At 31.7% G+C, this 72,089-nt stretch overlaps 4 protein-coding genes across 5 annotated transcripts; 2 read left to right on the top strand and 2 right to left on the bottom strand.

Moving 5' to 3' along the window:
- Positions 1-2,498: 2,498 nt before the first annotated feature.
- On the bottom strand, positions 2,499-7,536 carry LOC139483544 (C-type lectin domain family 6 member A-like). The gene is made up of 4 exons (XM_071267559.1): positions 7,176-7,536; positions 4,920-5,008; positions 3,706-3,802; positions 2,499-3,153 (listed from the first exon to the last, which is right to left on the bottom strand). The coding sequence occupies exons 1-4, from the start codon at positions 7,480-7,482 to the stop codon at positions 2,936-2,938; spliced, it is 711 nt and encodes a 236-aa protein (XP_071123660.1). The 5' UTR covers positions 7,483-7,536; the 3' UTR covers positions 2,499-2,935.
- Positions 7,537-11,327: 3,791 nt separating this feature from the next.
- On the bottom strand, positions 11,328-19,573 carry LOC139483278 (C-type lectin domain family 4 member A-like). The gene is made up of 3 exons (XM_071267308.1): positions 19,559-19,573; positions 12,190-12,283; positions 11,328-11,548 (listed from the first exon to the last, which is right to left on the bottom strand). The coding sequence occupies exons 1-3, from the start codon at positions 19,571-19,573 to the stop codon at positions 11,328-11,330; spliced, it is 330 nt and encodes a 109-aa protein (XP_071123409.1).
- An 18,305-nt stretch (positions 19,574-37,878) lies between these two features.
- Positions 37,879-48,712, top strand: LOC139481895 (protein PML-like). 2 transcript variants are annotated; one of them, XR_011654723.1, is made up of 6 exons: positions 37,879-38,321; positions 41,505-41,591; positions 43,966-44,765; positions 45,219-45,417; positions 45,981-46,097; positions 47,171-48,712. XR_011654723.1 is itself a non-coding variant. In XM_071265412.1 (3 exons), exons 1-3 carry the CDS (start codon positions 45,378-45,380, stop codon positions 47,965-47,967), a joined length of 954 nt encoding a protein of 317 aa, XP_071121513.1. In that variant the 5' UTR covers positions 45,275-45,377; the 3' UTR covers positions 47,968-48,712. The 2 variants fall into 2 exon arrangements, 1 of the variants encoding a protein (XP_071121513.1); XM_071265412.1 differs by lacking the exons at positions 37,879-38,321; positions 41,505-41,591; positions 43,966-44,765 and having other exon boundaries at positions 45,275-45,417.
- LOC139483277 (uncharacterized) lies at positions 38,331-40,918 on the top strand. Its single transcript, XM_071267306.1, has 2 exons — positions 38,331-38,937; positions 40,692-40,918. Exons 1-2 carry the CDS (start codon positions 38,388-38,390, stop codon positions 40,916-40,918), a joined length of 777 nt encoding a protein of 258 aa, XP_071123407.1. The 5' UTR covers positions 38,331-38,387.
- Positions 48,713-72,089: the final 23,377 nt, after the last annotated feature.

Genomic DNA, 72,089 nt, shown 5'->3' with positions numbered 1-72,089 from the left:
CAGCTCTGAATTTGGATTGTGATCAAATTTTTGACATTACATGGTGTTTTTTTTTACACAAAACAAATGTCAAGATTTTACAAATCAATTAAAGATTTCTTCTTCAAACTTTTTAAATCTAAAATTAAATAGTTGACACAGCATAGGTTTCTGACACAGAATGAATGTGGTCTAATGAACTTAAAAGTTTTTTTTTGCCTTTGAGCAATTTACTTTGCTGTTGAATATTAATCCTCTCAAAAAAATGTTTGAAGAAATTTTCTTTTTATTTATGTCAAATTATGAAATCTGAAATGAGAAAAATTTAACCCCCCCCCTTTTTCACATCCCCGTTTCCCTTTTTCCAAAACTGATATCAATTCAAATTTCTAATGGAGTTTGCAACAATAACTACTCTTTTAAATACATCATAAAATATTAAAATGTAAAATAAAGTGCTTGTTATCACTGAATGGTACAGATTGGTTGGTAGTAAAAGTGAATATACATTGTTTATTGTATAAAACAATAAAAAAAACTTCATCAGCAACATTTTATATTGGCAAATTTCCAATGAAGTTATTTACATAAAGTTATTGGCAAATAAAAATAGAAAATGACATCATAGTCATGTCTGGCAAATGTCCAACATACATTATCTAAAAACATTTTAGATAAGATAAGGAAAAAAAGCTTCATCAGCAACATTTTATATTGGCAAATTTCCAATGAAGTTATTTACATAAAGTTATTGGCAAATACAAATAGAAAATGACATCATAGTCATGTCTGGCAAATTTCCAACATATATTATCAACTACTATTCTATACAAAGAAAGATAACTCCAATTGAAAATTAATTGCTATTGCACAATATTGTGCAATTAGATATTTCTTGCTATTGTGCAATACTGTGCAATTGAAAATTTCTTGCTATTGCACAATACTTAATATGGAATCCTGATTTGGACCAACTTGAAAACTGGGCCCATAATCAAAAATCAAAGTACATATTTAGATAAAGCATATCAAATAAGCCCAAGAATTTAATTTTTGTTAAAATCAAACTTAGTTTAATTTTGGACCCTTTGGACCTTAATGTAGACCAATTTGAAAACTGGACCAAAAATTAAGAATCTACATACACAGTTATTTACTATATAAAATAAGTACACTCTATTTTGACTATTTGTTTTCAAATGACAAGCGTTGAACTATTGGGCTGGTCAATAGTTTCCAATTATTTGATCGCAAGTGTCATTAATTTTTTTTGCGGAATTACCAATGCAGCGTCGGGATTGGATGATTTTTGAAATACCACTTTAGTTACGACGTCGCGATCTATCTATTGTATTTACGGTTGCGAAGGAGATGTGGACACAAGGAAAACAGTGTTTGGGGAGATAACTCCTACAAAGAAAAGTATTCGGTTACGCAGGGTAAATTTCAAAAGCCCATAAACTGTTCGATATCATATACCAAATATCTAAGCGACATATTGCGAAACAAATGTTTATCGCAAGAACAAAATTTGGCGAAAGAAGAAAAAAAAATAATCAGAAGAAAAACAATAGGTCTTTCCACAGAAAAGTGGAAAGACCTAATTAAAACCATTGGAAACACATCAACATGAGAAAAAAAAACCAACGGAACAAATTTACAGTCTGAATATGCAAATGATATATTAAAATATCCATTCTGACGTGTACAACTGTATGTACCAGTCAATAAGAAACACTCTACTTAAAAAATATCTGAAAAGTATTAATGAATTAGTTTCTTATGTAACCAACACATATCCTTCCTTTTATAACTACATGTATTTAATATTTGGAACACGAAATATTAATATTCCTTGCAAAGTAAAAGAGTTTTAATCTGTTATATCAATAATTGTTCGAAAGTATGTGGCATCCGTTGAATTCCTGTATGTTTACAACTTTGAGGTTGTGTTGTCTCAATTATAGGTTACAGGTTGTTCCCCAACACTATAGCCCTCAAGAAATGTTAGAAGATTTGCCAATGACTGAACACTTTTTACGTTAAAAACTCGTCCTTATGAAAGATAAATGTCTTTTTTTCAGAAGACAAAAAATAAGATCAAAATGTTAACGACAGAAGTATAGAGAACTTTTAACAGATACATTTACAAAATTATTTATTTTTTAAATGTTGCACTGGTTTAGTTCCCCTGGGAAGTACAATCAAGTAAAATAGGAAATATTCCGAAAATTCAAAATGGAAAATCAATAATCTGATGGCACAATCGAAAGCTGAAACATTTTTGTGTCGACAATAAGGATTAAACCTGGTTGTATAGCTAGCTGAACCTCTCACTTGTATGGCAGCTGTGTATGCCAGTTGCATTCCATTCAATTATATCAACAACGATGTGTGAACAAAACAAAGAGACAAAATAGATACAAATGTCAAAAAAATAGATACAGCAGCCAAGATTGGGTCATGTAATCATAACTCTATAAAACAAAAAAAATATGTAAAAATAAAACCACAACAAGTCAGATAGACACATCACATTAGCAAAAACAACCAAAACAAGAATGCAAAAATTTTTACAATTACATAATAACGCGATGTTTATGCACATAGTCACGTCATATGTAACAAAGAAATATAAACAATGATAAAGGCATATAGAAAAAACTCATTTGCAAAAATGAGAGACAAGAATACATTGTTTATCCATAACATAATTATATAATGGCGGAATTTGTAAGAACAGAGCAACGTCAAATAAATTCCATCAAAAACAAACTAAACAGTAAAAGTAATAGTCATAAAGACAAATAAAAGAAGACCATAACACGATATTCAGATGATAACACACATCAGAACCCAGAACCTATCCTTCAAGTCCATCTTGTAAGGTTTGTTAAGTTGATACGGAACCAGATTAGCAATATCATTCAGTAGTATAGTATAAGCTAGTTTTATCTTATTCAAATTCACAAATGTACGATAATAATTGGTCACAGAAATAATCTCCCCATTTATAATCCCAAGAATTCCAATATACCATGCACAGCTGAGTAAATGGTCCGTTTGGCTGACCCGGATACATGTCATGAAATGACATAACTTGATCAGGATGACTTATCCATTCCATATCATTATCATTGTTGAAATTATAGCCACCGAGCCAGTGTCCATCAACTGAAAAAACAAATGGTGTGTAACATATTTAACACTTTCAAGTTTAAGACAACTCTATGTTCATTTTTCACTGACTTGAAACAAAAACTAATAGCAATCTTAAGATGTTAATGTGAAAGTCCTACAATACTTTGTTATAATCTGCAATAGCTTTTGAGTTGTGTTTTAATTCATACAATTAGAACAAAAGCTTTTGTGTTTCAACCTACGCAATTGTATTAAGTAACATCCCACATGTTTTTTCATTCCGATGTTTTGTTCTGTCATATAAATCCAAATAGCAATACTTAAGATACAAACAGTTTACAAAATTGATGTATAACACATGTTGGGTAATTCAAAAGCTAAATCAACAACCCCCAAATGATTTATTCACATGTAGGGCGGAATTGCAAGTATTGTAGGTTTTCCTAGCTTTATAACTAGGTTTAACCCAAGCATTGTTACTGTACATTGAAATTATTTAGAATGAAGTAAGACGCAGAATATTAGTCAACATAAGAATTTACCGACAACGTATTAATTCAATTCTGTATTATTATCAAATCGTACCTGTTGCATCTAATGTCCTTAGTTCATTCTTGATATATTCATTTTCTTCAGTCGTTTCAAATTCGGCAAGTTTTCCACCAAGGCATATACAGTTTTCCTAAAAATAAATTTACAATCAATAAAACATTTTTTGAAACTTTGTCAAACAGTTTGCAGATAAGATAATGTCACGAATATAATGGATAAGAACGGTGTGCTAAAGAACTGCATTACTTATTTTAACATAACATGCATTATCTTCTCTTTTCCTTTTGAAACGTTCTCTTTTAGGGGCAACTCGAACTGCCTTGTATTCAAATTGTTGGAAACATGAATAACGTATATATATTTATTAATTGCGTCTTAAGTGCATTCTTGATTAACCTTGATTGAATGCAAACCTCCGTATGTTAACATTTTGAAAAGGTTGAAGTCATGAATAAAAATATACACAATACGTCATAAGCTTCATGACACAACAGGACATATCAGGAAAACACGTAGGGACAACCTTGCTTGCGACCGTTTCGAACGTATTTTCAACATCTTAAAAATAATAGGATAAGGATTTTTAAAACTTTAACCAGAGGATACATATGCTTGCTGTTTCATTGAACGCAATTTGTATACCATATGAGCTCCTCCGTCGACAGTTCTGTGTACAATTATCTCTGCATTTTCAAAGATTATAAATCGAACTTCTGAACAAACTCTCAAAAATGTAAGGAATACTTTTTTTATATTTTACACAACTGTACCTTTTAAATAGACATATTTCAAAGTGTATATGAACATGGCAATACATGAGTTGACGTGACAGTTCTTTCAGCCAACACTAAACATATTTTTAAAAATGAACAACATAACTTGTTATTCTATTTGTATCATTGTTTTTACTTTGTCAACGTATTATTTATCCGGATCAGTGTGTCTATTGTGTCTTTTTAAATTAATCTTCTTTCACAACTACAAACAAATTAGTTTTAGTTTCTATTTTTGAATAGCATTATATATACAAAGACTTTTTGAATAGCATTATACAAAGACTCATTTGATATTTTTCACCGTATCATACTCGAGATTGTCTCCTCGACGAAGAAATCTGGATGGTTAATGTGGTTATTTATGTCATGTATATTTATTATTGTGTTATAATATTATATACAGCCATTCACAAGCTATGCACCATGGAGAAGATCATGTGAATCCCTGATATTGTTTATGCTAGTATGTACCTTTGCAGTGGTCCAATTAACCTGTTCGTCTACAACTTTATAGAATGATGTTCCAAAGCTTAGGTCCCCGACACTAGATGACGTATCAACTGAAAAGTATGATATAGATGTAAATGAATACATAACTTGGATATTCTTATCTTAATAAAGAAGATTCATTAATTAGTAATTGCGTATATACATGATACAATATTGATACTATCTATATATATCTACAGTTCGTAATATCCCGAACTGACAACATTTTTGTATATTTTTCGTCACAAAGTAGATTACATCAGGATAAATAAATACATGTAAGTTTTACGAGTTCAATGGGTTTGCATATCACTTAGAGTTCAGTGTTTTAGTACATTTACATCTTATGTTTGCATGTTCCTAAATACGGTACTGTAATTAACTTTTGTCCCCGATGTTTTTTAAGACTTTGTGGAATAAAACAATAAAACGAATATATATCGTAACGAACGGATACAAATTCGCCCTTCCAATGTTTAAATATATAATGGCAGTTGTAAAAGCAAATTGCCGAAAAGTTAAAAAGAATGGACTGAAGTCGAACTACAAATATATTGGTACATGCATACACAAAATATCATTACTGCACAGTTTTGTAAACTTCAACTCTATCTTTCTATTTGCTTTATGAAGGAGCATACACTAAACCTTATTGCTTTTTGCGTCATGGGTTTTATGAATTTCCCTCGGAGTTCAGTATTTTTAAGATTGTACTTTTTACAGTACGAAAGCTTATAATCAGTGATTTACGTCCGGTTTAAGATATATGTGGCATAGTTTCATACCAGAAGTGTTTAATCGAGATTCACATGTGGTGATCTAAATTGTGCAAAATGTTAATTGTAATATTTTTACAGCTGGCTATCAAATTGTGTATATTTTTACCTATTATGATGTTATTTTCATCACACATCGTTGCCAATATAACGGAATTGTATGTAATTGTCATAACTATAAAATCATCAAACCACTTTAATCCACCATTTTTTCATTATATAATGCCAGCACCAAGTCGGGAATATGTCAGTTATTAACCATTTGGGTAATGTGTTTGAGCTTCTGATTTTGCCATTGCTTATGGACTTTCCATCTAGAATGTTCCTAGGAGTTCAGTATTTTTGTTCTTTTAGCTTTTATATTGTTTAGTGCCATAACATTTTTATTCGGGCTCAATCGCGAGATACTATATTTATGCAAGAGAGTGACGATTGTAAAAATGTGTTTTCACACATCTCTGCTTTATATATACACTGTTGTTAGTAATGGACCTATTACTCTCAATAAATACTGATAATTTATTGACAACACTTGATTTTGTTTCACCAGGAGACTATAAGTTCTGGAGCTATATCTTGAGTATCAATAGAAGAATAAGAGGAATATCAGCTAAAACTGACCCTGTTATATAACTGAACTATTAGCAATTAAATGTGTTCTGTGTATTGTAATACAACATTCGTCGTATCACAACGACCATCGAAAACATAATAAGATTTGTTGCACTACCATTGGAATGTTCAAGAGCTTCAGGATTGTGTGCAACACTGTTTAAAATGGCTGACTTTGATTGTCTTTTAATTATTAAAGGAAGCCAACTTACAAATGGAAAGCATAAAATTGAGAAAGGAAGTGGGGAATGTGTCAAAGCGACAACAACCCGACCATTGAATAGACAACTGCTGAAGGCCACCAATGAGTCTTCAATGTAGCGAGAAACTCCCGCACCCGGAGGCGTCACTGTTAGTTATAGTTTGCAGGTAATTTTTATATGAATATGTGTTTGCATTGTAAGTAAAAGCGTAACTTTCTGCATTATCTAAAAAAATAAATAAAAAAAAGGTAAAGAAGCTAGTCGAAAAAAACTTCAAAGTAATTCCACAGGAACAAATCAAGATCCGAATCGGGATTTACCATTTAATTTACAAGAGTGAAGTTTGAAGAACGTATACATTATACATGGTGGTATGAATGAATATCTTGGGCTGGTAAAAGCTGAATATAGCTTTGCCAAAGACAGACTAAAACAAAATATTGTGTATAAGAGAATGCTATATTTATTGTCTACAAAAGTGAAAATATTTTATTTTTTAAATATGAAAATAAAGAGACAAAATGCACGATAAGCAACATTTTAAATGTGATACTAGTAGTCAATTCGCATAATAGTTCTTCCCACCTAAATATAAAATGGTAATATAATATTGCACAGTGAAAGAACTTGTGTCTTGATATACTTACAAACATCCGTTTTTCTTTTAATAACCGTCCATCCGTCACCAGGTACCATTTGAATACAACAATTTCCAGAATAGTCCAATCGGCATTTCGAATTCACTTCATCAAAACTGGCCATACAACATTGGTGATTATTTGCACACATTACAGAACATGTTGTCAGTGTTTTAGAATAAAGATCGACTGTATTCTGACTTACAATAATCCTATGTGATTCTGTCAATCTAAAATATACTGATTCTTTTTTAGCATTTCTGACTTTTGCAAAGTAAACTAATGTTATTATCAAATTTATAACTTTTTGGTTCATTTCAATCACAGACAGATTAACTCAACCTTTCAGGCAGTGAAATTTAACAACATTAACTAGAGTATGCTCTACATGCATGATTGGACTATTTTTACCACCGTACGAGTTTCGCCATAATGACGTTAATACATTAAAATCCGGATAAAACAATTCACTTAACACCGGATACAATACCTTACTGTTTGTTAACGGTAAAATAAAACTCATCTTTTAATCATAACAATTTGAAATAAATGATAACAAATACCGATTGAATTAACTCATTGTCAGTTTAATAATTCGGTCCATATTTAGAAAACAATGGCTTTTTCGGGTTCGATATTATACAAATACCGATTCATTTAACTCATTGTCAGTTAATATATTTAATAGTTCGGTCCATATTTAGAAAAAAATGGTTTTTTTTTGGGGTTCGATATTATGTATTAAGAGTAGCTTTGATTCTTATATGAACATAAATCACTAATAGCCATTTTACTATTCAATATTTAAATCCAAATTCATTCATCTTATTAAAAGAAAATTTATAATGTTTGTGACCGTCAAGATAGCGATATTGAAGTTTTAATTGCTTTCCACTTATATAAACAATATCAAGCAAAAATGCTTTTATATGTCGTCTGTGCCTTGGTAATTAGTATAAATATAATGCACTATCGAATCATCTTTGATGTTTTGAATTGTCCTAAAATACCGTAATCAATCTTTGATAAAATATGAAACAAATACTTGATACAAAGAGGTCATGCAACTGCAATTATTTTGTTTACCTTATTACACCCTGCTGTGGTACTTGACATGAATGATTATATATAATAAGATGTGATAGGAGCGTCAATGAGACTACGCTCAGTCCGGATAAATCCGGATCATCACTCATAACCATCAAACACATAACCTTTTTAGCAAGTTTATGACCACATACGTTATCGATTTCCGTCCTTTAAATATATGTTCGTTGATAAAGATCTGCTCAGTAATAATCCCTGAGAAATATCATCAGGGCAAAACGCCTGGATGATTGAAGAGTAAAAGAAGAAATATTCTCTCCATTCCCAAAATCGATATAAAAAGGTGCATTTTACTCAAGAATTAACGTCATTAGTAAATTGTTCCCTCTATATGCGAGATTTGTAGCTTTTTTTCACGGCAGTTAAATCTACTTTTTTTATAAAACAATTTAAATACCACATTCTGAGTCCAGTTTTCTATTCAAAAGTGTATAATTTGTGCTGCACTATAATTGATACATATTTGTATTCATATTAATCAAAACTATAGCTCTACCTCTTTAAAAGAATGGTCACCAATGATGTGATTAATACGAAAGGTATAAAATATAATAAAAACCCCAAATCAAGAAAATAACTGATTGCATTTTTAAAAACATATTTAAGATTAACCATAATATCGTGCATATGGTAGATTTTGTGTCAATGTTTTGACATAGTTTATTTCTCTTGTGAGAGGTGAAAAGAAATAACAGTATATAAGATAATATAGAAATCAAAATAAAAAGACGTATATCCATTGCCATTTACTTGAACAAGTAAACATTGCTGAAAATGTACATGATGATATGAAAACAATGTACAAAGAAAGTAAACAGAAGATTATCACAATCAAACTACACATATAAAAAAAACTTGATGAAGTAATGAATAAACAAAATTCTAGTGAGGTTTGCTTTTATTTAAAACAAAATGTGTATAGTTATCAGGTTAATAGATTGACAGTTTTTAATTTCCTTTCAATTACTTTTCTTCGCGTACTTTTAATTTTTTGTTTTGTAAGAACTGTAGCACATGTATTATTGAAGAATATTTTATAGGTCTACTCAGATGAGGTAAATTTTTATGATTGTTATAGTGTCAAAATTTTACAAGCTAGTAGATAAACCAGGAAAAGGGTAAATAAGTAACACTACACGTTGTATAAGTCTTTTGTGTATTACTGTAGTCATTTAGTATCATAAAGTCAATGTTAGCCATTGTCATATTATAGTTCGTTTCTGTGTGTGTTTAATTGTAATGTGGTGTTTCGGTTGTGTCGAAGTTCTCTCATATTTGATACGTTTCCCTCAGTTTTAGTTTGTAACCCGGATTTGTTTTTTCTCTGTCGATTTATGAATTTCAAACAGCGGTAAATACTGTTGCCTTTATGTAGTAAAACGAGATTATAAAAAAAGTATATTATTTGCAACTGATAATTTCTCGTTTTATGACAAAATATTTCAATAGTGCAATATCATAGTGTTAATGCATTAACTAAAGTACTGACTGAAATTTCAAGACTTTTCATTCAATATCGACTACCACATTATTTATTTACACTTTATTGTAGAAACAAAGCGGTTTGAGTCGTATTGCAATTGAAGTGAGGCCTGTTCTTTTGTTTTTTTCGTAATATTTTATAGATATTTTTTATAATTATAGGTTTTAACAACGGGAATAGTGAAAAAATAAAAAAAAATAAAACGTAAAACATATATCATTATTTTTTAATATAATCAATCTATTTGCGTCATTCGGTTCACTTATCTTTTAAATACATACGTGATATATCCAAACGATGTGTATTTGAAATATACTATTTTTCATACAGACTGGATTATGACATGTGTCGATACATTACTGACACATACATATGTACAGTAAATACTTAAAATCCGTGCAGTACAAGAAAACTTGATGACATTTGAGGTAAACAAATATTAGAGTTACTTACTATTGTCTTTTTTTGATAACAGACAATAAGTTGCAATAACAGAAGTTTAAAGTATTTGTTCGATATGTTTTTTTTCAATTTAAAGGAGTGTTTTATGATACTACTAAAATGAATCTCGTAGTTAAGTGAAGTCTGAAAAGCAAATTTTAATAAAAGTGTAAGAGCTATGTTCTGTTTGCGCTAGCCCATATTTGAGTTCAGACACAATGAAACAACGAAACATCGATATGTTTTTATTCTAGAATCAAATCTATTTGATTAAAGTAATAGATAACGTATATAGTGTTACTCACAAAACCGTTACTAATAAAATATGTTAGAACTGGCATGGAAAAACATCTATCATCTATTACTGTACAGCAGATGCGAGTTTCGTCTACATTAAACAGATTGAAACAGTTGTAGGCTGAATTATGAGTTTAATTATCTTTTTTCACTATTCTAAAACTGAACAAATTTATTTTGTTATTAATAATTTTTGACGTGACGGGCAATAATCAGTTGACTAACAGATACGGAAAATGGTGTATTGACTTAAACCTTACATAATATACCCAAAAATGTAAAGATAAATAATAAAAAGCGTGTCTAGCGTAGACATATTTCAATTCTTATATATATGATGAGTTTACTTAAACATGTTCAACGAATGTCTTTTTAGTCACGATTTTTTTGCTCACTTTCTGTACATGCATGTTTGTCTGTATATTTTATTGAATCTATTGTACATGTATGTATGTGTTATTATCATTGCTATGTGAAAAAGGTAAGTGTCTTCATGATCATAAGATATGAACCAAGAAGCATTAATGGTAATGCTAACATTCTTTTAACGAAAGTGTTGTGCTGGCCATCATGATTTTAGTGGCAAGAACGGGACATTTATGTCAACAATTATAATGGATGTTAGAGAAAACTGCAACGCTCTCCTAACATGTAATGAAAAACACATGTAAACTTTCGGAGATTATAAAACATATTTAACAAACAAAACAAACTAGTACATTTTTGTTCAGCCAAATGCTCAAAGAAATATGACAAAGGTATCAATCTTACAACATTGATTGCGTACTTTATTGTTCCTATGAGTTTATCATGTTTTATTGATGCAATGCATTCTATTCTTGGAACTCGCAAATATAAGACTTCAGCCAGTTACATGGTATATCAACCCATTGGAATTTCATGTGCCTGTAGGATCCAAGACACAGTTCTGTAGTAGGACTATTTGGTTCATTTGCTGCATAATCTGTGAATGTCATTGCTTGACCTGGAGTATTTATCCATCTGATACCGTCGTTAGCATTGAACTTATATCCTCCAAGAAAATATAGGGCGTCTGAAAAGTATAAGTATGTGGTTCAGTATAATGCGGACATTTTAAAATAACGTATTGTCATCTGGAAAGGTTCCGTAATTGCACAAATTGTTTCTAGATTATATTTCCAGTTAGGCAGTATGTTAGCATTACATATAACTGATATATTATCATCTGCATGATGTACCGATTGAAAAACAAAAATTTAACCATCTAACTAGGGACAGATATTTCTACTTTGCTAGTATATGTATTAATTCTTGAGGACTTGTATCATTATGTATATTTGTCCTCATTGTATCTTTTAATAAAGGTAAATACAATCAGAAGACTTTCATCTTGTAGGACTGTATTTTGACGTATGTCATACAAAGGGTATTATCAGTCCATAGCAGGCTGTTACATGTTGTAGTTGTCTTTCTATAATTGAATCCCATTTTGTGACCATAGGGTCTTTATAGCAGTTTATTTTACGGTAAGAGTGATATTTTTCTAATGTCATACGACAAAAGGTCCATATCAGGCTTTTACTTGTAGTTGTCTTTCTACATGGATAACATTGTATAATTACTACACATTTTGTGACCATAGGGTCAGTTTACCTAACGGTATTAGTCATATTTTAATAATGTCGAAAGACAAAAGGTACACCTTACACCTACCAGCATTTCTGTTAGTTAATGTATCCTTGATGAAATCATTCTCTTCTTTTGTTTCTAGTTCAACCAATTTCCCTCCAAAATTGTAGCAATTATTCTGTGAATACAATTAGGTTCTACAATTATTCATATTATATAATTGATCTTTTTCTTACTGTATTTAAATTTAGATAATTCATGTATCTCTCTGATGATTTATTATTTTCGTTTTGAAAGGTAAACTACAAGGCTTTAAACGAACATGCATATGTAGATATACAGATATGATAGAAAATGTTGATTAAGGCGAACAGTTTGTAAATTTGGATAAGAAATATTTAATGCACTTATTTAATTACAATGCTCTTCTCAGTCAGATAATAAAAAAACATTGTATTTTGTATTAAAGTGAATCACACCACCACAACATAATCGTGTTGATCGTTATGTTTTTAAAGGGGAATCACCTTTACTGTAAACACACCATTCTATCAACCAATTTACACTTGTATTCGAAATTTTAAACAAATCTGATGACAATTTCAGTAAAGAATAGTACATATGACATATTTTTTTAAAAGCGGGTTAAAACAATTGAGCTTATTTCAGTACATATTACTCTGAGCATTTTCAGTCTGGCATGTTATATTGTTTTGTGTTTAGCTAATGAAGCAAACGAATCCAAGTGCAATGTACCTTTGCTGGTTTTGGTTTGAAATCTCTTCATGTAACTATTTGATTTGTATTTTTTTCACACCTGTGATACTAAAAGTGTATTCTAATTAGACGTTAAAGGTAGCAATTAAACAAAAACCATAGCGACTCATGAGGGTGCAAATGTTCATTAACAGTTAAGCCAAATGTCTTAAGTACATGACTCTATGTTTTCCTTTATATGTCGTTTGATTTGTGTTTATTTCTTTCGTAACCGAGTTATTTTCAATAAAATTCATCATATAGACTATTTAAATGAAACCAAACAACTGCGTATAATATCTTACCCGAGCCGTTTGCCAATCAACAGTGTCTTCAATAATTCTATACAATGACGTTGCATAACTATAACAGTCAGTACATGACGGAGGAACTGCAATAATCGTGACAAATGTTGTTAAAACATGACAAATGTTGTTTAAACATAACAAATGTTGTTAAAACATGACAAATGTTGTTTAAACATGACAAATCTTGTTAAAACATGAAAAATGTTGTTAACAAATGCCAAATGGTTGGTACTGTGTTTTTTTGTTTTTTTTTAAAGCTTCACAAAACGAGAATTTCAAAGTTTAAATGCTGTACGAACAAATTAAGGTAGCTTTTATATTGTATTATTAATGTATTTGTTATGGTTCAGTGATTTGAAAATATTGAAATTACTATGATATGCAAAGCCGATTGGCCCACAAACAACATAAATCATTTCCGGTAATACCAAAGGAATATTCAACAATAACGTGATGGTCAATGGTATCATAGGTAGTCATTAATTTCTATTTCTTTTTTTTTTATGTTTTGTGACTGATAGATTTGCATTGTTGTTTTACACCTTTTTTTGACAGAAAAACTGATGAAATGTATATGTAATTATACAAAGTAGATGTAGTATGATTATCGATGCGACCACCCTCCACAAGAAACCAAATGACAGAAATTATTAACTATAGATCATCGTACGGCCTTCAACAATAAGTAAAGCTCATACCGCATAGTCGGTTATTAAAAAGTCCCAAAATGACAATGTAAAACAATTAATATGAGAAAACTAACGGCCTTATGTAAGTACAGACGATAAACGAAAAACAAATATGTAACACATAAACAAACGTCAACCACTGCATTACAGTCTCCCGGCTTGGGACAGGTACATGCATACAAAATGTAGCGGGGTTAAATTTGTTAACTCACACTCCGAGTAGACATTTTTAGTTGACGGTTTTGAAAGATAAAAATAGGACACGTTGTGTTGATATATAGTCTGGCGGCTACAAGAATATTTCAGAGGAATTGTGCACATCCTGCTACAAGCATGAAATTTGGCATAGATCTTCCTCAACTATTACTCTTTCATTTCAGATAGGGAGGCATTTGAAAAAAATGTCTCACTTTCGGTAAAATTTAAAATGGCGGACATCATACTTAAATCAGTCCTATATTGAAGGCTATTAAGTGAAAAGGTGTCATTATCAACCTTTGTTTTGTACTACTTTGGATATATGATATAGATAAGATGTCTTCAAAAACCCTACTTCCGGTAAAATCCAACATTGCGGATATAGTACTAGAATAAGCTTTTTTTTGGGAAGGTAATTGAAATGTGTTTTAATGTATTGCTACTATCATTGCACTAGGCAGGAACCTTTCTTTTGTGCCTCTCATGGATACAATGTATAAGACATATCTCTTTAAAAACCTTACTTCCGGTAAAATTTAGAATGGCGGACATAGAAATATCAATTTTCAATTTTAATATTCAACTTTTTTTTCAAAATGTAAAGAAAATGTTTTTTGTTGGGTTTTTTTGCTTGTCATTAAACTATTGGCTTCTATTTATCCTCAAAACCACTAAATTTTTTCTAATGTAAATTTTGAAATCACACTTCCGGTATTAAAAAAAAAACCAATATGGTGGAAATTTCAAAAATGAGTCCTCAATACATATCTTTAATTTAGAGTTTTAGATAGATTGGTTAAAACAAAATAAAATTACTAAAGTACTAAAACATTTTTTCAAATTATTACTATTTGGCTGAAAATACATGTTTATTTACAGTCACCACCACATGTAAACAAAACGGTGCACGGGAGACCCGATTTTCAACATTAACAACGACCGCGACATCCTCTGTATCTGCATCTGTATGAATGCGTTGTCAATACCAATTCTGGCTTTAATTTAACGGTTTGAGAGAGCGCCGCCGATTTATTGACGAGGAGTAAGAGCAGATTTGACGCTCTATACGCTTGATGTGCGCACTACAGTGTCGTTTTTCTGATTCGACGCGATCACTGTCTTTACAAAGAATGAGTTTGAGTATTGTGGTGTTTTGCTTAGTGGAATGTCAAAACACTTAGAGTGATTCTTTACTTGCTTTTCCATAATATTTGTTGCGTGGTATTCTTCGAACTTCTTTGCAGTTATGTTTCTCTTAGGACGTGCTTTTTGGAGAAATTCGTCGGTTCAATAGCGGGAATCAGCCCCTAAACTACTTTATACATAAATATCAACTTCTAGCTTGTTCGTCTTGCAATTGTCTGGAGGTCTTGTAGTTCCAGTTTGGCAAGCATATTGGAGACACACCGTCCTCTCTGGACTTGTAACCTATGGTGATAAATCTTGCCGCTTGACGTTGTATCCTTTCTAGCTTATTTATGTTTGAAAGTCTAGTGTTGAATTTACTTTCTTTGTCACGTTTAATATGTGGGTGGTCCATTTGAGGTAATCCGAAATTTGTAGGCATAGGTACGGGTTATGCTTGAATTGTTGTAGTATGTGTCCATTTAAACTGTAGATTTTATAGCTTTTGTTTCTGATGCTTAGGATGTGGCATTGAACCGCATTCCCAAGTACATCCACAATGTACAAGCTTCTGACAAAATGAGGAGCCTTAGAAAGAGTTATTTAAAAGTTATCCTCTCTGTCCCTTCGCCATTCATAAGCGCTTGAACTGGATTTCATAAGAGTCAATTCCAAGCTCGTTCCCCTAAACACCTGCCTTAGTATATTGCACGTTTTATCCTCAATTAGTCATCCCTTTTGCGCAAATAGTTATTTTCCTGATTCGTTAACCATGTTAACCCAATCTGATTTAGGCTGATCAATCATCATTCTTTATGTCAAAGTCACATCTTCAAATGACATCTTCAAATGCCATCAATGTCTCTCACGCAGTCTTATTGTCCTTTTCAAGCAATCAGAGAACCATATCACAACTGGTAAAGACATGGAGCACAATAAGTGTGTGTAATCACTCATTGCCAGGTGCATTTGTAAATATATTTATCCAAAGCTTTCAAACATTTCGAGGTAGATAAGATAGAATATTCTGAGCATTTGTTATAAGAAGCAAGAGCTACATTTAGGGGAAAGGGAATACACTGACGAATCAAGAGTCAAAACAAGATTACGACAATAAGAAAGAACTTTTAAGTTTTAATTCGCAACAGCTTGCTCAATAGATTTTGAGGGAAAGGTAGTTGTAGCAACAATTACTCAGGATGTTCTGTGCTATCCATCACATGGTGATGTTTCAAGCTTAGCATCATGTTCACGTAAAGAGGCTGACACTCGAATCAAGATGCATGTGTCTGATGCAGTGAAACACAGACTTAACTGAGTCAGGACTCGAACATTCGATACTGATGTTGCTGTCATTGCGGTTTCGCTTTGCAGTGACCTAAGGACAGACAAACTTTGGCTTGCATTTGGAAGTAGGAAAGCTTCAGATATATATCTATCCATGACCTTTCAAATACACTAGGCATTGAGATATTACACGTTTGCTGGAAAAGGAACTGCGTTGGTGTTAAAAGATGGTGTTAAAAGATGTAACTCTATCATTTAGAATGATGATTGATCAGCCAACATCACCAGATATGGATTTGACAATATCATTGATAGAACGATACGTGGTTTTGTTGTACGAACAAACAAACTTATCAGATGGGGTTAATGAAGCAAGAAAAAATGTGTTTTTGGAAGAGGAAATACTTATTGAGGCTATTCCCACGACTCGGTCTAGTCTTTTTCAGCAAGTACATCGTGCAATATACCATGGCGGATGTGAATAAGTAACAAGCTTGGTATTGGTTCCTTTTCTAACTAGTCCATCCCTTATGAATGGCGAAGGGGAAAATATTACCCATGGCATCCTTTTCAACAACTCTTTTGTGAGGCCTCTTCATCTTATCAGGAGCGTGTACATTATAGATGTAGGAAACAATACCACGATCTTTGTAAATTTGGAAAATAAGCTCTCCGATTGTGAGTAAACATGTATATGCGGCCATAAATAAGTCATTCTAAAGATGTTTAACAACTTTAGTGATTTTATTTTGTTTTAATCAATCTATCCAAAACTCTACATCGAATATATGGATTGAGGACTCATTTTTGTAATTTTCGCCATACTGATTTTTTTACCAGAAGTGGTTTTGAGGATGACTTAAATCCAAAAGTTTAATGACAACCCCAAAAAATTCATTTTATTTACAGTTTGAAAAAAGTTGAATATAAAAAATGAACAATTATCAATATTTCTACGTCCGCCCTATTGGATATTTCCAGAAGTAAGGATTTTAAAGAAGTATGTCTTATACATTGTATCCATGAGAAGCAGCAAAGAAAGGTTCCTGCACAATATAATGATAGTAGCAATACTTTAAAACACATTTCAATTATCCTCCCTAAAAATAACCTTATTGTAGTACTATATCTGCCATGTTGGATTGTACCGGAAGTAGGGTTTTTGAAGACATCTTATCTATATCATATATCCAAAAGTAGTACAAAACAAAGGTTTGTACCAAATATTATGATAGTAGCATGTTAATAACACCTTTTCACATACTAGCCTTCGATTTTGGGCTAATTTAAGTATGATGTCCACCATTTTTGATTTTACCGGAAGTGAGGCATTTTTTTCAAATGCCTCCCTATCTGAAATGAAAGAGAAATAGTTGAGGAAGGTCTATGCCAAATTTCATGCTTGTAGCAGGATGTGCACAATTTTTCACAAAGCCGCCGTACTAATAGTTAAACATATGACTCATTATTTTTGTGAGCATTTGATTTAAAAACAAGGCAAAGATTTCTTGAATTGGCAACATACATCTTTCATTTAAAAATTCACGTCTTTAAGCTTATACACTCTTAAAAAGAGAAAAAAAAAAATCTTTACAAGTAGCTGAAAGTCTCATAGAAATCAAACAAGGTGTTAGTGAAATGAAAGCTCTTAAAATTGTGTACAGTTGATATCTGGAAACTCAATAACGATTTGCAGTAAACCAAATCCCCTACTTATACCTAATTCAAAACCTGTAAATTGTAAACTGCAAAAAATCACTAGTTCTGTATGCAAATATAGTAAGGTATTCAGATGGTTGAAATACTTACCATTTATACAAGACTTACACATGTGTACGCTTAAAACACGGATCGTCTATAACACTATAAGCAAAGAAAGCCGAATAAATCAATATAAAAGGCCCAAAAAGTCCGAAATTGAACAAGCATAGAGGACCCATAATTCAGAAGGTTTTGCCAACTAACGTTGAGCTTACCATTCGAGTGGTAAACATTCCCTGGTATTACTTGAAAAAATTGAATATTTATAGTCAGTTTTAAATGCAGAATTCTGCAACTGTTATATGTGGAGAGTCTCAGTGAATAATAAACAACATATCTATTAGTATATAGATATATATTTGGACTGGATGCACACTTAAACAAAACACAGAATTACGCTTTTTAAGATAGTAAATTATAAAGAAATACATTTTGTTTTATAATAAACTTACCATAAAGTTGTCTGTGCATGACATCCGAATCACTATCTGTATGAGTCGAAATAGAACAATTTTCAGAGGTATCCATCCGACAACTTGATGTAAGTTTTTCAAAACCCGCTACACAACATTTGTCTTGATAAGAGCATAACTTAGCACAAGACACTATACTTTCTGAGTGAACGTCGATCGTATTCGTGCTTTGAAATATTTGTGTATTGTACGTTATGGAAAATGTCACTGCCTTTATACTCACTAGAAATGGTATTAAGAAAACAATACCGTTTACCGGTGCATCCATAAAAACCATAATGTTATTTTCTAAACTTATTCCTTAAAAAAACCATATAAACAGTCTAATTGATTATCCGCTATAGAAATCAAAGTAGAATGTCTAAATGCAACGTCCAATATATTGTCTACGTTTAAACTCATGATAATTTGTGTTTGAACTAATATTATTTTAATGTATTTTTTTACTTTAATTGTAACCCGATTGCCTCGTTAACTATTTGTCCTGTTATAGTTATGTTGACGTTAACAATTGTTAACAATACTTAGGCTTTAATTGAAAGCCGCAGCACTTACTGACAAATATATCAAATAATGTTAAACAATTGTAAATCAATTATTTATTTACAAAACTCCTAATTGAATATTAGTTTTTGAAGTGATTATACATTGACAATACTAACATTGGTATAGATATGTGTTTATCAAAAGCTTGCAAACAACTATTGGTTTTAAAAAAACAAATTATCTTAAGGGTGTTGATTTGCTTGATGATAACAGTGACAGTATATCTGCGTGTCGTTTTAAAGAACATGTTAATTTCCTTATCAACACTTAATTTTACAGACACTAAATTAAATCAGAACGTTATACTTACCAGATGCATAGCCATGTTAGATATATGTACTTTTAATTGTGGTGGAAAGTCGTTGTATTGCAAATACTTCTGTGAACTTAACTCGTTGATATCTAATTTGAGAGGATTGAAGAACAGTAACATTACATGTTCATGGGTTCTTTAATTTTTAGATTATTTGTTTTCTGAAACATTGAAAACATCAGAAACTAACATGCTTGAATAAAAATTATATATTGTTTAATTATGAGTTGTGGAACATTGGCAAACAATGATGTTTGTTTTTACTCTCTAGTTTGCATTTTATAGCTCGTGTGTCGGTTGAAGGTAATTCCGAAGTAAGTATCTAAATTGTTGCTCACTGTACTCATATGTGATGATACTGACTGATTAGAGATCGAATGATCAACAGGTTACCGATTATCAAAGGTGTAAATTCGAAAACAAGCATGTCACTTAAAAGAAAGTCAAATAGAAAATGTTTATGAAAAAAAAAAACAAAAAAAAAAACATGCCAAATATGACATTATAAAGAAAATGTTCGTAGGAGAAAAATGATGTTATAAAATAAACACTTTTTCAGCGAATATCATCAACATATATTTCAAGCGATTTAAATGTTAAACGTTGTGCATTGTAGGTTATCAAATACAACCGATTAAACAAATAAAGTAATGGTCATGTTGAATTTTAGAAGGTCTGTTACAATACAGGATGTGTAATTTCAAATGGGGTTCAAATCCCACGATAATCAATACAGGATATACATACAGATATGTAAGTGTAGATTATTCCGTCGATTGAGTCACGGATTGATATCTGGGCTTCTTACCTGTAAATTAATGGTTCAAAAGCTACCCCACATATTGTTGAATTCTAAGTTAACAGCTGAGTAAACAAATTAATCAATTCCGTATAAATCACTGGTGTTAAACTGATCACCGTAATTTCAGTTACAGTGAACCAAACATGGCGGAGCCCAAAACAGGTAAAATCGTCTGTACGTAATGTCTCCGTGTACACGCGTTGTTGTAAAGAATTACTCAGCCGCTAGGTTGATATGTATGGTATTGTTGTATGTGTGTGTTGTTAATATCATATGTGACATTTGGGTTTTCAATGCTCTTCGATACTTTACCTGTTTGGTTTTCTGACTATTTTGATTTGAGCGTCACTTATGAGTCACATGTAGACGAAACGCGCATCTGGCGTATTAAATTATAAGCTTAGTACCTTTGATAACTATTTAGACCACTAGTTCGATACCACTCCTAGCAGACGTTTCGTCACCAGGGGTATCACCATCCAAGTAGTCAGCACTTTGATGTTGACATGAAAATCAATTGTATGACCATTTTTATATATTGACTGTTTTCAAAAGTAACAATTATTCGAAATACTAAAAAAGGTGTTTGTTTTTGTCCAACATGTCCAAGGCATGGACAACCTTAGTCGTATTTGGCACATTGTTTTTTTTAATTTTGGATCATCAATGTTCTTCAACTTATTACTTGTTTGGCTTTCCAACTATTTTAATTTGAGCATCACTAATAAGTTTTATGTAGACGAAACTCGCGTCTGGCGTATTAAATTATAAGCTTTGTAATTAATTATTAACAAACATTGAGGTCCGTCAAAATTGAAGAAAAAAATATGATTTTTCTCATTGTTGATTTATTTGTGCTATGTAATGTTCGTCTGACAAGTTGCACACATCTTGTTTACAAAGTGAACACATTTCATTTTTGTTAATTCCGTATCGTTCGAATAGAATGTATCATTAATAAGAAATAGTATTGTTTATGAATTCTACTTATTTTACACTGCCTCTTTATGTAATTGTGAAAACTTATACTTTAAGCACAGCAGATCAAAACATGTCAATATAATAAGTACCTACTATTAACAACGGCCATGCAATTTCCTATTAATGTGAGTGTTGCCATGATTATCATATGTCCTCAATCTTGTAATACAAATGATATACAATATGCATTTATAATATGACTAATCATGTTATTTGTAGATCACCACTCTAATGCATATAATCAGTAACACTCTAAGGTAAATTAAAAAAGGAGATAACATAAAGCTTTATTAACGAAAGCAACTGTCTGATTTCTGAGTTGAAACGTGCATTGTTCGAAGAAATCGGTAATTTGAACCTGGTTTTCTGGCTAACTACCACTTGTACACATGTTGCATACCATAAGATATTCCACTGGCCAGATACATATGATAATTGTGCAGTAATTTACATTTTCTATATCTCATATCTATCAGCATAAAACATCAGATCTATTGGTTCGTTTTCTCATTGTTACATTTCATATACACTCCGTATTCGTCCAACTGGTTTAATGTTAAGCAAAAATCAATATATAAAGCCGATTGTCAAGTTTCAAGTTTAGTATTATAATAGTGAAGTTTTTATATGACCTACAAGGACCAACTTTGTGGGCAACTTTAATACCCTGCATAAGTATTGTATGTGTATCTGGCGTTGTATCAATGACCGAATAGAAAGCATCTGAGTGTATATATATATTTTAGATTATTTTTAACACTTTTAGAATCAGAATGTACTTCAATTGTGTTAATAATATAATGATCTTTTAGATAGTTTATGAATTATCCAAAGTTAGTTTTATAACGTTACGTTGACACTTAATGGTTCTCTTTATCAAACTCAAAAAAAAATATTTTAAAGTTGTGAGTTGTATTATGCATATATGTAAAAGAGGGACGAAAGATACCAAAGGGACAGTCAAACTCATAAATCTAAAACAAACTGACAACGCCATGGCTAAAAATAAAAAAGACAAACAGAAAAACAATAGTACACACGACACAACATAGAAAACTAAAGAATAAACAACACGAACCCCACCAAAAACTAGGGGTGATCTCAGGTGCTCCGGAAGGGTAAGCAGATCCTGCTCCACATGTGGCACCCGTCGTGTTGCTTAAGTGATTAAAAATCCGGTAAATAGTCTAATTCGGTAGGTCATATTCATGAAAGGGAAGGGGATTGTAGTTACGACGTAAGGAACATATCCGATATCATTTGTGAAACGGTTATTCCATAACGGTCAACCAACTCGTGATGGCGTCCGTAAAATTTACGAAGGGATGATTTCAACTTCACCATTTGGAACTCTTGGTTTAATAGCTTCCTTGTGAGCAGCAAACCTCTATCAAGAAAATCATGATAGGAAATACAAGCACGGGAATATCGTATCAATTGGGAGATATATACCCCGTATGCAGGGGCTGCTGGAATGTTGCTACTTAGAAATGGAAAGTTCACAATTGGAAAGCTGAAATCATCTCTTTTGTCGTAAAGTTTTGTTTTCAACCGACCCTCATTGTCAATTTCTAGATGTAAGTCAAGATATGAAGCCGACTTAACTGTATCTGTAGTATCCTTTATCTCTAGTTCGATTGGATAGATGCGTTCCACATAGTCACCAAATTTTGAATTGTTTAGTGAAAGAACATCATCTATATAGCGGAAAGTAGAGTTAAAGGATATTGCTAACTTCTTATCTTTCTTCCTAAGAAGTTCCTGCATGAAGTCAGCCTCATAATAATAAAGAAACAAGTCGGCGAGTAGAGGGGCACAGTTTGTTCCCATTGGAATGCCGACAGTCTGTTGAAAAACACGTCCTTCGAACGTAACAAATATGTTGTCAATCAAGAAATCAAGCATCTTGATAATATCAGTTTCAGAGAATTTTTTGTTTGAATCAGAGTGATTCTTTACAAAGTAGGATTTATCCCTCCCTAAGACAAGATACTTGTATCTACGTTGACCATTCTTTTTTATGAAGCAAAGTAATATCAACTCTTTCAATTTGTCTTTTAGTTTGGAATGTGGAATACTTGTGTACAGGGTAGAAAAGTCAAATGTTTTAATACTGTTACAAGATGAAAGAGAATTAGATTGTATGTACTCTAAAAGATCTTTTGAATTTTTAAGTATCCACATCTGATTCACGCCACCTCTAGAATAGGCAGTTTCACAATAACTTTGAAGCCCGTCTTTAATTGCTGATAAAATAGATGTTAATAATTTAGAAAGAGGTTTCGTGGAGCACTTGGAAGACCCAGCAATATACCGTTGTTTGTAAGGACACTTATGTAGTTTAGGTATCAAATACAGTGATGGAAGATCCAGTTCTTCATCTTTGGTTGAAATTCCAAAGGAACATAGAACAGACCTATGATTATCCAGTATTTCCTCTTTGGTAAGTGTCGTGAGGGTATATGTTGAGTTACCAAGTGAATTGTCAATACCTAATTCGTTTATCAAGCAGTTGATGTAGTGACTTTTACACACAAACACGATGTTATTTGGGGCTTTATCTGCAGGGACAACAACATATTTGTCATGGAGGTCGGATAGGTGTTTTACAACATTTGGGTCTTTAAAGATTGACGTAGCATGGTTATTGATGGACCCATTCAGTTTCTTAATTCTGATTTGTATCAACGACCTCACTGCCTTAATCCATTCGGAAAGAGTGTCTACGTCTTCCTTCTCGCGCTTAGCCCATTGCCTGGCATAATCCTCGACTGAATCCATCAAAATTTTAAAGTTGTATTTCCAATTGATGGATTTAGGCTCACGATATTTGGGACCTCTCGATAACACATTTCGTAGAGAAGTGTTATTAACAATGTTAAGGTCACCGGTAATAACGTGGCCAGCAGGATTATATGTGAATTTGGAACTAGCACAAGTGCAATCAGGAGGTTTAGACTTGAAGTCGTCAATATCGAGATCCTGCAAAACGCGTTTGTAATTGAAAATTTTAGTTGCAATAGGTTTGGTATAGGTATAAGAAATTATTGGTACAGACTGGTCTTTGAAATAAGGAGGTATTTTCGATTGCACTAATTTATGATGAAGGATATTGCCTAGGTTGACGCCATCGAGACCTTTGTTGGCAAAGGAAAGATTAAGAAAAGATCTTTTCTCTTTTTCATCTTTTCCAATGCGAACTGGCTTGAAAAGTCTGTGACTTGCAATATCCGAAATTATAGCTTCAAGTTTGTATTGGTTTGAATGAGGGTTTGTAACAGTGGATTCCAAACATAAATTGAACAGAGAATGAAGTTTCGAACATTGTCGAAAGGGGTAATGAATAAAGTTTCGTGCGAATGTGATGAATACCTAACGGCTTTTGTATGAATGGCAGCAAGTCATTAATAGAGACATCATGCAGAGAAGGTGATGTATAATGACGATGACCATGACTGCGTCTACGTCGAGGAGTCGAGTTGAAAATATTCATCACATTCACCGAGTTACACGAAGGACTAGATAGAATACCTATACCATCAATTTTGTCATTGCAGCCATAAGGTGTTGCAGTTCCCAATTGTCTAATCCAGTAGTCTTCTTTTTGTCTACGGAGAGTCGTTGAAAGATTAGGATTGTTAGAGCTATGGTATATCTTTTCGATAATGCGAACTGTCATAGAAACGATGGAATGATCGGGCTGATTGAAATGCTGGTATAGAATGTCGTTGTCTATGATTATAAAACGTATTTTACAAACAAAACAAACTCGATATTTTTTTGCAGCCAATTGTTCAAAGATAGAGGAAACGGCATCAATTTTACAACAGTGCATGCATACTTTATAGTTCCTATGAGTTTATCATGTTTATATTAATTCAATGCTTTGCTAAATCAAAGTAACAGATGACGTATATAGTGTATCTCCCAAAACCGTTACTACTGAAGTGCGTTAGAACTGGCATGTAAAAACATCTTTCAAACATCAGGCCTTTAATTTTGCGAGTTTCGTCTACATTAAACAGATTAAAACAGTTGCAGGCTGAATTATGAGTTTAATTAACCTTTTTAGCTCACCTGGCCCGAAGGGCCAAGTGAGCTTATGCCATCACTTGGCGTCCGTCGTCGTCCGTCGTCTGTCGTCTTAAACTATTTCAAGAATCTTCTCCTCTGAAACTACTAGGCTAAATACTTCCAAACTTTAACTGAATGTTCCTTAGGGTATTTAGTTTATAAATTGTATCCGAAGTTTTGATCTATCAACAAACATGGTCGCCATTGCTAAAAATAGAACATAGGGGTCAAATGCAGTGTTTGGCTTATATCTCAAACACGAAAGCATTTAGAGCAAATCTGACATGTAGTAAAAATGTTCATTAGGTCAAGATCTATCAGCCCTGAAATTTTGAGATGAATCAAACAACCCATTGTTGGGTTGCTGCCACTTAATTGGTAATTTTAAGGAAATTTTGCAGTTTTTGGTCATTATCTTGAATATTATTATAGATAAAGATAAACTGTAAACAGCAAAAATGATCAGCAAAGTAAGATCTACAAATAAGTTAACATGACCAAAATTGTCAATTGACCCCTTAAGGGGTTATTGTCCTTTAATGACAATTTTTCACAATTTGTTCATCATATTTGCTAACTTTAAAAAATCTTCTCCTCTAAAACTACTCAACCAAATTCAAACAAACTTCAACTGAATGATCAGTAGGGTTTACTCAATAAAGTTTGTGTTTTATTCTCTATTTCGTCAAAAAACATGGCCATCATGGCTAAAAATAGAATACAGGGTAAAATGCAGTTTTTCAAGAATCTTCTCCTCTGAAACTACTAGGCCAAATACTTCCAAACTTTAACTGAATGTTCCTTAGGGTATTTAGTTTATAAATTGTATCCGAAGTTTTGATCTATCAACAAACATGGTCGCCATTGCTAAAATTAGAACATAGGGGTCAAATGCAGTTTTTGGCCTTTTTCTCAAAAATTAAATCAGTAAGAGCAAAAGTGTCAGGGAGTCAAAGTGATGAAAAGGTCAAGATCTATCTGCTATGTAATTTTAAGGCTAATTGAACAACCTAGTGTGGGGTAAATGTCAGATATAGTTATCTTTTTAGGAAATTTTACAGGTTTTGAGTTATTATCCTTAAAATTATAGTAGATAGAAAGAAAGTTTAAATGAGAAAAATTTTCAGCTAAATAAGATCTACAAATAAGTCAGCATGATCAAAATAATATAGATAATTATATCTAGTGATTTGATTCATCTCGGATGAAAAAAGTAGATCATAGGGTGAAATACATTTTTTTTTTGCTTAATCTTAACAATAAAGCAGTTAAAACAAAACTGACAAGGGTTTAAACTGATTAACAGGACACAATACTGTTGAATACATATTTTACACATATGATGTCACAGTAAGGCATTCATATAAACCCCAATAGACTATTAGGGAACGAAAGGTAAAAGTGGTGAATTGTCCATTAAATCTTGGTCTTATTTGCGTTTTAAAAAATGTAAAAGAATGTAAACGATTGAAAATATTTCATGATTGTCATTCACTTATTTTACTGGAATATTAGCGGTAAGTTACCAATGTGGCTAACTATTTTAACCCAATTAGTGTCAAAACTGATGTCAATACGTCAATACACTCAAATCCACTTTATAATTGTTCTCAAAAATGCTGATCCTTTTCAAAATGTTATTATACCAATTGTCAAATTGAAAAAAAAATACAGTCACAAGCTTGAAATGTATTTGGCAGATCTGTTTTACTTTGAGAAAATGTGTTCACTTCATAAATATATATGTTTGTGATTGTTGTACAATTAAAATTATTCTTTTTAAGATGAAATTTGATATCATTACACGGTTATTTTCTAGTTTATAATTAACAAATGATAAACTAATAAAACCAATTTTTAGCATCAAATTAAAAATTAATGAAATAAAAAGCATGAGGTCCAATGGCCATTCTTTCAACTAAAATTACTTTCACAACACCCCGTATAACCCCAATACAAATGAAACCGGACGTTGACGCGTTCGAAGCGATCATCAGGACAATATTAAGGATGACAACAATTTCGAATGCCTCTCTAGAACTTATTTGAGTATATATTAATATGTCAATGTGCATGCTAGTTTATTTATTCAATTATACAATTGTTGTTAGTTTTAGATATTGTATAGAACGTTTGATAAAACTGCTAGATGCAAAACGCACAGACATTGTGCAATTTCATACGTTTTATGACATAAACAATGCTGAATCTCTTTTCGTGCATACACCTTTGCGTATTAATACCTTAAGCAATAACAAATAACTATACTTTGAATTACTACGTGCCTTCAAATGTTCCCTAGAACTAAGAATAAACGCAATATCATAGTAATTAAGTTTTCTCTTACTGTATTGTTTGTTCCACTAAATGTGTCGCGTTCGTTGTGCGTTTTAAAAAAATCACTGTACAGTTCGTTGACAAAAACCGTCACAAATCACTTTCTATATGTCAAGGTATTCGAGATGATGTCGGCGACCCTTTTTTCTGTATTTTATTGTAAATGTTTATCCGTTAAATTATTCAAAATAGTTGAACTTAAATCACCAGTCACCCACAGCCAAAAAAGCAGTGTTTAACCAGCGTACATCTGATAGGAATGTTTCTGTTGAAAATTGGGACTTTCAACGTTATTCCAGATGAAATGAACAGTTAATAAATATATTCCAGAGGAAATAAAGTTTCAAAAAGTATAGAATAGTCATTAAAACATTAATGACTTCCTTTTCACAATTTGAGGCTCTTCCAAATGCTGATGTTGGTCCAAATTCGCATAGACGAAAGCAGACATAGGAGCTCGTTGATGTGGCGTGATGGCCAGTGATACAACTTTCCACCAAAGTTTAAATGAAGTGGGTGAATAAAGCAATTATTATAGTCCAATGTACAACATTTAACAGTGAGGAAAACCTATACCATAAATGTATAGTCGGCTATATAAGACACCAATATAAAAAAAATGTGAAAAAAAAACGAGAAAACTAACGGTTATTTATTTATAACCTATGAATTATTTATCAAAGAAAAAAAAAGATATGACAGATCTATATAACCTATGTTATACAGGCCCATGACGTAGGAACGACACGAAAAAAATGCGGCGGGATTAAACATGTGAGCCCCCAACCCTCTCTTTAACCTGGGACACTGGTGTAACAGCACAACTTATAAAAATACCGTAAAAAAACCTGTACAGTTGCAATTGGCTCAACTCAAAATGTCGGTACAAGGCACAAAAACCATATAAATAAAATATCGAAAAAGGAGTAATTGTAGTAACTGATAGATATTTCAAAGCGAATAAAAACTAAGAGGTAAATCGTGTATCTAAAGTATTAGTCAGTGAATATGTTCCAGACCGTATGAGTATCTGGACCGTACGCGTACGGTCTGACTAATATTAAAAAGTATACATAAAATATCGACAAAGGACGAATGGGAATATACGATCCAATGTCTCGTGTACTTTACCAAGCCTTGAAAAACTTTTTGAGAGGTCCAAAAAGGTTGAAAGGCAACATTTGTGTCCTTATTCAATATACCTCATTTTATCCAGTGGCAGTCCAAACTTCCCTGACGTAATTTCGGAGGGCCTCCTTCCAGGCCCTACATGTAGTATGTGTTGCTACTTTGTGCTTATCTTGAACGTTAAGCAGCCAACAATCAGCTATTACGTACGCATGTCATTAACAAATAAAGGGGTCCAGAAATTGTTAAGTATCAACTGTGAAACGTTTCAATTTTTTATTGATAACTTTTAAGACACGATAGAAGAAACAAAGCAAATGTCTAAGGTTAGGTTGATGGTTGATGATTGATGCTTTACTCAATTGCATAATTTACCGATGACGCCAAAGGTAACTGGGGAATAAAAATATGGTCCATTTGGTCTTCTCCGAAATAAGTCAAAATTTAAATGAAATGCATATGGGTGGGTATAGACTTTAAGGTGCTTAAAGTACCAGAATAACTAATCATGTAAATTTTGGCATCACAGTAGAAAGACTGTAATGTTCGAGGAAACTAAGCATAATCTGTATACCTTAAAAATTAAACAAACAAAGAAAAAACATAATCGAAGAAAGCAATTCAGTTAATATTAAGAAGTATCTCTTCATCTTTATATCTTTACATTAAACATCTTAAAGAAACTGTATTACTATTGACGGCTATAAGTTACATGTTCATGAATATTGTATACACAAATTCTCTAGCCTTAATGTAACTCTATTGTAATATATTACCCCTTTGGACCCGCCTCTGAGATTCAGGCAAACAGCCTATAATCCATCAATTGTTTTTGATTGCCGTCTACATCAAAAAGAAGATGTGGTATTGAAACAAATCTTCGTAAGAGACCAAACGACACAAAAATGAACAACTATAGGTCCCCGTACGGCCTTCAACAATGAACAAAGCCCATACGGCATAGTCAGCTAACAAATCATACAGAAATGACAAATGTAAAACAATTCATAAGAGAAAACTAATAGCCTAATTTTTGCACAAAATAGTGAACACAAAAATATATATAACCACTGATTACAAGCTCCTGGCTTTAGACAGGCACATACAGAATATGGCGGGATTAAACATGTTAGCGGGCACCTAACCCATCCCTAACCGTACATTGACTGTCGTATGGTAAACATTTTCTAAAATGCTATCAAATTAGATATTCGGACGTGCGTATCTGTATGCTTAGTCAGATTTGCATCTGTCGAGATAATGTATTTCTACCAATTCAACTTTCGTATACATAAGGATTTTTTTTACATGTACAAAATACCTCCAAGAGTGTTTCGACAATACAACGGATGTTATGGGTTGCTGTCTGCATGTTATGGTGGTAAATTATTTATTTTTTAAAAATGCATATTGGTTATAATCATATCAAAGCATTATTTCATACACGCAATAATGTGTCAACGAAGCTTACAGTATAAAAAGGTGTAATGACAACGAAGCGTACACAACATGAAAATAAAGACACTTTAAAACGTGTATTTTTTGTTCCTAGACACAACACAAATAAAATGTGTAAATAATATACCCAAAAATGTAAACATGAAAAAATGAAAAGCGCGTCTAGCGTAGACATATTTCAAATCTTATATACATGGTAAGTTTACTTAAACATGTTAAGCGAATGTCTCTCTAGTCACTAGTCTAGTATACATGCATGTTTATCTGTATATGTTATTGAATTTATTTTTCATGTATGTTTGTTTTACTATCATTGATATGTGAAAAATGTAAGTTTTTCTATTTTCATAAGATATGAGCCAAGAAGCATTAATGGTGATGCTAAATTCTTTTGTCGAAAGTTTTGTGCTGGCCATCATGAGTTTAGTGGCAAGAACGGGACATTTATGTCAACAATTATAATGGATATGTTCTAATAGAGAAAACTGCAACGTTATCCTAACATGTAATGACATAATTTTCTACATGTAAATGAAACACAAAAATTGTTCCAGCTTGACATTTGTTCCGCCGGAACAAATGTCATAGGAAACATTTTTCACAGAAAATATGGTCCAGCACTGTACAATTTGTTCCGTAACTACTTTTTTTACCATATGTGAAATAAGTTCCGGAACAAAATTCACAGCTCCATGAATTTCGTTTAAATATTTAAAAAGATATAAAAAAATGAAATATTCGTTCCTGTGATATAATTTTTATTAGTTTTGAACAAACACTGTTCAGAGAAATCAATGAAAAAGTTCCACTCCAACCTATTTACCGGAAAATAAGTACCGTCGCAACATATTGCACAGTGGAAAATTTTCTTGTTACACTTAAATTATAATGATAGCTGGATATTGTACTATGCTCACATTGGTACACATGATTTGCAATTGAAGGCATTTAATACTAATGCCGTTGAGAATATTGCTGTCCTAAATACACTAGTTTTTTCCCCCCAGTTTTATGTCGTCGATTATTTTTGTCGCGATCTCATGCTCCTATTGTTATATCCATTAAACATCATGTCTGTATAAATTGTTTGATGTTTTAAATATTTTCGATTATGTCGAGAGCAAATACGAATAGTAATAAGTCAATACTTTCAGTTCCGAAATATTTGGCTCGAAAGTAATACGGAAACAACATTATCTCCCGAGAATTAGTATCGCTGTAATTGTGTCAAAAGAAGAACCCATATCAAAATGTGACAAAAACACCGTTTATTGAGGTCAGTCTTTGGCGTTACGATGGAAATTGGAAAATTATGTCTTCATTTTAGTTTTAAATCATTGTCTTGTTCATCATACAACGAGACATAACTCTGACCTTATCTGATACATTTCTGTGTTAATTGTTTTACTTGTAGCCTTGAAGTCGAGAAATTGCACATGCAGCAATCAATTTAATAAAATTATAAAAGAAGATAAAGATAAAGAGGGTTATGTGTGTGATAAAAAAATATGCATGAAATCTTCATCGTTGGAAATTATAATGCGCTTGTTACTATCTTTTGATAGAAAGAATATGATAATGAATGACATAAAGATGAATACAAATACAAACACATATTTTTTTTATTGTATTTTATATTTGTGTGACAGAATGAACAGACAGTAACATTTCAAAATTGAAGAACAAACTTGTATTGTGTTACAATTCATCGATGTGATGGTGGATATATTCAGTTCTCGAGGACTTGTCCGTGTCATGTCAATATTTAAAATTGAAAACCACTGCAGGAGCATACAGTCACTAAACATGAATGTTCAATTTGTATTTAGGTTTTCTGAATAGTTGGAAATCAAAGATGAGTCAGATAGCAGATGACTCTACTAATTGTTTTTAAATCAAAACAAGATATTTCAAAACAATCAACACTTTTGATATGCAAATCCTACAGTGAAAAAATAAATATGAAATGAAATCACAAAATAATTTCCTTAACTCATCCTGATCGGAAGAATAAAAACATTTTGGACAAAAAGAATGCAGTGTATCTTAATCTGAAAACTCGCAAATATAAGACCTCAGCCAGTCACATGGCACATCGGCCCATTGAAAACCAATCGACTCAAAGGATGCAAGACACATCTCAGTAGGATTGCTTGCTTCACCGGGCCCAAAATCCTTAAATGTCCATGATTGACTTGGAGTACTTATCCATCTGAAACCGTCGCTTGGATTGAACTTGTAGCCTCCAAGAAAATATGCATCAGCTGAAAAATATAAAATATAATTATATGTAAAAGGTAGCATACTCAAGAGACTACGAATTGTACATTTCCATTTCAGGTTAGAAATAAAAGAGAACTATCTTATTCATGTTATCGACAAATTACACTGTCGATTCTTTACTATTTTGTTTTGCTCTATATATTATTCCTTTTCACTGACTTATGTATAAACGGTTAAGCCAAACACGTAGACTTCGCCGAATAACAGTGTATTTTAACTCAAGGACTCTCAAAATACAATCATGACTGATTGAGATATTGACTTGCAACTACATGTATACATTACAAATTATCGTCGTTGAATAACTCAAATCAACGACTTTTGTATTTTCCTTTGTAAACTTTCAGTTTAATGGGTGCTAAATACCAGTAGCAGATATGTGAGTGTTTTAGAATTAGTTGAATTTGCTTCTTTCACAATGTTCTCATTACAAATTAACGTCGTTGAATAACCCAAATCAACGACTTTTGTATTTTCCTTTGTAAACTTTCAGTTTAATGAGAGCTAAATACCAGTAGCAGATATGCGACTGTTTTAGAGTTAGTTGAATTTGCTTCTTTCACAATGTTCTCAATAAACGTTACAAGCAATTTCAGCATGATTTCGAAGATTGTATTTGCAGGTCGTCCTATTGAAATATAATTCTTATGAAAACCAAATAGTAGCAAGGATGTTTCACACTCTGGTATTATCGAATGCAAACCATAATCAATGTTTTTACCAAACATTTTTGAAAAAATGTAAAAAAAAGAATGACTGCATATTTATCAAAATACATGACGAACATTTACTTTAAGGAGTAATTCGTATTTCTGTCTATTGTTTTAACCTATGATCTCGTTATACAACCTTGCTACTATAAGATGAAATATTTTGAAATCGGGTATATTGACATGATTGATATTATGCCAGCGTTGGCGAGGTGTTTAAATGTAATTTGTGTATGCACATATGCTACTCAGAAGATCTGTTTATTCGTTTTGAATCGACAATATGGTAAGCTTTGATTTGAAGGGAACACTTTATGAACATGATAAAAGGAAAAACTTAATGCATTACATGTTTTGTGTCAAATCAATTCAGGAGCCTGTTGACGTTGTCAAACAAATTGTTTCATGAGCTGCATTATGTCTATAAAGGTTCTCATGTGTCGTCTATACAAGTTTACAATACGATATAAGCTTTGCTTTGCTCTAAAGATGGAATAAGGATCTGTAAATTCGAATTGTAATGTCAAAAAGTTCTCATGTGTCGTTTATACAAGTTTACAATACGATATAAGCTTTGCTTTGCTCTAAAGATGGAATAAGGATCTGTAAATTCGAATTGTAATGTCAGACATGTTAATTCTCTAATATTGTCTGACTTCTTTGTTGTTGCGAAGAACATTATATCTCCGTTCTAGTTAAACTTCTAGAAATCTCTTTAATATCTACAAATATTATACCTACCAGCGCCAGAGTTCCTGACAGTTAATGTATTCTTGATGAAATCGTTCTCTTCTTTCGTTTCTAGTTCAGCTAATTTCCCTCCTATGTTGTAGCAATTATCCTGATTATATAATAAAAGATTACATCACATGTTCACATCTTAAAGGATTTGCCACTGTTAGTAACACAGTGTGCACATTTTTTAATATGAGAATAGGGCGAAACCCCGATATCAATTTAATTGACCCTATACATTCTCATATTACGACTTTTGCACACTATGTATCAAATTTATTCTGATTTTGTTATATTACATATTATCATATTACAATTAAAGTTTTAGGACAATTCCAAGCAAATACATATAAATATTTAATCTAAAGCTGTGATGAATGAAAAATATGAGGACTATAAAGCGACTCATGTTTTATAAGTTCAGTATATTTCCAGTTGACGTATTAAAAAAAAATATGCTAAAATTTCTTAGAACAATATCAGCCAATCAAATTGCGAGAATAACCCTAAATCAGCACAACAATTTGTTTTTGTATCTCTACAAATAATATATTTCTGTGATACATAACAGTAAGGCATATTATTTTCTTCGTTTGGTAGCAAATAACATTATAATGTACTAAGACATTGAGCGTGATATTGACACGAAACGTGGTCAATAGAATAACAGTGCGGATTCCAATTGCCTTGTTGATTTTTTTTTTTTTGAAAATGTTACCCATGTTGAATGGCGGCCATCTTGAAAAATCTTGAAATTTTCAAGCCAAAATAGGTAGAAGGAAAATAGACATTATATGTACATTGTTCAAAATATACAAATATATTTGTATACCTGTCATTTATAATAATTGGCTGATTACATGATAATTCGTTTTGTTGATATTGCTAATATGAAACAACTTTCAAAAACCTTGATTGCATACATAATGAGTTTCATATCATACAAGTAATGTTATAAGAAGATCAATTGACGTTAAAAATATCTCACAATGAATGAAATGAGGGGGCGGACAGGGTAAACGGAGACAGAGAGAGAGGGGAGAAAGGAGAGAAGGGGTGGGAGAAAGGAGAAAGGTACCCCCTGTCCGACCCCTCATAAAATGTACATGCTTTGTCAAACCACACAGCAGCTGTATCTGTCTATCATATTCTAGCACATTGTCCTCCACAATTACACAGAGAAGTACAACTTAATACTGACTTTACATATTTAGATTTCCCTGATAACCGTGTTTACTTTGACTAAGTTAGTTAAGCGTTTGCTGCAGGAAAGTTTCTATATAGTCATATGGTATATTCATCAAAGATGACAAGGACTGTCATCTGAGGACTTCAGATATTGATTTTTTTTGGTAGCCATCTTGAATGATGACCATTTTGAAAATATGAATTCCAATATATCATTATTCGCTATTTTTATTAATTCACTGTTTGCATCTATACTTGTTTTGCTAATTTATATTGGATATTCACAAAATGGTCAGATAAGGCATGCATGTTTACGAAATAAAGATATCAGTATCAAAATTTCTTTTACTTACTCGTTTGCCTAAGTAACTTTTAAAAACAGAAATTACGTATAAATGATATAATTTATGACCGAAAGTTGTTGTTGGAAAGGATCAAAATTGTAGATTTCAAAAACACTGGAGCCAAATATCAGAACAACATAATGGACGAATAAACTGAAAGTAATGTGTGAAACGACAAGAGAGGACATGTGAGGGTTTGGAAGGCCAAGCAGATACAAATAGAACAAACATATACATTTGAGCTGGCAATCACTCCTTTGATGCAAGTATACGAAGATGTTGGGACTTGCATTGGTTTTCCTATGGCTCAATTTGAACCAGTCGAATAAAGGTTATGGAACTGCAGACTGAAGCACTCCAGAATCACAAGGCAAAATGGCACAAATCCTGTCAAAAAAAATTCAGATCTCAAAATATTTCATCAGTTAAAGTGAAAACATACTTCAGATGTTGAAGACAAGTTGCCAATTGAAAGAAAAACAACCAGATCAACAAAAACATAGACTGCAGTGTATTTTTTCTATGATAATGTATCTGAAGATCTCCATGTAGCATCAACATTTTTATATAGGACATGACTGTGCACCTGTACTACAAAACAATATTCGCTTAGCCAAAGTAAGTGCTGCAGAAGTCAAAACACTAGTATCCTGCTTAATGATTGATAAAGCTTGACAACACAGCAAATAGGCAGGATAAAAGATACAGAAAGAAAGCAAGGAATATTTTATCCTTGGAGTTGTGCTTTCCAATATAATACACGGTCTGTTATATTGTACCGATCTCCAAGCTTGCAGGTCACGCAAAATTGTACAGTAAAAGCCTTGGACAACTTGGAGCTATCATGGAAGGAAGAAATGATACAACAAAATCTAACAAAATTGGAATGTAGCTGCCATATTATCTGCAAGCATACAAGCAAGGTAAATAAGTTCTCTTGATTGTCAATGAAGGTATTTGTGAAGCTCTGAAACAGACCTCAAAATAAAATAGGTGAAAATGAAGGCATCAGCATAGCCATAGCAGGCGTAATATATATGCTTGATACTAAGAATAGCTTAACAGGGACACTCAATAACACCTGTTAACATAGATCATTTCAACAGACATCATTGGACATACGTTTCCTTAGTAAGAATGCTACAGAATGGCCAAACATCGAGACAGTCCAGTATTATCGTTCATTGGCAGACAACACTTATCATTTCTCAGCTATAATAGTTCAATTGTGCAACTCGTCGTCGAAATGATACAACTGCAACTGATGAGTTCTCAGATAGAGAGTAACATGTCTCAATGTTTGTTGAACCGATTCATTTTAAAAGCCTACATTGAATTTCCTTTTTATAGTAGCAAGTCTAACTCTCCTAACTATTCCAGCTACTTTGACTATAATGATGGGGCCTTCACCATCAAGACTATAAGACATGGCCTGTTTCAGAACTTCCCCAAACATTTTCTTTAAAAAAATCAGGAGAAAGACGCAACCTTCCATGTGTGCTTGCATATCATCTATGGCAGCTAGTATTCACTTTTTCAGAAGTGTTGTATTAATCATTCCTTCCGTGACAACTCATTCTTACTAGGAAAGTTTACTGTACAATATACTGATATCAGCAATTTCAAATACTAAAACAATATATGTTCCAGACTGTGAGCCGTCACTGTTTTCTATCATTTTGGCAAGCCCCATTTCATGGATAACAGACCCAACTTTCCTTCTGTGTCTTTGAATTCTGTCTTATTGCCTTTTCGTTCAGTTTTTACAAACATTTAGCATGATATCTACTCCTGAAATATTAATCTCCTGTACTGGGTCTGACTAAAAGAACAATGGTTAGCAGTTCAAGTGACAGTCACGTACCCTATTGTCGATCATAATTGTCGATGCTTCATGATGATAGTCAGATACCTCATCACAAGAAAAAGAAAAAAAAATCCCTGCAATCATTGTTTTTGTTGGTTCATCACAACTGTGTCTGTTTATAATGTTACTGGTATTTTCAATCAGTGACTCATCTAAGATTTTTTTCGTTTTTCCTGACAAAATATAATTTGATCTGAAGATTAGGAACAGGATTAGTACCTTTTGCCCTGTGATTCTGGAGTGTTTTTTCCCATTACATGGCCTTCATCAACTTAGAACACTTGTATGCTTACAAACAATGACTAATTACCAGCTCAAATGTCTGCTCTTTTTGTATTTGCTTGGCATTGTAAATCCTCAAGTGTCCTCTCTTAGCGTTTCGAAATTCTTTCTAGTCTATTTGTTTAAGGGGGCTCACGGGTTTAAATTTTCGCGCCCACTGCGCAACAAGTTGCGCATAGTTACGGTATCCATGACGGAAACCGGCCAGTTGTCACAACAATTCATACATTATTATTTAGCGTATTAAAAATAGTTTTGAACCAATAAAACATTTGTTTATTTATACAATATCTTACCTTACGTTTATTTATATTTATTTTTATCTCATGAGTTATTTTGTTATTAAATTTTGCACTTCCGGTTTTATAAATATGTAAACAAGGAAGTCAAAAACGAAAGTTATTAATGTAGTTTGTACTATTCAGGCGGTTATTGTAGACTAAGAAATAATAAACGGAAACGACGGAATCTGGTGAATATTTCGGTGTTTTTATATGTCTTGTATATGCTGTTTCACCTACGAAATGAACCAGCCAAAGTCCTGTGCACCTGAAAGAACTCGAGACAAATGGTAAGTAAAATAAATCGGAACAACCGTAAACTATATTATAACCAGAATATCGTCTGCTGTAGGAGTATGTCTGTAATAAGAAATGAGCGAGGGAAGTTTTCAAAGAATAAACAAATACAGAAAACTAAAAGGGTAGAAAACTTGGTTTACAACCGACCAAATTGTGTAACACAAACTGTTGAAGATGAAGTTGATATACATGTTGTCCCTGATATTTCTATCGACCATCCTTACGTCAAAGAAACCACAACCACTAACTGTTCTGATCCTTTTTTCCAAAATGAAATCGTTATAGATTCGGCAGAAAATGATTACAATGTAGATTTTGACTTAGACTTCACATACATTCCATCAGATCTTGTTGATTTAAGTTATTGCCGTTTTGTGGTAGAACTTGATGTCCTTGCCAAACAATTACAACAATGCACTAAGTGTTGTACTCCTTTGCACCTGCACAACTCACTTGGAGTCAGACCCCTTGGCTTGTCAGGAATATTGTTTGTTCAGTGTACTGAATGTGGAAATGTTGACAGAATCAAATTGGGCAAAACTCACTATCGCACTGAAGTGAAAAGAGGAAATGGTATTTTTGATATAAATACTAAAGTGGCTACAGGTACTTCAATATGTTACTCTTTTATTATCTTTTCCAATTATAAATGACTACCAATTATTGCATTGAGCCAGTCATATGGAGACTTTCCCTGAAATAATCATGTGTACATGTATGTATTATAATTAGAGATTGTACTTTTGGTATAGGTATGTTGTAGCTACATGTAGTCATTTCTTACAAAAACTTTTTGTCCACTATGGGCGGTATAACTTATAAGGTCCGTTTGTCCTGATAACATGTTCGTCTGCAGTGAGTTTGTTCGCCCATACATATAAAAGTAGATGATGTGGAATATATGATTGCCAAATCTCCACAATAGACCAAAATTACTCTAAAATTAACAACTATAGGTCACCATATACAGCCTTCAACAATAAGCAAAGCCCATATCTCATAGTCAGCAGAGTCCACTGGCCCTTGTTTTGTTCTCTTTACTATAAAATAATATATATCAAGAATACATGTACATGTATTAAAGTTTAATAAATTTAATCAGATATTTATATATGATATTATCATATATATTCTAGATATGTATGGAAACACATGAGAATGTTTAAAAGTTGATAGCTTGTTTTGAAGCATGCATGGTTCAATGAGATAATGATTCTTACTGACTGATTTAATTCTTGTCCTTGATGGATTAATAATTTTTTTGAAAAAGTAGCCTGGTAATACTAACAATGATGTACAAATTTTAGATCATGAAAAGAATTTACAATATAAAAAAGAGGACGTGGTATGATTGCCAATAGGACAACTCTGCACAAAAGACCGTTAGAGACCAAATGACACAGAAATTAACAACTATAGGTCACGGTATGGCCTTCAACAATAAATTAAGCCAATACCTCATAGTCAGATATATAAAAGCCCTTGAAATGAAAATGTCAACAAGAAAACTAACAGCCTAATTTCTGTGCGAAAAATTAAAGAAAAACAAATATGTAACCCATAAACAAACAACAATTACTGAATTACAGGCTCCTGACTTGGGACAGGCATATACAAACAGAAACATTTTTATTTATTATCTATACAGTACTCACAAATTGACTGACTATTTTTTTTTTCGGTTAGCAAATACATGTATCAATAAATACATATTCTACTATGCACCTCAAAAAGAAAGTAATAAACTAGTTGAGATTCAGTAAAATTTTCAACACTCTTTAACCTAATCTGTTCAGATAATAAACAGTATGCACTTGACACCAATGCGAAAATTAATAGAATCAGGGCTAATAGAAATTTGGTAAATGGTTTTCATTCTCCACTTTAAGATTAAAGGTATAAAATATGGAAAGTTCTTTTGTACTGGCCATGGTCAGGGTAAGAAAGTTTTTTTCCATATTCTAAACTATTTTTTCACAATGACTGTTTACCTTATAAATTTTCCAAGGAATTAAATCACGCATGTGCGTTTAAACATGCAAGAATGCCAGATTGAACTAGCAGAAATTGACAGATTCTGCTAATACATGTAATAGTTTCACCAAAATTAGTCATTAATGTGTAGTATCAAACAAAATTGCATTTCCGGCATGTAAATAAAAACCATCTATTTTTTCATGAGAATGGATGAAGAAGAAGGTAATTATTTCTGAAAATGTTGCTTTTAGTATGATTACTACATGTATTACTAAAATGTATTTCAGTATATGTATTAATAAATACCATATTGAACAAATAAGTATTTGAAGTCAAATCCATTTTATTAAATTTAGATGCTTATTTTAACATAAAATTTTCAGGGATGATTCATGCTGGAATTGGGGAGACCCAATTAAACAATCTGCTAGCAGCAATGAATTTACATTGTATAAACTCCAAGACCCTGAAGGACAGAGAAATTGAGATTGGTGAGGTGATGGAATGTAGTGCAGAGGCCTCAGAAAGGAAGTTTTTGTTAGAGGAAGCTGTTGAAGCCATTTCTTTAACATATATTATTTATTCAACTGAATGGAGGAAAAACATTTAAAAAGAAATGTTATGAGTAACTTTGAGTTTGTTATATTGTACATGAGTATTTTAGGATTGTTTCAACTTATAAACAGCTGGTTACAGTATATGAAATAACATACATGTGTCAGCTTGTACACTTCATAAAACCTCAAACTTTTTTTTCTCAAACAAAGCAACTTTTATTCAATAAATATCACATTTAATATGTAAATCTCGTCTGAAACCTTAGCTCCCTATCTGTTGCACCGGCATTATCAATGACAAAATTCAAGTTGGACTTGAAAGTCTTAAAAAATTCTTTGTTTTGCCACATATACATGTATAAAGGATGTTCAAAATTGGACATCTGACTGGAAGTTAGAAAAGATATTCGGTGCAGACTGTATCTGTCTCAGAACATGTTGTGCTGAAGTTACAAGTATGTATCACTAGTTATCTTGATAGAAAACTATCAAATCAACTCTTCAAATGCAATACTAATTATCAGCCATACATGTGAAAATGTTAATTAATGTTGCTACATTTAAACTGGACATTATTTCTAAAAAGTGCATTTTCAAATTTCAAATTTATCAATATTAAACTGGTTCATTTTCTTTCAGATAGTCAACAACAAGAGGGTATACATGCATCAACAGACACATGCTGGCAAAAAAAGGGTTCTGGAAGAGCATATAATAGTTTATCAGGTTTGTTTTGATCAAAAAAATTACTAAAGTATCATTATGCCTGTAAATATAAAGGTTTGATTCTATGAAATACGAAAGATATGTTTTTAACAGGGTATGGAATTTCCTTGTCTGTTTAATGTTGACTAAACAAAGGAGTAGGTCCGGTAAGGACCGATTTTGGCCTCAAATTTCAGTTTCATCTGACGAAAGATTTTGACCACTTTTTAAACACTTAAGTGTCTATTTCATTTGATTCAATTATTTTTTGTGAAAGATTTTAACTCATAAAAAATGATCCGATTCAAGCTTAAATATGAAAAACCTACCAAATATGCGAAAAAATGTCACTTTTCAGATAGTTTTTGTCAAAAATGAAAGTGGCCGCATCCGTGTTCATCCTCAATCTTTATATATGTTATGTATTATCATCAAATACAACTTCCATTTAAATATTTTGGATGAACACGAATGCGGCCACTTTTGTTTTACACGGAAACCGTCTAAAATTTAACTAAAATGCTTGAATTTTGATGATTTCAGTAATTTAGCATGACTTAATGGTGCTAGTTCTCAATATATGTGCATTGCATTGCCAAAAACAGCCAATATTTATGTAGCAGAACCATTCTACTATCCAATAAATAACTAAAAGTTTACATTTTCAGAATTTTGTAAAACTGCTATATTTTGGGGCCAAAAAGGGCTCTTACCGGACCTACTCCTTTTGCCTAGATGCACATGAAAATAAATAAATTTGGTGTTTTTACTGTCTTCTGATTGGTTAAAATGTTGAGTTTTATTTTCAATGTTGTCAATCTTAATGGCGACCCGCCCACTCTGACGTTGTGTATTCATATGCAACCATGTGTGTACGTTGTTATTGTTAATATAAATAATATAAAAAGTGCTTTGAGCCATATTTTTGATAGAAATTTATTTATAATGAATGGCAATAATTTATTTTGCATTTATTGACGCATAAAATAAATTTTTGACTCTTCACATTTTGCATAATCCGCTTTCCATTAAATAAATATTATACCTGCCCTACTACATAAAGCTAATTCTCTTTTTGGCAAGATTCCCTTGTCTTGGCCACTCACAACAAGTACAAAAGGGTATGGAATAAGGGGAGGGGGGTTATCAAATGTTTCCGTTGTCTGTTCTGTAAGTCCTCAAGTTTGCATTAACTTTATTTTATAAAACTGATACATGATGCTTATTACCATGAAACAAAGATCAAGTTCAGTCATTTTTTATACGACAGCAATTTTTTTTATTTTGTGGTCGTATATTGGTATCATGTTGTCGTCCAAATACTTTTGGTTTTCGCACTATAACTTTAGTTTAATATAAGAAAATAGAAACCTATGAAATTTTGACACAAGGTTTATGAACACAAAAGGAAGGTTGGCATTGATTTTAGGAGTTGGTATCCCAACAGTTGAGGAATTGGGGGCCAAAAAGGGGCCCAAATAAGCATTTTTCTTGGTTTTCGCACCATAACTTTAGTATAAGTAAATAGAAATCTATGAAATTTGGGCTGTTGTCTCTTTGACACATTCCCCATTTCCATTCTCAATTTTATATTTTTGATTTTCACAAAAAATTGAATCCTTTGGGTTCTTTGATATGCTGAATCTAAAAATGTACTTAGATTTTTGATTATTGACCCAGTTTTCAAGTTGGTCCAAATCCGGGTCCAAAATCAATCTTTGTTTAATTACATCAAAAATTGAATAAATGGGGTTCTTTGATATGCCGAATGTAACTGTGTATGTAGATTCTTAATTTTTGGTCCTGTTTTCAAATTAATCTACATTAAGGTCCAAAGGGTCCAAAATTAAACTTAGTTTGATTTCGACAAAAATTGAATCCTTTGGGTTCTTTGATATGCTGAATCTAAAAATGTACATAGATTTTTGATTATTGACCAAGTTTTCAAGTCGGGGTCCAAATCAGGGTCCAAAATTAAACTTTGTTTGATTTCATCAAATATTGAATAATTGCGGTTCTTTGATATGCCAAATCTAACTGTGTATGTAGATTTTTAATTTTTGGTCCTGTTTTCAAATTGGTCTACATTAAGGTCCAAAGGGTCCAAAATTAAACTAAGTTTGATTTTTACAAAAATTAAATTCTTGGGCTTCTTTGATATGCTGAATCTAAACATGGATCCTTTTTTGATAAAATCTGGCTCTTACTATACAGATTTTAAATAAGACAGATATTTTTTTATGTTCAAATAATGTTATGATGATGTCTGTGTGGTTGTTCAAAGAAGTTTGAGTTTCTCTTTACTGATTTTAACAATTTGATATGTTCCCACTTCTTTGTTACAGCTTAGTGACTTATATGACTATTTACATATATGTATTTATTTTGATTTCAGGAGTAGCATCACTTATTGGACAGAAGACTGGGAAAGTTCTGCATCATACCATGAGATCTGGGGATTGCAGAGTATGCAGCATAGCAAACAGAAAAGGAGAAGTACCCAGAAAACATAAGTGCTCTAAAAACTGGACTGGATCAGCAAAAGCAATGGAGCCTGACATGGTTGTCCAGATGATCCGTGATTTGAAGGAACAAAATGTCCCAATATCAGAACTTGCTGGGGATGATGATTCAACTGGATACAACAGAGCCATTAAGGAAATGCCGGATCTTCATATGGAGAAAACTAGTGATCGCAATCATGTAACCAAAAATATCGTCAACAAATTATACAGCATGAAGCCAAAGCATAAGGAATTATCTGTAATGGTGATAAATGCTATTACCAGAAACTTTGCCTACATGGTTGACCAAAATAAGGGAAACCAAACTGGAATAGAAAATGGGTTAAGGGCGTCGATTGATCACATTTTTGGTGAACATGCACACTGTGTGCAAAGTTGGTGTGGCTACTTAAAAGACAAAACCACCTACAAACATTCAAGCCTTCCACATGGCAAAGATTTAAAATCTTTGGACTTGAAGTCTGATCTTGAAAAACTGTTCTTGGATAAATTGGTGCCAAACTCAAAGAAACTGGCAAATCTAGCAAGTTCTCAAGCTAATGAGAGTTTGAATATGACCATAGCTACTAAAGCACCAAAATACAAACATTACTCTGCCTCATCCAGCTTAAGCTACAGAGTTAGTTCAGCAGTTCTACAGAAAAATGAAGGCTATAGCTATGTGTCTGAGGTTAGTGTAAAATATGGTTAATATTATGTGCATAAGCAAATTTAGTGTAAATGTAAAATAGCAATATAGAAAATTACAAATATACATTTACACCTAACTATAAGACCTTCAACAATGAAAAGTGTCTACAATTTTGGAATAACAAGATGTTGATCACTAAGATTCTAAAAAAACTGTGAACCAAAGATCTTCAATAACAATTAAATTACAAAAATAAAATTAGACTTGAAAACACAACAACTGGGCAAGGTTCATGAATAAGTGCAAATTCATAATTCAAATTTACCTCCCTGCTTTCAAGTAAAGCATTGATTGTATAAGCTACAAACGTTTACTCCTCTATCTATCTTATATTTGCCAATATTCTGTTGTACATGTTGTATCATATCAGACTGGCTTAGCCACTAAATGTTTCCCCTTTCCATCAAATGTTAAATGTTAAACTTATTACAGGTACATGACTCATCTGGATTATCACCTGGTACTGAAACATTGAAGAGATCATTGAAATAAAACAGAAAGAGAGACAGAAAGTCAACTGTTTCGAAGACAAGAGAGGGAAAAAAACAACGTCTGCTTCTGAAGAAGAAAAGAAGTTCCAAGAATTCTGGAATGGAAGTCAGAGAAGGAAAAACTTACGGAAGTGAAATAGGTGATTATTTTACATACTGAGTTATTTTTGGTATCATCTACCATGAACAAGTACATGTAATTTTACACTTACATTGACATTGTCATCATCTCATGACATATCATTGTTTGGATGTTAATTTGCTTAATTGGACTTGCTTTTACTAATAGATAGTTTAATATGTGTTTTGAGTTTTTTCACTTAAATTATTATATTAAGATGATCTGATAACTGATAAGTACATAACCTAGATACATTTATTTGAAATTAAAAAAAAAATATCTAGCTTTTTTTGTGGTCAAAATTCAGTAAAACCTGCCTGTTGCAAATACATGTATCCACCATCAAATGGTTAAAAAAAAATCACATTACAATATTGTGTAATTTTATAATACAACTGTCTTTTGACTGTATTGGATAAAATGTTTAGATTTCAGAAACAGCAGAAAAAAAAAGTTAGGAAACTGCTGGTAATATACACTTTTAAGTGTCTCTGATGTCATCATTCTAACAACTGATTCAATGTCAATGTCATCTTATCATGTGATCAATTTTATACTTCATGCATACAATTTTTGTTCTAGGACTGGAACATCCAGATCAAGAAGAAATTCCTGAAGTTATGGAAATAGACAAATTTGACAAAGAAGCAATTACAGTTGCACCTTTGTTGGTGTTTGACTTAGAAACCACAGGCCTTAGTAAGTTTTAACTTTCATTGTTTACGTCTGTTTACAGGACGTATTGTGGTATACCATTGTCCATCTGTCCAGTCTGTCTGTAATCAACATGTTGGACATGAACTAAAAAGGGCTTGCACCAATTTGCATAAAACTTTGGTTAATTGCTTATATCTTATGAAGTAAGCTCCTTTTAGAATTCTAAAAAATTCAGATTTTACATTTTTGAGTAATGGGGTTTTATTTATTAAAAAAGGAAATTTCCAGTTCTCGGATAATTACCTAAAAAACTTAATTTACATAGATAGAGGGCCCTCTTAACTTAATTTGGGAAAAATTGATTTACCTCTATGGATATATGTAAAATCGATTTTGAATTAAGAAAACTTGCAGCAATGTTGACCCCAACCCCACTCCACCTTCCACCCCACCATCAAACTATTTGAATTGAGTTTTTTATCCTACATCGATCTTCTGATGTCGTCCCTAATTAAATTCATATAACCAATTTCATGTTCTTTGACTTCATTTATTCAGAAACCTATAATATGTCAAATATTTAATTACAATCCAAATTTAGACCTGAATCAAGCTTTAAGAGAGTCCATTTTTGTCCAAATTGTTCAGATTTGGACCTCTGCAGGCATATCCAGCTGTACCCATGAATGTTATGACTATAACATGAATAGAAAAAAGCTAAAATTTAAGTTGTTGGATGGTAGTCTTGTGTTGTATTGTATTGCTATGCAAGTAATTGTATGTCCATCTCAAATTAAAAATATTGAATGACCTGTAACTAACTCATGAATGTTGTTTTTATACTGTGTTTAAAATTACATATTAAAGTAGAGACATTCAAATATGCATAGTAAATTATGATTCCAACTTCTCTTGCATGCAATGTCACAAGCAAAATAATATTATTATGCAACAAAAATGATTTCAGGGACAGAGAGTTTTTTTTTATAGCTTTAAGGTTAAACCCGAAGGTGGCATGAGACTTTATACAATCATTGATGATGAAACAAAAGTTTATTGAACCCCTGAATCAATCCTGTAATAGTACCTATTGCATTATAATTTCTTTTTTTCAGGTAGATCATCTGATATTATACAACTTGCAGCTTGTTCAAAAGACAGCACTTTTGATACCTACATCTTACCAAGCCAACCAATATCAAAAGAAGCCACCAACATCACAAAGATCACAGTGCGTGGAAACAATATGCTGTACAATTCAAAACCAGTCAACTTTAAATATCCACATCAAGCTCTTACTGATTTCATTACATTTCTTTCAGAATTTTCATGTAAACCAATTCTTGTTGGACACACTATCAAGAGATTTGACTGTCATATTTTGTACAATGCCTTAAGATTTTATAACATGTACTCAGAATTTTGTAGCCATATAATTGGATTTGTAGATAGTTTGGATGTATTTAAACATGTTGTTCCTGGACTAAGTTCTTATAGTCAGACAAATCTTGTTGACACACTTCTTGATGAAACCTATGCTGCTCATAATGCCTTAGAGGACACTAGACTATTATTTAGATTAATCACTTGTACATCACAAGGAAATGTTATATCTGATAACATCACAGATTTTATTTTTTCTTCCAACTATCCACATAACTGCCACATGCATCAAGATAATTTAACAACTTTTAGTGAGGCTATTAACTGTAAAGCTTTATCTAAAGCCACAGCTTTGAAAGCTGCACGTTCTAATTTAAGGTTGTGTCATTTAAAATTATCTATTGAAAGAAATGGATTAGATGGTTTACGCGCACTGTTGTCCGAACTTACGAATCAAGGAAAAGTGCGTGTAACCAGTTGTAAAAAGATTATTCAAAAGATGTATGACTTTTTGACTCCTGAAAGTTAAGGTGGCTTGGGCAATTTTAAACTTACTATGATAAAAATTGCTTTTTTAAATATTTTTAAATTCTAAGTGATATATTTATATATATATATAATAGGTGCATTGTTCATTTATGCTCACAATCACTCCTTATAAGAAGTATACACTTTTTTGTTTTAAACTTATTAGAAAAATAGATTTATTGATGAATAAAACTAAAAACAGACCTGACCTACAAAAATTTCCAAAATATTTGGTCTAATAGTTTATCAGTATTTATGATTATAAACCAGATATAAGGGAATGCATAACAGCTTTGATAAAAACAATAATGTTGAATTTTTTGGCCAAAACTTTTTTTGTCCTAAGCCACCTTACATATATATTAACATAAATATTGTGTGTGTTGTTCTTTCTGATTAGATGATATCTTGAATTCCATGTATCATTATAACAAATATCATCACTTTTGTTATGAATAAACAAAAATGAAAATAAAAGAAGGGAAATAAAATATATGTGTGCTTCCTATTTCTTTGTAAAAAAAAGGGTTGTATCTATTTTTGAACAATAATTCTAAATCCTTTTCACAGTCTTGATTCCATAAATATAAGTTTCAACAGAAAAGTTTTAATATCAGTTTGTTTGAAAAATAGAACAAATTTTACAAAATGCTGGGAACTTTCAGGCTTGAAAGGGTTCATCATAGATTGGTTAAGAAATCCGAAACACACACATATTTTTATATGGCCTCACTTTAAAATTGGAATGTGGTTTGTTATTTATTATTTGTGCATGATATAACTGGACATCAATTGTGTTATTTCAGCAGAACTGAATAATTTTGTTTGTCTATTTATCTTAAAAGTTGTGAATAACAAAGTGTCACAAAATGCGTTTAGAAACATAGCAGAGCACATACCAAAGGAAAAAAGGCAAGCAAAAAAAATAAAAGTGCAAGGTACAGTAAGAATATCACTAAAACAGGGGTTGTACTTAGATGCTCTGGAAGGATGAGCAGTTCCTGCTTTTTACAAGACACTTCTTGTGCTGGTCAATGAGGGTCGTGTACAGTAAGGAGAAAACATCTATGACAGGATTATAAAAAAAGAGATGTGGTATGATTACCAATGAGACAACTCTTCACTAAAGACTAAATGAAACAAAAATTTACATTAAAATTGAGAATGAAAATGGGGAATGTGTCAAAGACACAACAACCTGACCATAGAAAAAACTACAGCAGAAGGTCACCAACAGGTCTTCAATGTAGCGAGAAATTCCCGCACCCGAAGGCGTCCTTCAGCTGGCCCACAAACAAATACATACTGAACAATAAGTCAGCATATGTCCTTCAACAATGAGCAAAGACCATTCTGCATGGTCAGCTCAAAAATGGCCATGAAATGATGAATGAGAAAACTAACAGCCTTATTTAAGTACAAAATTGAACAAATACAAATGAGTAACACATCAACGAACGACAACCACTTAAAAACAGGCTCCTGACTTAATTCATTAGTTGTTTTGGATCAGGCTGACCAGTTAAGAACTTCCAGATGGTCAGCTTCAGTTGAACCATAGCAATAGTGTACATTGCATGAAGGTTAAGTATTACAAGATCTATATACTTGCTATCATTTTTTTATCAAAATTAGAATACAAATAGTGGAGGTCCCTGTGGTCTTTTGTAGATGAGCTATGGTCTAGAAAACTGAATAATCAGTGCAAGTCATCTTTCTGAGAGAGTGTGTATGGTATTTTTTTTTAGCCTACGACTTCAATATTTTAGAAGATGGAAGACCTGAATGCTCTATACGTCGTATATAGATGTCTAATATTATGAAGTTTCCGGCTGTCACATGTCCAAAGTCCTTGACCTCATTTTCATGGTTGAGTGACTTAACCTTTTTCTATTAATTTTTTTGTAATGTTTATTTGCTCTTATTAATATGATTATTAGAATATCAATATTTGGTATGTGTGTACCTTGCAAGGTATACATGCCGGTCAGACAGATTTTACTTGACCTTGAACTCATTTCATGAATCAGTCAAGTCCATACTCAGTTTATATATCAAGCAATATGTCTAGTATATAGAAAGACTAAAGTGTATATGTGATACTTGGCAGGTGTCATCTGACCTTGACCTGATTTCCCTCGTTCAGTGGTAATAGTCGTGTTTTTCGTGTTTACGGCTGTATTTTTTAAACTAAGCAATAGCTATAGATCAACTATATTTGTTGTATGTAAGGAATATTGTGCTACTCCAGTAGGAAAATAGTGTTATTATTGAAATAGTATGCATTATGGAGGAAAGGGATCACATACTGACCCAATATTTAGCAAGAATTAGCTGCAAAATCCTGTGCTAGGAGCTGTCTTGAAACTTTTATTGAGGCGAAAATTACTTCTCTGTGTTGAAGATATCACTGTCATTCCCCCATCCCCGTAATTCCTATGGTCAATGCCTTATGACCGACTATCCTAGGACATTATAGCCAGTCATGATTGTTAAAAACCCCATAAGTAAATAAGAACTGAATTTACTTTTCAGCTGTCCAAGTTTCATTACAATCAAACGAAATGCTAATATTATCCACTGAAACCAATGATATTTAGCAAGAGAACTTCAGACATACTAAGAACTATTCGCCCCTAGGAATTACGACCTCCATATATATATGCAGGTCCTAAAAAAAACACATCTCTATTGAAGAATAAGTTTCTGTTCATTTTTCAAATCGTATGATCTTTAATTTGAACTGAACATTAAAAGATTGGCCAAAAATTAGTGATTTTCCCTTTTTACTTATGGTTGCCATGGCAACAAATATGCAAATCATCTGCGATTGTTTGAAAATGTTATATATATAATATATGGTCTTACATGTATAGAAGGTATAACAAGTTTCTATAAACAGGTCTGTTGTATCATATATATATATATAGTTCCAAACTTTGAAAAAAATGTAAAAGAGAGAGTTATCTCCCTTTTTTGAAAAATGCCAACTATTTTTAATGATGTACATTTTTTGTCTTAACTAGACGGTGACTTGTTGATTTTATTTTTTATTATGTAAAAAAAATATTTAAGCAACGGAAAAAATACTAACATTAAAAAATCTTATATTAGGTTTCATTAGAAATTCCTCAAAAAAGGTAGCTTTGCGTTCATTTCCCTATCATTTCTATAGTAATCTTGAATGAAAACCATAAAAATTTGAACCCTAAAAAAAAAATAACTAGACGGTGAACCGATTTTTTTATTTTTGTTTTTCACCAAACATATGATAAAGTTCATTTACTAAAAAAATTAGCCAATTCCTATATTAGATTTTTATACCCCCCAGCCACCTTAATAAGTTTATAAGCTCCATTGATTCAAAAAACCTACCTATTTTTCCTTTTCGACATAGAGTGGTCATAACTCATATTGTATACACGCATTTTTTTTTGTGGTAAAAAGTAACTAAGCCTTATATGCTAACTGCAAGTAAAAGAACTTATGTATTGCTTTAGATATATTTATTTTGTCAACATATGCATGCCTTATTTGAGTACTTGGTGAATATATCCTATATGAATAGTAACAGTCATAAATAAATTATTAGCAAAAAGAAAATAAGAGTATAAATTCAATTTAGGATAGCGAATAATGATATATTGGAAATTTAAGTTTTCAACGTGGCCACCATGCAAGATGGCCACTAATACTTCAATTGTCCTTAGTTGATAGTCTTTGTCATAAGGGCCTACTTCGATTCGTCCAACTCGGGTTAGTAGAGTCTATCGAGTTTACTCGACTGACAACCGAACACCCCGAGTTTGACCTTTTGAACCTACCCGAGTTAACTCGACATCAACCCTGGGTCGGGGTAGGTTTAATCGAGTTTCAAGATGGCGTCAAATTGTTGCAACAAATAAAAGTGATACAAATAAACTGGTATTTGACAAAATACAACCGAAGAAATAGTCTGACGTGGCGAATTTATTATTTCCGGTATTTTAAAATCAACAAATATTGTTAATTTGTTATCAACTGTCGGTAATGTTCGACATAAAAGAGAAATTGATTTTTTTTTCTGAACAATTTTTTTCTCGACCATTTTTAACTCACTAACACATTATTTTGCAAAAGCACACAGGATCAGGACTTTTTCTGAAACATAACGTTGTTTTTTTTGTTATTTTAATACTCAGTTAAAAATAATTTTTCACATCCTTTACACGATGGAAGAGTTTTGACTTCGATTCGGAAAGGTTGAGCACATGCGCATTAGCACTGATCTTTTAACTCGAGTCAACCCGAGTTGGACGAATCGAAGTAGGCCAAGAATATACGAAAGGTTATCAAAATTGGTAAAGTAATATATTTTTTTTAATAATTTTTGTTAATTTTTCGAAGATGATTTCAAAATGGCCGCCCAGAGCCGCCATTTTGATTTTCTGAATTGTGTTCATAGCTATAAAAGTTACTTATGACATCAACTAACACTCTGCAAAGTTTGATGCTTTTATCACAATCTCAACAATTGTTTCACAAATCGACTGGACTATTACAAGCCCGAACGTATATACAGCTTGAAGGATAGGATATAAATCAAACATAAACATGATAAATGACCCTGCTCTGTATTAAAGTATCGGTTCCAAATAATGATTAGTTTATATCATGGTGCTACGTTCTTATTTTAAACGTATACACAAACGCAATATCTGTAATGTTTTGTACTATTATTCATAACATTTTAAACATCTTGATATTTTGTAAAGCCGAATTTCTCATATATTGGACAGTATTGTAATCTGTTACCGATATTTTTGGTTTTGTCGGGATATGGTTAAGTTAAATTCGTTTCATACAATTTAAAATTACATCCCACAACAGTATACATAACTTACCCGAGCCGTTTTCCAATCAACTTGGTCTTCAAAAACTGTATACGTTGACGTTGCATAACCATAACAGTTAGTACACGATGGAGGGACTGTCATGAAAAAGTAAAATAACAAAACAATCAAATTCAAAGTCTAATTCAAAATGGACAATTCACTTATGAAATAAAAAAAACCCTACAATTTCAAACACGTCAAACGTAACGATGACACGATACTGAGACTCCCTATGAGATCTGTTTCCCATTTTTTTTGTATTTGTTTTTTTTTTGTATCGTGATTTTAACTTCCTTTAAAAGCAAGATAGAGAAACAATATCTTTTCGGAATATTTGAAAAGTAAGTCAACTTATGAAACCATTGATTTTACCAGAAATAACAAATTATCTTTCATTTGATAACAACGGTGACTGTATGTTTGGCCATCGAGCAAAAGGAAAACTGAAATATGAAACTGACAGTAACATTTTTTTAACGCGAAAGTACATATTGTCTCCATTATTTCAGACAAAAGTATATAAAACCGTTTTGTTGTTTATTACGTAGAGATCTATCATTGGACGCCAATAGTGAGTGACTTTGAGTTCACCGAAATACGCTTGTTATTAACATATCAATTGATGTTAAAAGACTTTTAATTGCCCTTTTAACAATTGGTTTTTAATATCTATTTGTTTTTTGTGCACATGTATCATGTGATTCCTAGTTATAGTTAACAGTTATTATCGCTTATTTCCGTACTTATTTTGATTTTTATCTTACTGCACTTATTTACATAATCTTACTCTATTCTTTGAGATGTGTTTCGTCTACAAAAAAGTCAGTGACAATCAAATAAAAGAAAAAGGCCATATAAAGTAGTATTTAGAAGATAATTTAGGACACTAAACTGCAATAGATTTTGCCAAAAACAGTCAACATTTTTATATTTCAGTTTTAATTGCCGCATTTTGTAGATTTATAGGCAATAAGTGTTTAGTGCCTTTTAATATCAGGTGTATTTGTACGAGGCTAGGAAATAAGGTGTATGCGAGCTTTTAGTGAGCTATAACACCTGTTTCGAGCCGAGTACAAATACAGCTCCTTCTGAAGACACTAAAGAGTTATTGTCTTTATCCTGCAATTGATTCTGTATATTATTTGTGTTTTAAAAGACACAAAACCACATATTTTGCATTTATTTTCGATTTGAAATCCCTTGAGGTCCGTGTAGTAATACGGTACAATAATCACAAGTTCAGCTGACGACGGGTTCGCAAAAAAAAAAAGAATCTCGAATGGTCAACAATAATACATCACTCATGGTGAATAATTATCTATTTTAACATAACAACTAATTTCAACAGTAAAACAATTAACAAAACAGTGTCCAATTTGAAGCAGGAGTGTACGAGTTGTCCTACACTTCAGACTCGACATTCACTAAACAAGCTTGCTGTAATTGACATGGTTGTTTTTGTTACACAATCATACAAATTTAAGTTTTTGAAACAAAAGTCGTCATCGTAGAAAAGCCTGCTGTTCATGTGTGTATGTTATTAGAACATTGGTGTGATTTTTATTGCTCTTAAGAAATGTTTGAAAACAAACAGAACGTATAAAAGTAATTGTTAATTCGCAATTGATACGTCATTGGAATGCGACTGCAATACACATTATGAGGTCACGCAGGTTCATTCAATACTCAGTCCGGGAGTGGGCGGAGCTATTAAGCAATATATTTATACTATATAGATACAGCATAGTATGGAAATACAATTGGAATGAGTAGATATAGGAAGATGTGGTGTGAGTGCCAATGAGACAACTCTCCATACAAATAACAATTTATAAAGGTAAACCATTATAGGCCAATGTACGGCCTTCAAAACGGAGCCTTGACTCACACCGAAAAAAAAAGCTATAAAGGGCCCCCAAATTACTATTGTAAAACCAATCAAACGGGAAACCAACGGTCTAATCTATATTAAACAAAACGAGAAACGAGAAACACGTATAAATTACATAAACTAACGACAACTACTGTACATCAAATTACTGACTTAGGACAGTGCACATTTTAAAAAATTTAACGCGCTAAAAATATAAAATATTTTAATAAAATTAAAATGATAGCATTTAGCTGAGTAAACTTTAATCAGATTAATCTTTTAGCTGCTGATTTCTCAAACGTGTATGATACTTTGTATGATTTCATGACAGAAGACTACAAGTATACTTACTTGTTCCGTATCTAAAATAAAATCTTGAAATAAGAAGTTTGATTTGTTCAACTAGGTTCAAATATTTTTGTTTTCATATCTCTAATTAGTCTGCTAATTTAATATATTTAACAATGACATAACCAGCTTACCATAAAGCGTTCTGTTCAAGGTAACACATCCAGTGTTTGTACGGGTCGTAATATAACAATTTTCAGAAATATCTATCCGACAGCTTGATTTGAGTTTTTCAAAACTTGCTACACAACATTTGTTTTGTGTAGAGCACAACTTAGCACAGTCCACTGTATTATCTGAGTACATGTCAATTGTGTTCAAGCTTTGAAATATTTGCTGATTGTAACCTATAGTAAATTTCACGGCCGTTACACTCACTAATAGTGGTAATAACAAAACAATGACAGTTACTGTCGTATTCTTCGAAATCATACTCTTTTATGAATTTACCTGTTTTCCCAGACGAACTTATAAATAAAAGCTATAATCAATCTACCGGTATATCCATATGATTTAAAATTTCAATGTAATGTCGTAATGCAAAACAAATATATGGTATACTGCTATAAAAAGCGACAAGCAACGTCCAATATATTCTCGTTGTTTGAACTGATGACACTTCTTGTTGACACTTATAGTTTTCAAAATTTATTTGTTTACTTTAATTGTAGCTCAAGTACCTCGACACTTTGTTTATCTTATGTATTGATGTGTGAACTTCAATGTTTTATTTTTCGATTACATTGTTTTGTTTTGAATGAAAGCAAATACGCTCAAAACATTAGTATTTCATTTTAAATCTTGATCACACTTCTTAAGTGCAATGCAATCATATAATATTAAATAGTTTTGAATCAATAAACTATTTAACAATTTCCAAATTGAACATTCTTTATTTGAAGTAATTATACATTGACAATGCTAAAATGTATACAGATCGTATGATGATAAAATCAACTAATGGTTACAAACACAAACTTATGTAATGAAATAAGACAATAACAATCAAAACCAAGGAGTAAACAAAGACTCATAAAACCAAAGGACATTTACATCAACAGTTATAAAAAATAAGCAAGAAACAACACGAACTCCACTAAAAACCGGGAGTGAAATCAGGTGCTCCGGAAGGGTAAGCATTTTCTGCAACGTACACGGCACCCGTCGTGTTATTTCTTTGTTCAGTTCGGTAACGATGGAAGGTTATTATGACTGAGGAATAATGTCAGATATGGTTTCTGACACACTTTTGTCATAATGGCCAATCAGCTTATGATGGCGACCGTAAAATTTCTTGATTGATGACCTTAATTTGATTGATTCATATCCCTGTCTTAGCAACTTTTGAGAAAGCAGTATTCCTCGTTAACAAAAGCAACGTAATTTGAGCTAGCTCTAGAGTAACGGATCAAATGAGATTTGCTTCATGACATATGCCGCTATGGTCTGGAATACAGCAGGATGCGGGCTCCAACCGGCCCATACACAAAAATGTATATAATGTACCAGTTGAATGAAAATGAACGTAACACAAAAACCCGAAAGATATAAAATGATACAGGCTTAAACACAAGACTAATAAAAGCCAGGGGCTCCTGAATTGGGACAGGCGCAAACATGCGACGCAGTTAACATGTTTTTGAGATGTCTTCCCTCCACTATACATTTAGCTATGTAAAATAAAGAATTCAAACAGAATATAATTTTCCTGATTTGTACTTAATCTTACAGAAATTAAATAGAATTAGAACAGAAGACTTTAAAGATACTTATACTTTATGCATATTCTTTTAACTGTACATGCAGTGAAAAGTTGCCTCATTGACAAACACTTGTTTTCATGTTATTATTGTACATCTAAACATAAGCAGCGTATGTAAAAAATCATGTTCAGAATTGCAATTAATGTTTTTGCTTTGTTTGAATAATAAACGATCTAGAAAGAAAACAAAAAAACAGCGCGATAACAGATTTTCATTTACCGACTGAAAACTAAAAAAAATATTGTATCGAATGCAACTGAAAATACAATTTGCTTTTTAAGGGCTCTCACGGGTCTAAATGTTTTTTTTTATTTAGTATAGGATCTCGCTACATTTATCTTTAAATGAACTTTATCTTATACTTTATAGAAAAATGAAATAAAAGAATGGGGTCACCGTTCATTTACGCTCACAACCTGCTTTCGAAAGAAGCATACATTTTTGTTAATGTCCTTTTTTTCTGTTGAACCAATAGGAGAAATAGCGGTAATATCGAAATAAAAAAAGAACTAAATTACAGAAAGCGCTTAAATTTAACAATTATTTAGTTTATGTACAGCTTATTCGAAAACAACAATAATAAATATAGATCACCGATGAATTCAAAAGATATTTCAATTTTAATGCAAAAAAGGGCATTTTTGCACCAAAGGAAGATAATTTGGAGCTTTTGCAATGATATCTACATTTTAAAAGTCACCTGGGGTCAACATGTATTGATTTTTTGGAATGATTTTTATATCATATAACAAAGTAACAACTACTTAAGGTAATTAATAAAATTTGTAATGAAAAATAAATGTTTAATTTTTTCTGAAAATCTTATACCCGCGAGCCTCCTTAAGCTATTCGTTGTGATTATATTTAATTGCTTTAAACTGTTGACCACAAAAGCTGTATTGTTTATTCTTTTTATATACAACATTTGGGATAAAATGGTATTAATAGATATCAAAGCTAATTTGTTAAAGTGGATACATGTACCACCTGTTCTGGTGATTTTTTTATTATGTTACCTTTTTTCGTGTCAAAGCAGATTTATTTCGTCATTGTTGTATTACAGTGTCAAAGTATTTACTGTTTTTGTCATTATTGACTCATTACTGAATTCGAAAAATTGCAGTTATGAGTTGTCATGACTGATAATGCTATTGTTCATGCTGTAAGTCATCTTCGAAAAATAATGCATCGTTGTGGTGTTATTAAAATTGAGTTCGTCAAATTGTCTCATTTAGATTTTACTTTAAAAGTAATGAAAAAAATTATCAGAGATTTGTAATAAAGTTTAAAAATAGTTTGTACCAATCATGTACACTTTTGTTCATTTCTACGATTAACAGATTGTTATACATCATTAATCTAATATGTGTTATTGTCAATTCATGAATTGCTTCACTTGACTTAGTTTTGAACTTCGTCAATGTCAGCAAGATATTTTCTTACTTGCACTAGTGCTTAGCAATGTTTAAAAGTCCTTAATTAACATCACTGTTACGTATTTGCTGTCGTCAACATAACATACTAAATTCTTAAATTCTTGTTTGAAATTAGATTATATTATACTGTCCATCTCTTTCATAAGCTCGTATATATACCTTAACTTATTTCCTAGAATTGAACCTATAAGTTAGATGTAAAAACATTATAATGTTATGTTCCGATTCGAGGTTTGGCATGCCACAAAACCAGGTTCAACCCACCACTTTTTTTTTATTAAAATGTTCTGTACGAAGTCATTGGTCATTGCTATATTATAGTTCGTTTCTGTGTGTGTTACATTTTAATGGTGTGGTTCTGTTGTGTCGTAGTTCTACTCTTATATTTGATGTGTTTTCCTCAGTTTTAGTTTGTAACCCGTATTTGTTTTTTTACTCAATCGATTTATGAGTCTCGAACAGCGGTATACTACTGTTGCCTTTATTTAAAAGTATGACAAACTCATCCTATTTATAATTATCACCGAAAAAACACATGTTTACGATTGATTTTGTCTAATATATAACAAACTAAAAAAGCAATAACAAGGGTAGTTGACAAAACCTGACATAATATGATATGTAATATAAACATTATATCTTCCAATAAACAAAACAAAATGTGTATTATAGAACATTTGAAACGCAATGTCTTACATTTTTTTTGTAATTTCCTGTAAAATTTTGAAGTTCATACAACATGTCCAATAGAAAGGAAACTTGAAAATTGATACAGAAACATTAGTTAACGAGATGCATCCATGTAACTTACATGAACAGCTCATACAACATAAACATAATATTTACATTAAAATACTGAGGCAGGTTTTGTATGTGTTTAGTATAGGACGGTCGAGGACGAAACAATATTGTAGGATTTTTTTTTCCATCAGTAATATTTGACGATTTGGGTTAGACAAAGAGACACTGCTGTTTTCCTCTTGATACTTTAAAGATGTTGGTCATGGTTTGTTGGTTATAGTACTGATTATAATATACAATGCATACACTAACTCGTACCTGGAACATACTGATTTGATAAATATATGAACCTTACAGTGTACTAGTTTGACCCCATGTATTGTTTAGTATCAATTGTTAACAGGCTGGTTTGAACAAATTTCAGGTTTTATATTTGACTTCCTATTTAATCCATATGATGGAGATATATTTTCAATACAAAGGAATAGTGCAACCTTGTGGTATTTCATATAGTCTGAAAAGAAGTATGTTCTACGTACGTTATTAACGTTTTTCCATTTTACTTATTTGTATTATGATGAAAAATATATTTATTTCATATCTATACAAAAACAAATCCATTACAATTTTGAATAACAGGATGCCAATCATTTTAATATAGTCGATAGTTAATTGGTTAAATTTAAAACAACTAAACTACAAACAAGGGTTGGAAGAAAGTTAAACATTTATTAAAACACTCTATTGAATATGTTTGTTTGTTTGTTGTTTGTTGTTTTTTTTCTTTTCCAAAATGTACTTAGTGGTAATGCGTTATACTATTAACACGGTCAATTATTCAGGGTCTGTTAAAAAAGTGTTATAAGACTATTTGCTTGTTTTCGATTCTTAAAACTATTAGTTGATTTGTCGTTAAAACTTGCCGAGATTAAAAGACATCAGAACGTTTCATTAATGTATAACACAATTGAAGAATTAGGTCATATATTGCAATTTGCAAGCAATGCATTACCGGAAAAAAATAGGGGGGTCATTTTTAATCAAAGAATAAGAATTATAATGTTATGATTTGAACGTTTAAATTGTACCGATATCGTTCAAATGATATGTGCTAATCATATCAATGTTATATTACCACTCAAACACGTATAATCAGCAGAACTCAAAGGTAAATTAAAAATGAGACTCTATAAAAACTGATAAAATTAAGTTTAAGGTAGCACAATACAAAGATTTTTTTAGTTCCAATCACTAACCTTTGAAATGCTGTAACTTTCTTATGAATGCATAGAAAATAACAAAAGAGGTATATATAGATAGATAAAAGATAAATCTTTTAAAAGAATGCAATATTTTTATTATGCAATCATTATGTAATCAATTATTATGTAATTAGTGGCAAAATGTGGGTAAGTTCACTTGAATGAATTTAGCTCTATCATCTTTTTAATTATACAGAAAATTTTAACGAAATCTTAATCAACACATCATGGGCTTCAAAAGAGTGTCTCAGATTGTCTCTATGGTATTCCATTCTCTCATAAATCTATAATTAGTGTAAACATCCTAACCACATAAAAGAAGATAATGTTTAATTAGGTGTAAAATTTGTTCTGTACATTCTATCTGAAATCTGAGACACCCTTTTGTAGATAAAGGCCATAAGAACAACATATAATAAAATAGACCCTCTAGGGATACCTATGAAGAAGCTAATTTCATTTGAAAGTGGAAATTTGGTGAAAAATATTTTAGACACAGTTAATATTATAATTGGTTACATAATTGTTGCATAATACTAACATTGCATTAATTTGAAAGAGTAATCTGTTAGCTATCCAAAACTACCACTTTTATAAATTTTCAAACATTATTAAGAAAGTTACAGCATTTTAAAACTTGGGAGTTGGAGTTATAAAATCTTTGTATTGTGCTACCTTAATTAACAAAATAAACGAGTTAAAACAACTTTCATATTTATGATTTAAAACGTGCATTGTTTGACGAAAACTGTAAGGTTTACCTGGATTTATAGCTAACTAAACCTCCCACTTGTTCAAATGTTGCATTACATAAGATATTCCAATTGCCTAATTTATTTGTAATGGTGGAGTTATTTATATTTTTAAAACTATATATTACTTCTATCATCATAAAACATCATCACTATTGGTTCGTTGCCTTCATTAATACATTGCAACTTAACTTCGTTGATATTTGTTTTTTAATTCGTCCAACTGTTTGTCTTTGTCTTTTTAGCCAAGGCGTTGTCAGTTTATTTTCAATCTATGAGTTTGACTGTCCATCTCGTATTTTTCGTTTCTCTTTTTAACTTCAAGAAAAAATAAATAAACAAAGCTGGTTGTCAAGTTTCAGTTTTATTTATATAATTGTGAAGTTATTGGGATATATGACCTACAAATACAAGCAATGTAGGTAACTTCGATACCCTGCATAAGTAATGTCTAGATATCTGGCGTTACAATATATACATGGCGGTGTAACTCGCAAATATAAGACTTTAACTAGTTACATGGACAATCAATCCATTGAAATTTCATGTGCCCATAGGATCCAAGACACAGTTCTATGGTAGGTTTGTTTGGTTCATTATCTGCATAATCTGTGAATGTCATTGCTTGACTTGGAGTATTTATCCATCTGATACCTTCGTTAGCATTGCACTTATATCCTCCAAGAAAATATATGGTATCTGAAAAATATAAGATTGGTTCTAGATTATATTTCCAGTAAGTCAGCATGTCAGCATTACATCTAATTGTTATATTAATATCTGCTTGATGTACCGATTGAAAAACAGAAATTTAACCATCTAACTAGGGACAGATATTTCTACTTTGTTAGTATATGTATAAATGCTTGAGGACTCATTATGTATATTTGTCCTCATTGTATCTTTTAATCAAGGTAAATACAATCAGAAGCCTTTCATCTTGTCGGACTGTATTTTGACGCATGTCACACAAAGGGTATTATAAGTCCATAGCAGGCTGTTACATGTTGTAGTTGTCTTTCTATAATTGAATCCCATTTTGTGACCATAGGGTCGTTATAGCAGTTTATCTAACGGTAAGAGTAATATTTTTCTAATGTCATAGGACAAAAGGTACACCTTACACATTCCAGCATTTCTGTTAGTTAATGCATCCTTAATGAAATCATTCTAATCTTTTGTTTCTTGTTTTTGCCAATAAACAGTGTCTTCAATAATTCTATACAATGACGTTGTATAACTATAACAGTCAGTACATGACGGAGGGACTGCAACAATCATGATAAATGTTGTTATAACATGACAAATGTTGCTCAAACATGACAAATGTTGTTAACAAATGACAAATGGTTGATGCTGTGTATTTTTTTATTTAAAGCTTTACAAAACGAGATTTCGAAGTTTCGATGATGTACGAACAATTTGAGGTAGCTTTTATATTGTATTAATAATGTATTTGTTATGGTTCAGTGATTTGAAAAAGCCCACTAGCCCACACACAACATAAATCGGTAACACCAAAGGAATATTCAACAATATTATGATGGTCAGTGGTATCAAAGGTAGTTATTAATTTCTATTTAATTTTTCTGATGTTTTTTGTGACTGATAGATTTGCATTGTCTTTTTTCTCCTTTTTTTCAACAGAAAAACTGATGAAATGTTTATGTAATTATAAAAAGAAGATAGAGTATGATTACCAATGAAGTCCCGAAATGACAATGTAAAACAATTAATATGATAAAACTAATGGCCTTATGTAAGTACAGAAAATGAACGAAAAACAAATATGTAACGCATAAACAAACGACAACCACTGGCACAAATTACAGGCTCCCCGCCTGGGACAGGCACATATATACAGAATGTCGCGGGTTTTAACTTGTTAGCTCACACTCCGAGTAGACATTTTTAGTTGTCGGTTTTGAAAGATAAAAAAAGACACGTTGTGGTGATATAGTAAAACATATGACTCATTATTTGTCTAGCATTTGATTTAAAAATGGGCCAAAGATTTCCATGAATTCGCAATGTAAATATTTCATATAAAAATTCATGTCTTTAAAATTCTACACTCTTAAAAGGAGAAAAAAACAAATCTCTACAAGTAGATGAAAGTCGCATAGAAATCAAACAAGGTGTTGGTGAAATGAAAACTCTTAAAGTTGTGTACAGTTGTTATCTGGAAACTCAATAACGATTTGCAGTAAACCAAATCCCCTACTTATATCACATTCCTAACCTGTAAATTGTTAACTGTAAAAATTTACTAGTTATGCATGCAAATGCAGTAAGGTATTCCTATGGTTAAAATACTAACCATTTATACAAGACTTACACTTGCATACGCTAAAAGCACGGATCGTCTATAACACTATAAGCAAAGACGGCCGAATAAATAAATATAAAAGGCCCAAAAAGTACGAAATTGAACAGCATAAAGGACCCATAATTCAGAAAGGTTTTGCCAAATACAGTTGAGCTTACCACTTAAGTGCTAAACATTCCCTGGTATTACTTAGAAAAAAATTGAATATTCATAGTCAGTTTTTGATGCAGAATTCTGCAAATGTTATATTTTGAGAGTCTCAGTGAATAATAAACAACATATCTATTAGTATCTAGATATATATTTGGACTGGATGGAAACTTAAACAAAACACAGAATTTCGCTTTTTCAGACAGTACATTTTAAAGAAATACATTATGTTTTATAACAAACTTACCATAAAGTTGTCTGTGCATGACATCCGAACCAGTGTCTGTTTGAGTCGAAGTAGACCAATTTTCAGAGGTATCCTTCCGACAACTTGATGTAAGTTTTTCAAAACCCCCTATAGTATACACAACAGTTGTCTTGATAAGAGCATAACTTAGCACAAGACACTATACTTTCTGAGTGAACGTCGATCGTAATATTTGTGTATTGTACGTTATGGAAAATGTCACTGCCTTTATACTCAATACAGTTTACCGGTGCATCTTGGAAAACCATAATGTTCTTGTTGTAAACTTATTCCTTAAAAATAATATAAAAACAGTCTAATTGATTATCCTTTATAGAAATCAAAGTAGAATGTCGAAATGCAACGTCGTGTGCCTTAAACCTTCAGAGATGAAACATGTAGACTCAAATTTAGAAAAAAACAACAAGTGGATATGTTAATCTTCGACTATTTATAATTTATTTTAACTATTTGTTATTCAAATTTTGCTCATCCTAGCAGGCATAGAGGTAAATCCAGGTCCAATTGACAATATCGATTCTTCTCAAAGTTCAATTAACTCAACTGACATGTTGGATTTCGGTGAACTTTTTTCAAAAGCAGTCTCAATTATTCACTTAAACGTACAAAGCCTAGCCCCGAAAATAGATCTGATTCAAGCTGAATATTCTGATTTCGACATTTTAGCGTTTAGTGAAACATGGTTAAACAATAATCATACAGACGAATTAATAGAAATCCTAAATTACCAGCACCCCTTCCGTCGTGACAGAGGTCCACACAAGGTTGGAGGGGGATAATTGTGTATGTAAAAAATGATAGACATGTTCAACGTCGAATTGACCTCGAAATTGAAAACTTGAGAGCAATATGGTTAAAAATTAAATTTAAAGATAATAAGGCTTTGCTCGGAACCTTTTATATACCTCCTAATAGTGGACTAGATTTCTGGGAAAAAAAGGAATATTCTCTTGATATGGCGTCTAATGATAATACTATTAATTACATAATGGCCACATGCGATTTTAACGATAACCAACTAGTCCCTGTTAATTCAAAAATTACACTTTTGTTAAGCCAATTTAGTCTTACTCAAATGATAGACAAACCTACTCATTTTACTGCATCATCGTCATCATTGTTATACCTTTTTATAACAAACGATGCTCACATAATAACTTACTGTGGAGTCAGGCCACCTTTATTAGACCAAATACGCTTTCATTGCCCTATAACTTGTATTTTGAACTTTCTAAAATGTCGCAAAAAAACCTTTAAGAGGAAAATTTGGCTATATGATCGAGGAGATTATGACGATATCGTAACATTTTATCTGAAAAGAATTGGGATTCCGTAATAACCTTAAATAACGTTGAACAATTTACAACCGAAATAACAAAAACTATCATAGAAGCTGCTGAAAAATGTATTCCAAATAGAATAATAACTGTTCGTAAAAATAAACTTCCATGGCTAACAAATGATGTAAAAAAAAAGATAAGGAAAAAAAATAGAATCCACAGAAAGGCTAAAAAATATAATAAATCATCGGATTGGTCAAAATTTAAGTAAATACAAAATGAAGTTACTAGTTTCGTAAGAAACTCAAAGGATGATTATAACAACAATTCAATTAAAAAAATCATGAACAGTAACCCGTCCACTACTAATTAGTGGAAAACAGTTAAACAAATATCCGGATTAAAAACAAACGACGCAAGTGTACTTCCATTAATGGTCAATAACAACTTAATATTTGATGAAGTCGAAAAGGCAAATGAATGTAATCGATTTTTTTCTTCCAAGTTAAATATTGATAATTCGAGTGCTATGTTACCTGGAGAACTTAAAACTATTAGTGATGACATTGGTTATATGGAAATTACTGTTACTGAAGTTGAGGATATATTGAAAATTGTTAATCCCACAAAAGCTTCTGGCTAAGACCTTATAGGTCCCAAATTCCCAGATCTATGGAAAAGAACTAATGTTACCCCAGTTTATAAAAATAAACCGAATGACGTTAAAAACTATAGACCTATTTCCTTGTAATTTCAAAGAGTACGGAACGATGTGTATATAAACATGTTTACAATCACCTTATGCGCAATAATATTTTAACAAAAAAATCAACCAGGCTTTACACGGGGGGATTCAGCGGCTAGTCAATTAACATTTCAAATGATTTTGGGAAGGCTTTAGGTAGCGGTAAAGAAATAAGGGTAGTATTCTGTGATATAAGTAAAGCGTTTGATCGAGTCTGATATAAGGAACTTCAACAAGCGGGTATATCGGGTTCTTTACAAAGGTGGTTTGAAAATTATCTTACAAATAGAGTCCAGCGGGTGGTTATTAACGGTTTATGTTCCGAATGTCCCACAAGGGTCCATTCTAGGTCCTCTCCTTTTTTTATATTTATAAATGATATTGAAAAAGACATTCAAGCTCAAATTAAGCTATTCGCAGATGACAATTCATTACAAAATATGATTGACAATCCAACAGAAACAGCTACAATTTTAAATGACGATCTAGACAAGATTTATAATTGGTAAAAAAAAATGGCTTGTGAATTTTAATGCCCAAAAAACTAAAAGTATGATAATTTCAAAAACAATAAATAGACCCTTTCATCCTCCATTAAATATGATTACCCAAGAGCTACACACAGTAAGTAAACACAAACATCTAGGTGTCTTTTTTTTCTAACAACGGATTCTGAAACGACTATATTGAATATATAGTTTCTAAATCTTACAAAAGAATAAATAAAATGAGAAAAATGAAAAATGTTCTTGATAGATTTTCACTTGAAAAAGTTTACATATCATTTGTTCGCCCAATTCTTGAATATGCCGATGTCGTTTGGGACTCCCAAAATCAGAATTTGGTTGCTAAACTTGAAAATATTCAGCTTGACGCAGCGTGTATCGTCACGGGGGTACTAAACTTACCAGTATAAACAATTTATATGTTGAAACTCGATGGGTAAAATATCTGAAAGACGACGCAATCATAGACTAATTCATTATCACAAAATTTTAAATAATAAAACTCCAGAGTATTTAAAAGACTTATTGCCTGATTCAGTAGGAAGTAGGCATGATCATAATAGAAGACAAAGAAATAATATTACACAGGTCAACACACGGACCCGATCGATTATATTCTAAATATTTCATCCCTGCAACAACAAAACTATGGAACACTCTTAACTTAAACATAAGAAAATGTGAATCTCTATCATTATTCAAAAAACAAATTAGTACCCAAAATAGAAAGGTCCCAACGTATTGTTATATAGGACATCGTTTTGGTTTAATTCTTCATGCTCGCTTAAGAATGAATTCAAGTTCATTGAATTCTCCCCTTTTCGTTCGTAATTTAGGAGACTCTCCAAATAGTCGTTGTAGTGATGAAGAAACAAATACTCACTTCCTGTTATCTTGTCCTATATACATAAATTTCAGACATGAACTATTAGATTCTATTTTAGTTCTTCCTGTCCAATTAAACACAAAAACTTGGATCAACGGTACTCTCAGATGAGAAAAATAGTATTTTATTTAGTTTGGTGCAAAAATATATTATTAAAAGTAAACATTTTAACCCTTGATGTTAATGCTTCATCATTCAATAGGAACCCAAGGATTTCAAACTGTATACATTACAATAATTCATGTTTATTTATTATTATTTTTATTTTATTTTTTTCGTTATTTTTTTTTTCTTATTTTTTCACCTTTTTCATATTTATATATTTATTACAGAGCATGCCAGTATTTATATTTATATTGATATATTGTTTAATAAGTGTATTATTTTTGTAAAAGAAGACAGATTTGTAAAAGCAAATTGCTTTTTTATGAATCCTTAATATTATTTCATTGTATAATATCGTTTAATGATGATTTATCTGAATAAATATTGTTTAAACTAAATGCAACGTCCAACATATTGTCTACGTGTAAACTGCTTGAATTTATATTATTTATAATGTATTTATTTACTTTGATTGTAACCCGATTGCCTCGCTATCTGTTTGTCTTATTGTAGTAATGTTGACTTTAACAATTGTTGTATTATTTTCACACTTTTATCTATTTTAAATGACCACTATGAAAATAGAAAACATATTTTTATAATAATTAGTCTTTAATTGAAAGCTGCAACACTTACTGAAAATAATATCAAATCCTGTTAAACAATTGTGAATCAATTATTTATTTACAAAACTCCGAATTGAATATTGGTTTTTGAAATGATTATACATTAACAATACTAACATTGGTATTGACATGTGTTTATCAAAAGATTGCATGATGATAAAAACAACTATTGGTTTTAAAAACAAGTTATCTTAAGGGTGTTGATTTGCTTGATGATAACAGGGGCAGTATATCTGCGGGTCGTTTTTAAAGAACATGTTAATTTCCTTATCAACACTTAGATTGACAAACACTAAATTATATCAGAACGTTATACTTACCAGATGCATAGCCATGTTAGATATATGTACTTTTAATTGTGATGGGAAATCGTTGTAATTTCTTACATCCACTTCAATGTAGGAGGTTGATTGTACACACACATGTTTATCACGTCACCTTTTTATATGCCTGTCCAAAGTCAGTAGCTTGTAGTTTAGTGGTTGACATTGGTTCATGTCTGTCATATTGATTTTTGTAAATTGTTTTTTTTTTTTTATAAATTAGGCCGTGAGTTTTCAAATTTAATTGTTCCATTTTGTTCATGTTGGGACCTTTTATATATAGCTGACTATATTGTATGGTCGCCTAACATAACTTACATGTGTACATCCAATTAATTTTATAAGTTGTCGAATTGCAAATCATATCACATCTCCTTATTTTTTTTTTTATTGAAAATGAGCTTTGGTCAGTTGGACAAGCGATGGTACAGGAAAGACCCAAGTGATAGTACAGCAAACTCACAAGTGATTGTACAGTCAACTTAATTATCTGATATTGAAAAAATACTATTTTTGAATCTCTATTGGGGCAATGGCATTTTAACTTTTAGACAGGTAAGACTTTATAACAGAAATGGTACTTTTGAAATTCTGGACGCAGCGATTTGTTAATTTCAATGATTATCGGCATTTTTATCGCTGTTGTGTGACAGTTCTGATCGATTTATTAAAAGCTCCTCCATTCGACGGAAAACGTTTGTATGCATACATTGTTCTTATTATTTGATTGGTTCATATATACATATAGAATGTTTTTGTTACTTGAACTTCTAGAAGAAATGGTATATAGTACCATTTGCGTTCATCATTGGAAATCTTTCTATCTTGCAACTTGTTATATTTTCGACTGTCGAAAATGTCGAAACCGTACAGTTCCGTTCCCTCTCAATAACATAATGATGTTATCAGGTTTTGAAGATCCTCAAGGATGCCCCATTTTGGCATCTTAATGTCTTTTAATGTCTTATGAAAATATGTACAAATGTAAACTCCTGTATTGTTAAGAAAGAAATGAAATATCGGAAGTAATCTTTCCCCAAATTATAATAAATCCAAACTTGCTTCTTTAAAAAATCATACAATTTCCCTTAAAATAAAATAAAAACTCTGATAAACACTAAATCAATTTTTTAAATTAGTCTTTCATTAAGTTGAAAATAAACTACGCTAAACCATTACAACTATCCTAAACTTATCAATTAGAAACGATCAAAAGACAATTGTTTATTGGATAAGGTTGATTGAACATTGATGCTTAGGAATTTGCAATAAGCCTTCGGTCACGCGCCGCATGGTACACGCTTATTAAAAAATAATTCAACTTAAAAATTATGATATATATTGATACCAAATTTTATATTTATGAGTAATATACTTATCTTATATCTTCTCATATCCATGTTTGCGGTCTCATAACATCGTTTTAATGTCCTTGGTGCGAAAACTTTGTTCCTAGTGTACCAAGGATTTGTATAGTCCTTCAGTGCACTAAAAAGTTCTTTGCGGTATTTCTTCACACTGTACAAAATTTGGCTGTGGTGTATCATGTTAAAAAAATATCCATAAATTATAATAATTTTCAATTATTTAAGATTCAATTTTACAAGGAATAGTGTCTTTGTTTTCTGTCAAAATAATATACCTTTTTTTAACATAAAGTTATCGATAATTAAATTGGATACCCTGCACCTCAATAGCATATTATCAAATTGCTGAAAGATCTCTTACATGTTCTAAACAGGGAATCCGTTAGTATTGAAAGTCCCTGTCCTAAATAATTCAATTTGTCGCTATTCATTATTTTGGTGTAAGAAAGACGCACACATTCAGGCTAATGCCCTTAGGCTATATAGACTACATAATTTTGTATTTTAAATAACTTTCCAGATAGGTTGCTACATTCGTTTCCCTTACACCCACAATAATAAGCTTGAATTCATTTTTTATAAATATTGTTTTTTGCTATATATTGTATATCATAAGTTTCAAAATCTGCGTCAACTAATCCTGCCTCTTTGAAGGTCAAATAAAAGTGAGCAATTTCAATCTGCTATGGGATGAATCTAGAAAATATTTGCATGATATAGATATAATAAAACTGTTCTTTATAATTATAATTCAGGTTTGAACTGCAAGCCGAAAAATTCACTTTGCTCTCTGGATGTCTTTTGGTTCGTTTTTGTTTTGTTTGTTTGTTTGCTATATTATATTTTGACGTAAATAAAACCAACAACAGTTAATCCTGATATGTTAAACGTAATTTACAGAACTCAAACTATATACAAGTATATGAATAAGAAAGAAAGACGAAAATTAAGGGTTAAGGTGTAGTATAACGAAATCAGAGATCTGTATTTTAATTAGATTTTTATTACAGCCCAAAGACTTTCTATAGTATAGAAAGTCCCTGTACAGCTACAGTAATTTGTTTTCTCTTAAAAACATATTTGATACTATTTCAACTATTCACGGTCATATATCGAAAATTTAAAAGTCTAAAAATATAACAAAAAAGCTTTAAAATTTGTGATTTCACAAATTCATCTTAATTATGTCATGCCACATTCTACATGGATTCAGATTTATTTTTTAGGAAATCTATTACTACACAATCACAATTGTATGTGCACCAATCTTTATGAACAAAATCTAGCGTTAATAATTATATCTACAAAAAAAAGTGACAGTGGTGGTCTGAACCGCCCGAAAAACAATGCATACTAGTTCTGTGTACAGGGGCGGATCCAGTCATTTTTTTCAAAGGGGTTTCCAACCAAGGATAAAGGGAGAGGATAAAATATTATGTTCCTATTAAAAAAAGGGGGGCCGAACCCCCATGCTTCTCCTCAAATCCGACACTGTGTGTACCAACGACATGACATTTTACAAGTACGCAAATAGATACTTGATTTGAACGGACACCGTGTGTACACTGACTTATAAACGTGTTTTAGTCTTTTCGTACTGTCTAATCTGATCACTTTTTGTAGGTTATAAATAAAAAAGGAAAACCGTCAAAAAATTTGTGAATTGAAATGGGCTTTGCAAACGTGTCTCTAACGATAACAAAAAATGTAGAACTGATTATTTCGATCATTCGAATATGTGTAAATAATGAATATTTATATTATTTAAACTTTCATATTGTTGTTTTTTGTATATTGTATTATACAAATTCATGACAATTTAGACCTTGACATTTTGTGTAGACACCTGTTTCTTGTTGAAGACTAAACATGTGGTCTTGATTTACCTATGGTATTTTTGTCGTTTGGATGCTGTCAAGTTGAAGTATATCCCATATCTCCTATAGTATGTGCTTTAGAATCAGCTTATAATAATTCAAAGTTGAAAGGGTTATTTGCATCTGTACAGACCAATTCCATTAATATACTAACATATTAATCGATGTGAGCTGTACTACATACTTATATAATTATGAACCTTATTAATTTCGATCTCAAAAAGTACCTATAAAGAAATATATAATTCTCATTTAACTGAAAATGATTAAACAGACAGACTAACTTGACAAAATACTAGCGTGTACTACCGTCTCTATAAAGTAACTAATCTGAGTGGTCATCGATATTTGACACTGTACATTGTTTTTGGAGCAATACAATACATACAATATGTACGATCAATCAAAATTAAAAACTTTAGAATGTAACAATATGGTAAAATATAAAAAAGAAGATGTGGTATGATTGCCAATGAAACAACTATCCACAAAAGACTAAAAATGACACAGACATTAACAACGATAGGTCACCGTACGGCCTTCAACAATGAGCAAAGCCCATACCGCATAGTCAGCTATAAAAGGCCCCGATAAGACAATGTAAAACAATTC

This window comes from Mytilus edulis, chromosome 7, assembly GCF_963676685.1.
Source record: "Mytilus edulis chromosome 7, xbMytEdul2.2, whole genome shotgun sequence".
Lineage (NCBI taxonomy): Eukaryota > Metazoa > Mollusca > Bivalvia > Mytilida > Mytilidae > Mytilus > Mytilus edulis.
The sequence above is the reverse complement of the archived record's forward strand: the minus strand, read 5'-3'. Positions and strand labels throughout refer to the sequence as shown.

Coding starts and splice junctions, on each gene's coding strand:
- LOC139483544 (XM_071267559.1), bottom strand. CDS start 7,482: ATGAACCAAAAAGTTATAAATTTGATAATAACATTAGTTTACTTTGCA. Junction 5,009..7,175: donor TAAAAGAAAAACGGATGTTT/GTAAGTATATCA, acceptor CATACTTTTCAG/TTGATACGTCATCTAGTGTC. Junction 3,154..3,705: donor AAGGACATTAGATGCAACAG/GTACGATTTGAT, acceptor TTGTTTTTTCAG/TTGATGGACACTGGCTCGGT.
- LOC139483278 (XM_071267308.1), bottom strand. Junction 11,549..12,189: donor ATTAACTAACAGAAATGCTG/GTAGGTGTAAGG, acceptor TATACTTTTCAG/ACGCCCTATATTTTCTTGGA.
- LOC139483277 (XM_071267306.1), top strand. CDS start 38,388: ATGTCTGTAATAAGAAATGAGCGAGGGAAGTTTTCAAAGAATAAACAA. Junction 38,938..40,691: donor AAATACTAAAGTGGCTACAG/GTACTTCAATAT, acceptor TAAAATTTTCAG/GGATGATTCATGCTGGAATT.
- LOC139481895 (XM_071265412.1), top strand. CDS start 45,378: ATGGAAGTCAGAGAAGGAAAAACTTACGGAAGTGAAATAG. Junction 45,418..45,980: donor AACTTACGGAAGTGAAATAG/GTGATTATTTTA, acceptor TTTTTGTTCTAG/GACTGGAACATCCAGATCAA. Junction 46,098..47,170: donor CTTAGAAACCACAGGCCTTA/GTAAGTTTTAAC, acceptor TCTTTTTTTCAG/GTAGATCATCTGATATTATA.